The sequence below is a fragment of the Ipomoea nil genome, unplaced genomic scaffold (genome assembly GCF_001879475.1).
Source record: "Ipomoea nil cultivar Tokyo-kokei standard unplaced genomic scaffold, Asagao_1.1 scaffold2951, whole genome shotgun sequence".
In the NCBI taxonomy this organism is placed as follows: Eukaryota; Viridiplantae; Streptophyta; class Magnoliopsida; order Solanales; family Convolvulaceae; genus Ipomoea; species Ipomoea nil.
The window spans coordinates 94,333-155,767 of NW_017619379.1; the positions used below are offsets into that span (position 1 = coordinate 94,333).

A 61,435-nucleotide genomic window follows, 5' to 3' on the forward strand; every position below is an offset into this window, starting at 1 on the left:
CGGCCACACGATCCCCATGATGACTCATCTAAACGGTTTTGATTAGAAGCCATAGATGAAACGTCTTAAGCACGATTCCAAACCCGAAGATAGATAAAATTATCACAATAGAAGATTTGTAAGACAAATAAAGTCAAACAAATCCTTTTTTTTTACAACATACAAATAAGGTGCATTATCCAAGAAATTTATTACACAAAACAGACATGATAATAACGATTACTATCTCTCGTGCGTCATTAGGCAAGTGAGCCTTTACAGAATGCCAGTCTTCTTCTTTCGTGCATTCTCAAAATACTCCTTCTTTCGGATCTCATGAGCAAACACTTTTGCTATGATTATTTCGTGATCCGTCCCCATTGCATCTCTAGAGAGACCACGTCTCTCCATGTCATCTAGTTCTGCCATGACTTTGGCTTTAGCACCAGCGTATAATGCACGATATCTATCTTCGTGTTTCAGAAGTGGTGTAAGTTGCACAAGTGAGTAGAATTCTGAGATGTCTGGTGCCTTTCCAGAAGATGAACCCTTCTCAATTGAGCTTCCGAGATTACGACGAGAGTTATCTTCGGACACAGATAAGCTTTTGGTTGTGAGAACCATTTCTTTCCCTTTATCCATGAGTTTATGAAATGCGAGAAGTGAGTCCATTATCGAATAAGAAGATCCATTAAATAGATAGATATGCGTCTCAAAAGATGTGTCCCGAATGACTTGGCCTAGGCATGCCTTAGAGAATATGTTCATTTCCAAGAAAGTTGTACTAGATTCGGGATACTTTTAGATAGATGTGAACGAGACAAGTAAAGTCTTGTTCACTACTTTTAAAATAAACAGAACCAACGGGATTTTATTATTCATAATAACGAGAGATGACAATACATAAGATGAGATACATAATCCAAAGGATTAGTTTTTCTTTCTCTCGATTTTCTTGACCCCAGACGACTCAGCTTTCGCCTTTTTCAGATTTCCCCACATCTGCTTGTACCATTTTCCTGTACGAGGGTAGTTGGAACCAGAAGAAGATTCAGGTTCTTCCCCCTTAGCCTTTGCCTCATTTTCAAACTTACCTTTCATAAGATTGGAGAACTTTTCACATAAGATTGGATTCGTGCTTCCGAAGATGATGTCATCAATGTAAATTTGAACTAATAGAATATGATCCTCATCTTTTATACGAAAGAGTGTTTTGTCTACAGCTCCTTTCGTGAAGCCATAATTGATAAGAAAATATGAAAGAGTATCGTACCAAGCCTAAAGAGCCTTTTTGAGGTGATAGACCTTCTCGTGCTCATTATTAATTGCAAAACCAGGTGGTTGTTCAACATATACTTCTTCTTCAAGAAGTCCATTCAAGAAGGCACTTTTGACATCCATTTGATAGACTTTGAAGTTTTTATAGGCTGCAAATGCCAGAAATATTCGTATGGCCTCCAGTCTAGCTACGGGGGCAAAGGTTTCATCAAAATCAATTCCTTCTTCTTGGCAATACCCCTTAGCAACGAGACGAGCTTTGTTCCTAACAATGAGCCCATCTTCACTCATTTTGTTTCTGAAGACCCATTTTGTTCCTATGACATTTTGATGGGATGGTCTCGACACAAGTTCCCATACTTTGTTTCGTTCAAACTGATGGAGTTCTTCCTGCATTGCTATTACCCAATCAGGATCATTTAAGGATTCTTCTATGGACTTGGGTTCCATTTGAGATAGAAAGCATGCCATCATGTTCTCATGCAAGGAGGCTCTTGTTCTCACACCTTCTTGGACATTTCCAATTACTTGATCTGGTGGGTGATCTCTTAACCACCTAAGGTCAGGTTCAAATGCATCTTGTTGATTTTGAACGTCCATTTCAGGAATATATGGTAGATCAATGTAAATCATTGGTTCGGATGTTGTGGTGATGATAGGATCATTCTGTTGAGTTGTGACCTTCTCTTGAGTTATATGTTCGGGTTCTGAAACCTTTAGCTGATATTTCGTGTAAGATGAAAGTATATCTTCTTCGTCTGAAATTTCTTCATCAACATGTTGCTGAAGACTTTGACTTGAGTTGTTTGATGTCTTAATTCCAGATGGGTTCCTCTCAGATTGTTCATCAAATTTAACATGAATGGATTCCTCAATAACCATTGTTCGTTTGTTTAGGACTCTGAATACCATGCTTACTGAAGAATATCCCATGAACAATCCTTCATCAGCTCTTTCGTCAAATGCCATTAAATGATTCTTTCCGTTGTTGTGTATGAAGCACCTGCAACCAAAGACATGAAAGTAACCAATACTAGGTATTTTACCTTTCCATAGTTCATATGGTGTTTTGTTGTGGGTTTTGTTGATCAGGGATCAATTTTGTGTATAGCATGCCGTATTTATAGCTTCGGCCCAAAATCTCTTTGGTAGACCTGAATGCGAAATCATTGTCCGTGCAGCTTCTTTCAGGGTTCTGTTTCTCCTTTCGGCCACTCCGTTTTGCTGATGAGTTCGTGCTGCTGAGAGTTGATGAAGAATTCCATTTTGTGCACAAAACTCTTTTATAACTTTGTTGACAAATTCAGTTCCCTGATCAGATCTTATTCGAACTATTTTGACCTCCTTTTCTGTTTGAAGTTGTCTCAAAAGATTGGGAAGAGTTGTTTCTGTTTCATTCTTCTTTTTCAAGAAAAGTACCCAAGTATATCTCGTGTAGTCATCTACTATGACGAGAGTATACTTCCTTCCGCTCAAACTTGCTGGATCAACTGGTCCAAAGAGATCCATATGTAGAAGACTTAGAGAACGAGAGTTTGCATCCACATCTTTCGACTTAAAAGATGACTTGATTTGTTTTCCTTTTTGACAAGCCTCACATATTTTATCTTTTGTGTACGATGTTTCAGGCAGACCTCTCACGAGATTTCTTTTTGCAAGCTTGTTAATAGTTTTCAAGTTTAGATGGCTTAGTTTGTTGTGCCATTCTTGATTGAGATCTGCATTACTTTTGGCCACAAAACAAACGTTAGCGTTAGAAGAAATCAATGATATTACATACATGTTCTTCTTTCGTTGACCCGTTAAGGCTGTCTTGCCATCCTTCGTGTTCACGATTTGACATTCGTCTTTTGGGAATTCAACTTTATATCCCTTATCACAGAATTGACTTGTGCTTAGGAGATTGAACTTCAGTCCTTCAACATAAGAGACATCTTGTATTGTTAACCCCTTCTTGATAATATCTCATTTTCCACAAGTTTTTCCACTATTTTCTCCTCCAAAGATGACTTCGGGTCCATCTACTTCTATGAAGTTGCTCAGCATCGTTTTATCACCAGTCATATGTCTTGAGCATCCACTATCAACATACCATATGACTTGTTTTTCCTGCATCAAAGATTATATGTTTTTAGGTACCCCTTGAGTTTCGGGTCCTTGAGGGTTAGCAGTCAACTTTGGAACCCACATCAACCTAGAGTGTCCACGACTCATCCTTGGTCCTCTATATCCGTTAGACGTGCGATAATCATAATGAATGTTGGCAAAGACTTTAGCGTTATATCTTTTACGAAAGTATTCCTGAGGAGGATTTTCATAACGCTTGAGATGATTAGTTTGTTTACGCAGATGAATCTTTTCAAATTCCGCTCTAGAGAGAGGTTCTGGGTAATCAAACCAATCTTCCTCTGATGGCCTAGTCCATCCATTGCCATAACCAGATCTTGTGAAGGATCTTTCGTTTTGTCTGACTTATCCGTTTCTTGAAATTCCTTGAGTAGGATTCTTTTGTGTAAGTTTCGGATGATATTGCCTCTGGTTAACATTCGTCTGTTTCTTGGAATGAGTATTCCAATTAGGCTGACCTCTTTTATGGTATAGATCTCGTCTATTGCCATTTGGTCCATTCCTTCTGACATAGATCTGTCTATGATTGCCTTTAACGGATTTCTCTTTTCCAGATTCCACAATTCGTTGTACAGCCCTTCCTTTCGGTTAGCTTGTTGATTGTGGTGTTTCGACATTGTTAACTACCATCATAGGCTCAGACACCTGGGTGGGTCCTTGAACAAATGTTGTTTGAAAACTCTCGTGGGAGTAAGCATTAGAAGACTTGTTCAAGCCAACTTGTGAAGAGGAGCTGGGGTTAAAACCAATTCCGGTTCTTTCCCCGGGCAGTCTAGATTCGTTCACCATTCGGTCCATTAAGTTGGACGAATTGTTGAACTTATCCAAGACTTCACGCAATTGTTACTCTCTCTTTTCTCTTTCTGTACACTGCTCCTTTAGAACGAGAACATTTTCCTCGAGTTGCCTCTTAGCAATGGCTAGCTTAATGTTCTCTATTCGAACTTGCCTTAGCGCATTATAGCTAGTCATCAGTCGAGAGTTCTCCTCTTTTAGCTTAGAGTATGTGTTCTTAATTATTTTAAACTCCCTCATTGTTAGGAATAAATTGTAATGGTTTTGATATGCCAAATTTGTATTTGTAGATCCCCCAATTTTATTTCATTGGTCTTGTAGAGTCTTAGACCATGATCGGGAAATTATTTAATTATCAAAAGAGAAAAACAGAGGAAAATGGATGAAAATAGAAGAAGAAGATATAAAGCCGAAAATCAAGAATTTGTCTGGAGAAAATGACAAATTGAAGAAGAAGTTGAATGATATGAATTCACGTCGCTACTACTCAAAGAAGATATCCCAGAAGAATTTTCGTGAAGAAAATTAATATTGGAAGAATGCATGAAGTTGACTTAGAGATCAAGCATCTATGGAAAGAAAGAAGTACATCAAATGTGATTGGAGATTTAATCAAAAGCTGTACGGACGAAGTGGATGATGCTTGATATATAATCTGAAGTGGCTTAAGTTCAAAACTCACCATCAATAATTTTACAAGGTAAAATTTGAGAAGTCAAATTAAATTAATCTGATGGAGTTGGGCGCTAGTTTAAGCTATGGGCGCCGATTACAAGTGGAAATTGGGAAGCAATTTCACTTGGGTGGCAATTGAGATGCAATTGCACTTGGGAGCCGATTTCATAGAAATTGAAATTGGGAGCTAGTTTCGAAGCAATTGAAATTGGGAGCCAGTTTCACTTGGGAGCCGATTTCATAGAAATTGAAATTGGGAGCTAGTTTCGAAGCAATTGAAATTGGGAGCCAGTTTCAGTTTAAGCTATGGGCGTCGATTACAAGTGGAAATTGGGAAGCAATTTCACTTGGGTGGCAATTGAGATGCAATTGCACTTGGGAGCCGATTTCATAGAAATTGAAATTGGGAGCTAGTTTCGAAGTAATTGAAATTGGGAGCCAGTTTCAGAGAAATTGAGATCAATTGAAATTGGGAGCCAGTTTCAGAGAAATTGAGATTAATTGAAATTGGGAGCTAGTTCAGAGAAATTGAAATTGGGAGCAAGTTTCAAATGGAATCAATTCAAGTTTAAAAGAAGACATTGAGGAGCAATTGAATTGAGATGAAATTCAAAGAGAAGTCCAATTTCGAAGTCAACATCGAGCACCAGGAGATGTTGGGAGCCAATTGCAAGTCAAAGTCAATTGGGAGCCAATTACAAAGGAGAAATTCAAATTGGGTGCCAATTACAAGCCAATTGAAATTGGGTGTCAATTACAAAGGAGAAATTCAAATTGGGTGGAAGTTCAAAGCCAGTTGGGTGCCAATTACAAGCCAATTGAAATTGGGTGTCAATTACAAAGGAGAAATTCAAATTGGGTGGAAGTTCAAAGCCAGTTTGAAGTCTGAGAACACCCAGACGTGAGAATGAAGAAGATGAAGCAGAACTTACAGTGAAAAATATTCTCACAAGGAAAATACTAGTCTAACTAGTATGGGATTAAAATAAAGATTATTTTTGAATCCCAAAGATACAAGGACCACTTCAGAGCTAATCAGAGAAGCCATTCTACACCAAAACTGAGACCCAGATATTTCCACTCAACGTAAAACCAGAGGAATATCAGATGAAGTTTGGGAGCTCATTCACATGGAGATGAAACTCCATCAACGGCTAGCTTATCTCTTTCTGACATTTTTGCAGAAGACAAGATAAGATCTCTGACAAAAGATACAAGATTTCAAAAATGAGAGTGTCTCTTTCCAACAGACAGATTCTCATTACCAGCTATAAAAAGATGAAGATATGAAGACTTGAAGAAAACAAGAGCAGAAGAGCAGTAGAGCAGATCACGAACTCAAAAATAAGAGAGCAGAAAATTCGAATCCATCAAAGGATCGAATAGAGCAATTAAGCTTAAAAGAGCTAAAATCTTCAAGTGTGAGAAAAAGAACTCAGAGAGCTTCAAAAGAAAAATATTCAGAGAGTTCTTAAACAGAGCAAAGCAGAGCAAAATATCAAGTGCTTTACTTGATATATTCAAAAAGAGAAAACACTCAGAGCTGTCAAGAGAAATCATTCCAGAGTGTTTATCTTCATCAAAGAGACCTGCGCATCATTGAAGATCATCTACAGAGTCTCAGAAGTTGGAAGCAAGACAACACTTGTTTTGGAGCAAAACAAGAGAAGGGAGGAAAGTAGCACGGAGCTGTGAAATCCTGGATTGTCACACGGAGCTGTGAGATCCGAAGCAGCAGTGTCGGAGGCACTGGGCGTGATTGGTGTGGGCTTGGTGATCAAAGCACCAGATCACGGGATACGTTTCTACCGGAGTGTGGAAGACGGGGGGAAAGTAACGCGGAGTCGTGAAATCCTGAGATAGTAGCGCGGCGACGTGAAACCCGAAGCAGCAGTGTGGTGTCACTGGGCGTGATTAGTGCGGGCTTTGTGATCAAAGCACTAGATCACGGAAATTCATTGTATCTTGGAACCAAGGAGTGGTAGATATAGTGAATTGGCTCTTGGAAAAAAGAGCAAGTGGAGTAGGAAGATTACACCACCTCGCGAACCACTATAATTGTCTTGTGTTCTTTACTGCTTTCTTTACATACCGCTCTTTACATATTCGCTCTCACGAAGATATACTGCTCACACAATCTCACACACACTTTATGTTTATTTATTTCCGCTGTGCACCATACTCTAACAATCTAGTTAAGAGTTTTGGTTTATCTCTGTCTTAGCAATTGTTGTGCTGTGCGAAAAAGTTTGAAAGTCTATTCACCCCCCCCCCCCCCCCCCCTCTAGACTTTCACCTTACCTCTTTTGGGACCAACAATTGGTATCAGAGCAGGTGTTTACCCGAGTCAAAATTGTCCCTAAAGTGGGTCAACTATTTTTGACTGCTAGACAGATCCATTCTACAAAGTGTGTGAATTGGATTAATCTTTCATATCTCTCGTGATGATGATGAAGAAAGATTTAGCTCAAAATCTATTATTTTCTCTTGATAAATTTGATGATTGGAAAGTTTGTATGCAGGTACACTTATCGGCCTTACACGATGAAATGTGGGAAGTTATTTCCACTAGCCCTATAGAAATATTAAAAGTCAATACGGCGTTTGTTATATCCCCGGATGCTCCACAGTACGTACAAAAGCCAAAACCGGAATGGACATCGGACGATAGAACGCGGAATAATCTTGACAATATTGCCAAGGATATTCTATTTAAAGCCGTTGATGATACAATATTTCCGAAGATCCGAAAGTGTGCCACTGCCAAAGAAATATGGGAAACTCTCATCAAGATTGGCGAAGGAGATGAACAAGAATAAGACAATAAGCTCACAATCGCCATGAAGAAGTTCGAAGATTTCAAGATGCTCTCAAATGAAAGTGTTGCAGATATGGAAGCTCGAATGATCAAAGTTCTTGGAGAGATTAGTGATCTTGGCAAAAATATTAGCCAAAAAGAAATTAATCTCAAAATCCTACGAGGCTTACCATCTGCATGGGATATGAAGGTTACGGCTATGCGCGATCACCGAGATCTAAGAATGTTGTCAACAGACAAATTATTTAGTGATCTAAAAGCATATGAGTTCGAAATGAAGGCCAAAGATGATGATGTTCATGAAGCTCGAAATTCTGCTCTAATGGCCGAACAACCGTCAACCTCCAGGTCAGTAGAAAATAATGTTGATTTTATGACTGACGAACAATTTGCTCTTTTTGTCAAAAAGCTTAGAAGGTTTATGCGAAAAGGAGACAACAAAAATTCTGTTCGTGGAAAATTCATCTCTCGCATAACACAAGAAGAAAAAGTCGAAGAAAATAAGGATTTGTGCTACAATTGCCGCAAACCCGGACATTTTAAAATAAATTGTCCGTATCCGATCGTTAGCAAGTATCAAGGCAAAAATGTTGAATCTACGCCGAACAAATCTGAAAGCAAAAGGTTCAAGCGCGACAAAAGAAAAGCTCTCGTTGGCAACGAACCAAACGAAAATGATGATTCGGAGGATTCATCATCAAGCGATGAAAGCTCATATTCGGATGATGATACTGCGCTAATATGCAAGTCAAATGAGTTGAGTACAAGTGAAGATTGTCTTATGGCTCTTGAAGCAGAGGAAGAAGAGGTAAGTTCTAATTCTTTCAATTCTGTTAATTCCTCTTTTTCTCGTGAATCTATTGACAATCTAATGCGAGAATGTCAAGAGATTATGCTCACTCATCCTCAACTCAAGGAGCGCAATAATATTCTAATTCTTGAAAAAGAAGAAATGAATAAAAAATTGCAAGATGCTTTACTTGAAGTGAGTAAATTGAAGAATGAAAATATTCATCTTCAAGAAGAGTGTAAAGCAAGAGAGGTTAGAGAACATAATCTTAGAGCTACTATTGCTACGTTCACTAATTCGTCTAAAATTATAGATAAAATGGTGAGCATGTGATGTTATCACATCTTTGCTTGTTATTATAGTTATTTTGAATCACCTCAGTATTTAAGTTCTTTAATTTTGCTTATTTAATACATATTTTCCTTGCTATTATCATTTAATTATGGTTCACACTTGTTTTGAATGTTTTACGGTGTTTGTTAGTGTTTTTGAACCATTTTAGGTCAAAGATATGAGCAAGGGAAGTTCAAGGATGAGTTTTGAGCAATTTTGGACGAGTTCGGGGCCCAGTGGACTCGACGCGTCGAAATTTTCCAGTAGCTAACTAATTTGCGCACAGGAAGTCTCGACGCGTGGAGAAAATTCTCGACGCGTCGAGAGAATAGGCGTCTATTTCTGGGATAAAAACAGACGCCTAAAGTGGCGCGAATATAAAAACAGACGCTTAAAGTGGCGCAGCTGGGCGAAATTCAATACAAGCGCGAGATCTCTTTTCCTAATATCAATTGCGCGGATTTCAAGGCTCATATCTCCATATTAAAAGTTAGCAATTCAAGGAATCTTCCAAATTCTAAATATCATTAAAGACGACAATTTCTTTATTTAAATATAGGAATTAGAATTTGAGTCCAATTTGGTACAAGATTCCTATTTCATCTTAACTTTGTACCCACTATAAAATCCCTCCTTCCTCAACCCTAATAGAGGACCGAGACCGAGACCAGACACCGAGAGATTTTGAGAGTTCTTTGTAGACAAGAAAGAGAGAAATCGAGAGGCTCAAGTCGTCTTTGGAAGCAAGGAGGAAGCCAGGGAGATTTGGGAGAATCGCTTGGTTAATTCTTGTACTCTTCTGATGATTTGTAATCCTTTATTCATATTTGCTATGTATAATTTAGCCATGCTCGGCTAAATTCCTTAGGGATTTTTGGGTGAATTTGTTTATAAACCTATGTGCCTAGTTCGTTAATTTCTTAATATATTTATGTTTGGTTTTATGATTTGTGTTGCAATCTTGTTTTAATCTGTTGTTGTTGGTAGTTAAAGGCCTAAATTACTAGCTTCACAGTCATGTTTGTGTCACCAATGGGAGTTGGGGCATAAATTAGGGCACACACGATTGCACCTAATGGTTGGTCCTTGGGAAAGGGGAACTTATTAGGGGAAGTTTATTCTAGATTATTGCTCATCGGGAGATGGTAGTAATTAGGAATAATTAAATGCTGATCTTTGATCTTATTGGGTGTTTAAGCCATGTGAGTGGAAATTCACTAGGAATAGAGATTACGGGAGTAATTCGATTCCACTTTGCATTCCCATACAAATCTTAATTCCAAACCAAATATTACAAACGTTAATTGGCACTAGGTGATTAAACATTGTGATCCCAAGAATCCTATTTTGCTCTATTGTCTACAAAACCTTGCTACTTATTTTATTTTGCTTGTTATTTTATGCAATCAATCAACCTTCAAGTTTTGTTCGGACTAGTTTCATATGAGTAACCTAGTAGCTAGTGATTAGTACACCACCTCTCTGTGGTTCGACAACCCGAATACTCCGGGTATTATTTGTTTGCCCCAAATTACAGCAATCAAATTGGCGCCGTTGCCGGGGAGGTGGTGCTTCTAGTATTAACATTAGTGAAATCTTTATTCTAGGAGACTAGTCCTTTTTTATTTTTTTATTTATTTTATTTTATTTTATTTTATTTTGCTAACCCATAACAAGTTCATTGTTTTGAGTGTGATTAAGTCTATGGATAGATATGCATCCCAAGGAACCATGCCACCGTTTTACCCTCCTTCTCAAGGTTATGAGATGAGTTGGAATATGAATCGAGAATATGGAGGAATGGAACAACAATTCCCTTTCTCAAATTTTGCCAACTCTAGTCAAGGATATTATCAAGAAAGTTCATATCAAACATCACAACTCCAATGGTGCTCATTTTGTGGTGGGAATCACTTTGTGGAAAATTGTTACATGCTCAACCCCACCAACCATATCCCTCAACAATCTACTCAAGGATTTTGTGCCAACATGAGTCCCATGAATCCCATGAATCTCAACTTCTCTCTAATTGTTTTCAAAATCCTGAACCTCTGTTTTATTTTATTTATTTTATGCCAATCAATCATCTAAGTAATTGTTAGGATTAGCTCTAATGAATAAGTTAGTAACTAGTGCTTGAATAAGTAAAGAAAAGAATGAAAAGAAAAAATAAAAGAGAGATTGAAAGTTTTTGAGTTTGGATCCCCGCTTTACCAAAGAGTTGCTAAGTTCTCAAAAGAAATTTGCTCCTTGGAATTATGATTATTTCATCTCTTCCAAATTTTGAAAAGTTTAGATAAATTGTGACATTCTCTCTTTTTGATTAATTTTTCCATACCACTTCTTTGTTAGCCATCAACCGTAGCCCCATTACAAGCTTAATAAAGTCCTATTTGATCTTAGCATGCACTCTTAGATTTGATCTAGGGGAGTATGAAGGGCAAGCCTATGGGATCTCATTCATGAGCCGTGTCTTGCATAATCTCAACTGAGTACTTGTCCACACTTGATCCTCACATACTTTAAATTCTTGGTACTTGGTTATTGGCTTGAAAATGGGTCTCTTATGTGCCAAACTAATTTGATTCTTGAAGCTTGTTGTTTTGTAGCAAGTGGGTTGGTGGTTTGAAAGGTTGTGCAAGAGAGAGCATGAGTAATTTGTATGTTTTGACTTGTGATTTTATTCCTTAGTTTTGCTTGAGGACAAGCAAAAGCTTAAGTGTGAGGGGGTGATGTTATCACATCTTTGCTTGTTTTTATAGTTATTTTGAATCACCTCAGTATTTAAGTTCTTTAATTTTGCTTATTTAATACATATTTTCCTTGTTATTATCATTTAATTATGGTTCACACTTGTTTTGAATGTTTTACGGTGTTTGTTAGTGTTTTTGAACCATTTTAGGTCAAAGATATGAGCAAGGGAAGTTCAAGGATGAGTTTTGAGCAATTTTGGACGAGTTCGGGGCCTAGTGGACTCGACGAGTCGAGCCCTTGGCTCGACGCGTCGAAATTTTCCAGTAGCTAACTAATTTGCGCACAGGAAGTCTCGACGCGTGGAGAAAATTCTCGACGCGTCGAGAGAATAGGCGTCTATTTCTGGGATAAAAACAGACGCCTAAAGTGGCGCGGATATAAAAACAGACGCCTAAAGTGGCGCAGCTGGGCAAAATCAATACAAGCGCGAGATTTCTTTTCCTAATATCAATTGCGCGGACTTCAAGGCTCATATCTCCATATTAAAAGTTAGCAATTCAAGGAATCTTCTAAATTCTAAATATCATTAAAGACGACAATTTCTTTATTTAAATATAGGAATTAGAATTTGAGTCCAATTTGGTACAAGATTCCTATTTCATCCCAACTTTGTACCCACTATAAAATCCCTCATTCCTCAACCCTAAAGAGACGGGGAGACCGAGACAGAGAGATTTTCAGAGATTCTTAGAGACAAGAAGGAGAGAAATCAAGAGCCACAAGTTGTCTTGGAAAGCAAGAAGAAGACTAGGGAGATTTGGGAAAATCGTCTGGTTAATTCTTGTACTCTTTTGATGATTTGTAATTCTTTATTTATATTTGCTATGTATAATTTAGTCATGCTTGGCTAAATTCTTTAGAGATTCTTGGGTAAAAGTGTTTATGAACCTATGTGCCTAAGCTCTCAGTTTCTTTAATATATTATTATTTGGGTTTAATACTTGTGTTGCAATCGTGATAATATTGTTTGATGCTTGTAATTAATGGCCATAGTTACTAGCTTCATAGCCATGTTTGTGTCACCAATGGGAGTTGGGGCATAAATTAGGGCACACACGATTGCACCTAATGGTTGGTCCTTGGGAAAGGAGAACTTATTAGGGGAAGTTTATTCTAGATTGTTGCCAATCGGGAGATGGTAGTAATTAGGAATAATTGAATGCTGATCTTTGATCTTATTGGGTGTTTAAGCCATGGGAGTGGAAATTCACTAGGAATAGAGATTACGGGAGTAATTCGATTCCACTTTGCATTCCCACACAGATCTTAATTCCAAACTAAATATTGCAAACGATAATTGGCACTAGGTGATTAAATACTTGAATCCCATGAATCTCAACTTCTCTCTAATTGTTTTCAAAATCCTGAACCTCTGTTTTATTTTATTTATTTTATGCCAATCAATCATCTAAGTAATTGTTAGGATTAGCTCTAATGAATAAGTTAGTAACTAGTGCTTGATACAACCACTTCCCTGTGGATCGATAACTCGTACTCCGAGAATTATTTGTTTGCAAATATACTACGCATCAAATTGGCGTCGTTGCCGGGGAGGTGGTGCTTCTAGTATTAACATTAGTGAAATCTTTATTCTAGGAGACTAGTCCATTTTTTTATTTTATTTTTATTTTATTTTATTTTATTTTGCTAACCCATAACAAGTTCATTGTTTTGAGTGTGATTAAGTCTATGGATAGATATGCATCCCAAGGAACCATGCCACCGTTTTACCCTCCTTCTCAAGGTTATGAGATGAGTTGGAATATGAATCGAGAATATGGAGGAATGGAACAACAATTCCCTTTCTCAAATTTTGCCAACTCTAGTCAAGGATATTATCAAGAAAGTTCATATCAAACATCACAACTCCAATGGTGCTCATTTTGTGGTGGGAATCACTTTGTGGAAAATTGTTACACGCTCAACCCCACTAACCATATCCCTCAACAATCTACTCAAGGATTTTGTGCCAACATGAGTCAAGCTACTTATCAAAGATGCACACCACCTACTCCACAACCCTCATGGTGCATGATATGTGGTGGACCTCATGAGGCGGAAAATTGCTTTATCATGGATCCCAATTACAAGTATCGAGGGCAAACTCAAGAGTTGCCGTACCAAGAGTTTCAACAAGATTGTCAATCACTTGACCAAATAATTGAGATGAAGTCCGAAGAGACCAAGACAATGCAATTGTGCTCGAAATATCTGGAGTTACAAGATCACATGAATGCTCAACTTGATCGCATGAATGCTCTACTCGATCACATGATAGCTCGACAACAAGATTTGACAATTCAAGAGCCACTTCAAGATTCATTTAATGGAGAGGTTCTAGAAGAGTTGCTCTTGCCAAATGAAGGTCATGAAGTTGAGAGAAATAAAAAGGATGATGAGGATCTTAGGGAGGGAGATGAAGAAATATTTGATAAATGCATTGAGATGGAGACACCAAGCTGGGAGGAAAATGTAGAGTTGCAAGGTAATGATGGCAATGAACATATAGAGAGTTGCCCATTAGATGAGGAAGTTCTCAATAGAGCACATGATTTGAATGAGGATGTCTCACCAATGGAGAACACTTCCCTTGGAGAGAACTTCAGAGAAATTTTGAATTTGGGAGGCATTGGAGTTCTAAAGGATAATGGCACACATTTGCCTATCTATATATCCAATGATTCCCAATACTTGCTGGTTCATGTGAATGATCCGAGACTCTCATTACTTGTTGAACAAAAGAGTGTTGAAAAAGAAGGAAAAGAGAATGGAGGCATAATTCTTGATTCGGGCAAATGTGGTTCCTTACATGATGACGTGAAGGGTTCGAGCTTAAGAGAGTTTATAAATGGACACCACTTGAAGAAATACTTGGAAGAGAAAGTTGATGGAAAGAAGGGGATTTTTCTTCTCCAATCACCTGATGGCTAGAGAGGTAACGTCGAGCTAACGACGTTAAATTTAGCGCTTCATGGGAGGCACCCCATGTTATCTTTTATTACTTTCCCTAGTTATTTATGGCTTTCTAGTTTCGTCTTATTTAGTTTTATTATTTTCTAGTTCGTGATTATTTTATTGCTCTTTAGTTTTCTCTTTTCTCTTGTTCTCCTTTTCTTTTATTTTGCATCAGGGATGATGCAAAGTTTTAAGTGTGAGGGGGAGGAATCATTAATTTGGGGATATTTCTAAATTTTTAAAATTTTTGCTTTTGCCTGGATGACTCATATGCTATTTTTGGTGAATAAGCTACTTGTCTTAGCATGCAGTTACAATTATTCTCTCTTGTTGGTTTGTGGTTTGTTTTAGTGGTGCTTGCTGCATCTCAATTTGTGATGGATGACTCGAGGTGTAACACATATTTGATCTATTCCCTTGCCAATAGCTTTGTTAACCACTTAATAATTGGATTAATTCTTGATCTTGTGTTTTGCATTGCTAGTGAAGGCTTATGTGAGATTCCGGTCATGGGTGTTTTGCTAGAACTTGCCTCATTATTCCCTAAGTGATGTCTAAGTTTTGCATGTTTTGAAGTGATTTAGGCCATTTTTTTTAGCCATAGCCTTTAAACCTGTCCCTATATATATTTTTATCCTTCGTTTCCCCATTGTGCCTTTTGTTTGTTCAAATAAGTGCTAAGCACTTATCCCCTCTTTGTGATTGTTTTTATTTGATTTACCCCATTATTATAACCCTTAACCCGTGGCCAAATATTTCCCTTCCACCCTTGAGAGAATGAAACTTTTATCTTTATCTTTTCCGTAAGAAGAGTTTTATGGAGTTGTGCTAAAAAAAAAAGCAGCTAGTGTTACAAATGTTCAAGTGTGGGGGTCATGAAAGTTTGGATTAAAATTATCTTGCTATATCCAAAAGAAGTCCAAAGACAAAGAAAAAAAAAAAAAAAAAAAAAAAAAGAGATTGAAAGTTTTTGAGTTTGGATCCCCGCTTTACCAAAGAGTTGCTAAGTTCTAAAAAGAAATTTGCTCCTTGGAATTATGATTATCTCATCTCTTCCAAATTTTGAAAAGTTTAGATAAATTGTGACATTCTCTCTTTTTGATTAATTTTTCCATACCACTTCTTTGTTAGCCATCAACCGTAGCCCCATTACAAGCTTAATAAAGTCCTATTTGATCTTAGCATGCACTCTTAGATTTGATCTAGGGGAGTATGAAGGGCAAGCCTATGGGATCTCATTCATGAGCCGTGTCTTGCATAATCTCAACTGAGTACTTGTCCACACTTGATCCTCACATACTTTAAATTCTTGGTACTTGGTTATTGGCTTGAAAATGGGTCTCTTATGTGCCAAACTAATTTGATTCTTGAAGCTTGTTGTTTTGTAGCAAGTGGGTTGGTGGTTTGAAAGGTTGTGCAAGAGAGAGCATGAGTAATTTGTATGTTTTGACTTGTGATTTTATTCCTTAGTTTTGCTTGAGGACAAGCAAAAGCTTAAGTGTGAGGGGGTGATGTTATCACATCTTTGCTTGTTTTTATAGTTATTTTGAATCACCTCAGTATTTAAGTTCTTTAATTTTGCATATTTAATACATATTTTCCTTGTTATTATCATTTAATTATGGTTCACACTTGTTTTGAATGTTTTACGGTGTTTGTTAGTGTTTTTGAACCATTTTAGGTCAAAGATATGAGCAAGGGAAGTTCAAGGATGAGTTTTGAGCAATTTTGGACGAGTTCGGGGCCCAGTGGACTCGACGCGTCGAGCCCTTGGCTCGACGCGTCGAAATTTTCCAGTAGCTAACTAATTTGCGCACAGGAAGTCTCGACGCGTGGAGAAAATTCTCGACGCGTCGAGAGAATAGGCGTCTATTTCTGGGTTAAAAACAGACGCCTAAAGTGGCGCGGATATAAAAACAGACGCCTAAAGTGGCGCAGCTGGGCAAAATCAATACAAGCGCGAGATTTCTTTTCCTAATATCAATTGCGCGGACTTCAAGGCTCATATCTCCATATTAAAAGTTAGCAATTCAAGGAATCTTCTAAATTCTAAATATCATTAAAGACGACAATTTCTTTATTTAAATATAGGAATTAGAATTTGAGTCCAATTTGGTACAAGATTCCTATTTCATCCCAACTTTGTACCCACTATAAAATCCCTCCTTCCTCAACCCTAAAGAGACGGGGAGACCGAGACAGAGAGATTTTCAGAGATTCTTAGAGACAAGAAGGAGAGAAATCAAGAGCCACAAGTTGTCTTGGAAAGCAAGAAGAAGACTAGGGAGATTTGGGAAAATCGTCTGGTTAATTCTTGTACTCTTTTGATGATTTGTAATTCTTTATTTATATTTGCTATGTATAATTTAGTCATGCTTGGCTAAATTCTTTAGAGATTCTTGGGTAAAAGTGTTTATGAACCTATGTGCCTGAGCTCTCAGTTTCTTTAATATATTATTATTTGGGTTTAATACTTGTGTTGCAATCGTGATAATATTGTTTGATGCTTGTAATTAATGGCCATAGTTACTAGCTTCATAGCCATGTTTGTGTCACCAATGGGAGTTGGGGCATAAATTAGGGCACACACGATTGCACCTAATGGTTGGTCCTTGGGAAAGGGGAACTTATTAGGGGAAGTTTATTCTAGATTGTTGCCAATCGGGAGATGGTAGTAATTAGGAATAATTGAATGCTGATCTTTGATCTTATTGGGTGTTTAAGCCATGGGAGTGGAAATTCACTAGGAATAGAGATTACGGGAGTAATTCGATTCCACTTTGCATTCCCACACAGATCTTAATTCCAAACTAAATATTGCAAACGATAATTGGCACTAGGTGATTAAATACTTGAATCCCATGAATCTCAACTTCTCTCTAATTGTTTTCAAAATCCTGAACCTCTGTTTTGTTTTATTTATTTTATGCCAATCAATCATCTAAGTAATTGTTAGGATTAGCTCTAATGAATAAGTTAGTAACTAGTGCTTGATACAACCACTTCCCTGTGGATCGATAACTCGTACTCCGAGAATTATTTGTTTGCAAATATACTACGCATCTTAAAAAGGATGATGAGGATCTTAGGGAGGGAGATGAAGAAATATTTGATAAATGCAAGAAGACGGAGACCGGGAGAGAATTCAGAGGTTCTTGGAGACAAGAAGGAGAGAAATCAAGAGCCACAAGTTGTCTTGGAAAGCAAGAAGAAGACTAGGGAGATTTGGGAAAATCGTCTGGTTAATTCTTGTACTCTTTTGATGATTTGTAATTCTTTATTTATATTTGCTATGTATAATTTAGTCATGCTTGGCTAAATTCTTTAGAGATTCTTGGGTAAAAGTGTTTATGAACCTATGTGCCTGAGCTCTCAGTTTCTTTAATATATTATTATTTGGGTTTAATACTTGTGTTGCAATCGTGATAATATTGTTTGACGCTTGTAATTAATGGCCATAGTTACTAGCTTCATAGCCATGTTTGTGTCACCAATGGGAGTTGGGGCATAAATTGGGGCACACACGATTGCACCTAATGGTTGGTCCTTGGGAAAGGGGAACTTATTAGGGGAAGTTTATTCTAGATTGTTGCCAATCGGGAGATGGTAGTAATTAGGAACAAGAAAAAAAAAAAAGAGATTGAAAGTTTTTGAGTTTGGATGCCCACTTTACCAAAGAGTTGCTAAGTTCTAAAAAGAAATTTGCTCCTTGGAATTATGATTATCTCATCTCTTCCAAATTTTGAAAAGTTTAGATAAATTGTGACATTCTCTCTTTTTGATTAATTTTTCCATACCACTTCTTTGTTAGCCATCAACCGTAGCCCCATTACAAGCTTAATAAAGTCCTATTTGATCTTAGCATGCACTCTTAGATTTGATCTAGGGGAGTATGAAGGGCAAGCCTATGGGATCTCATTCATGAGCCGTGTCTTGCATAATCTCAACTGAGTACTTGTCCACACTTGATCCTCACATACTTTAAATTCTTGGTACTTGGTTATTGGCTTGAAAATGGGTCTCTTATGTGCCAAACTAATTTGATTCTTGAAGCTTGTTGTTTTGTAGCAAGTGGGTTGGTGGTTTGAAAGGTTGTGCAAGAGAGAGCATGAGTAATTTGTATGTTTTGACTTGTGATTTTATTCCTTAGTTTTGCTTGAGGACAAGCAAAAGCTTAAGTGTGAGGGGGTGATGTTATCACATCTTTGCTTGTTTTTATAGTTATTTTGAATCACCTCAGTATTTAAGTTCTTTAATTTTGCATATTTAATACATATTTTCCTTGTTATTATCATTTAATTATGGTTCACACTTGTTTTGAATGTTTTACGGTGTTTGTTAGTGTTTTTGAACCATTTTAGGTCAAAGATATGAGCAAGGGAAGTTCAAGGATGAGTTTTGAGCAATTTTGGACGAGTTCGGGGCCCAGTGGACTCGACGCGTCGAGCCCTTGGCTCGACGCGTCGAAATTTTCCAGTAGCTAACTAATTTGCGCACAGGAAGTCTCGACGCGTGGAGAAAATTCTCGACGCGTCGAGAGAATAGGCGTCTATTTCTGGGTTAAAAACAGACGCCTAAAGTGGCGCGGATATAAAAACAGACGCCTAAAGTGGCGCAGCTGGGCAAAATCAATACAAGCGCGAGATTTCTTTTCCTAATATCAATTGCGCGGACTTCAAGGCTCATATCTCCATATTAAAAGTTAGCAATTCAAGGAATCTTCTAAATTCTAAATATCATTAAAGACGACAATTTCTTTATTTAAATATAGGAATTAGAATTTGAGTCCAATTTGGTACAAGATTCCTATTTCATCCCAACTTTGTACCCACTATAAAATCCCTCCTTCCTCAACCCTAAAGAGACGGGGAGACCGAGACAGAGAGATTTTCAGAGATTCTTAGAGACAAGAAGGAGAGAAATCAAGAGCCACAAGTTGTCTTGGAAAGCAAGAAGAAGACTAGGGAGATTTGGGAAAATCGTCTGGTTAATTCTTGTACTCTTTTGATGATTTGTAATTCTTTATTTATATTTGCTATGTATAATTTAGTCATGCTTGGCTAAATTCTTTAGAGATTCTTGGGTAAAAGTGTTTATGAACCTATGTGCCTGAGCTCTCAGTTTCTTTAATATATTATTATTTGGGTTTAATACTTGTGTTGCAATCGTGATAATATTGTTTGATGCTTGTAATTAATGGCCATAGTTACTAGCTTCATAGCCATGTTTGTGTCACCAATGGGAGTTGGGGCATAAATTAGGGCACACACGATTGCACCTAATGGTTGGTCCTTGGAAAGGGGAACTTATTAGGGGAAGTTTATTCTAGATTGTTGTCAATCGGGAGATGGTAGTAATTAGGAATAATTGAATGCTGATCTTTGATCTTATTGGGTGTTTAAGCCATGGGAGTGGAAATTCACTAGGAATAGAGATTACGGGAGTAATTCGATTCCACTTTGCATTCCCACACAGATCTTAATTCCAAACTAAATATTGCAAACGATAATTGGCACTAGGTGATTAAATACTTGAATCCCATGAATCTCAACTTCTCTCTAATTGTTTTCAAAATCCTGAACCTCTGTTTTGTTTTATTTATTTTATGCCAATCAATCATCTAAGTAATTGTTAGGATTAGCTCTAATGAATAAGTTAGTAACTAGTGCTTGATACAACCACTTCCCTGTGGATCGATAACTCGTACTCCGAGAATTATTTGTTTGCAAATATACTACGCATCTTAAAAAGGATGATGAGGATCTTAGGGAGGGAGATGAAGAAATATTTGATAAATGCAAGAAGACGGAGACCGGGAGAGAATTCAGAGGTTCTTGGAGACAAGAAGGAGAGAAATCAAGAGCCACAAGTTGTCTTGGAAAGCAAGAAGAAGACTAGGGAGACTTGGGAAAATCGTCTGGTTAATTCTTGTACTCTTTTGATGATTTGTAATTCTTTATTTATATTTGCTATGTATAATTTAGTCATGCTTGGCTAAATTCTTTAGAGATTCTTGGTTAAAAGTGTTTATGAACCTATGTGCCTGAGCTCTCAGTTTCTTTAATATATTATTATTTGGGTTTAATACTTGTGTTGCAATCGTGATAATATTGTTTGACGCTTGTAATTAATGGCCATAGTTACTAGCTTCATAGCCATGTTTGTGTCACCAATGGGAGTTGGGGCATAAATTGGGGCACACACGATTGCACCTAATGGTTGGTCCTTGGGAAAGGGGAACTTATTAGGGGAAGTTTATTCTAGATTGTTGCCAATCGGGAGATGGTAGTAATTAGGAACAAGAAAAAAAAAAAAGAGATTGAAAGTTTTTGAGTTTGGATCCCCACTTTACCAAAGAGTTGCTAAGTTCTTAAAAGAAATTTGCTCCTTGGAATTATGATTATCTCATCTCTTCCAAATTTTGAAAAGTTTAGATAAATTGTGACATTCTCTCTTTTTGATTAATTTTTCCATACCACTTCTTTGTTAGCCATCACCCGTAGCCCCATTACAAGCTAAATAAAGTCCTATTTGATCTTAGCATGAATTCTTAGATTTGATCTAGGGGAGTATGAAGGGCAAGCCTATGGGATCTCATTCTTGAGTTGTGTCTTGCATAATCTCAACTGAGTATTTGTCCACACTTGATCCTCACATACTTTAAATTCTTGGTGCTTGGTTATTGGCTTAGAAATGGGTCTCTTATGTGCCAAACTAATTTGATTCTTGAAGCTTGTTGTTTTGTAGCAAGTTGGTTGGTGGTTTGAAAGGTTGTGCAAGAGAGATCATGAGTAATTTGTATGTTTTGATTTGTGATTTTATTCCTTAGTTTTGCTTGAGGACAAGCAAAAGCTTAAGTGTGAGGGGGTGATGTTATCACATCTTTGCTTCTTATTATAGTTATTTTGAATCACCTCAGTATTTAAGTTCTTTAATTTTGCTTATTTAATACATATTTTTCTTGCTATTATCATTTAATTATGGTTCACACTTGTTTTGAATGTTTTACGGTGTTTGTTAGTGTTTTTGAACCATTTTAGGTCAAAGATATGAGCAAGGGAAGTTCAAGGATGAGTTTTGAGCAATTTTGGACGAGTTCGGGGCCCAGTGGACTCGACGCGTCGAGCCCTTGGCTCGACGCGTCGAAATTTTCCAGTAGCTAACTAATTTGCGCACAGGAAGTCTCGACGCGTGGAGAAAATTCTCGACGCGTCGAGAGAATAGGCGTCTATTTCTGGGTTAAAAACAGACGCCTAAAGTGGCGCGGATATAAAAACAGACGCTTAAAGTGGCGCAGCTGGGCGAAATTCAATACAAGCGCGAGATCTCTTTTCCTAATATCAATTGCGCGGATTTCAAGGCTCATATCTCCATATTAAAAGTTAGCAATTCAAGGAATCTTCTAAATTCTAAATATCATTAAAGACGACAATTTCTTTATTTAAATATAGGAATTAGAATTTGAGTCCAATTTGGTACAAGATTCCTATTTCATCTTAACTTTGTACTCACTATAAAATCCCTCCTTCCTCAATCCTAATAGAGGACCGAGACCGAGACCAGACACCGAGAGATTTTGAGAGTTCTTTGTAGACAAGAAAGAGAGAAATCGAGCGGCTCAAGTCGTCTTTGGAAGCAAGGAGGATGCCAGGGAGATTTGGGAGAATCGCTTGGTTAATCTTGTACTCTTCTGATGATTTGTAATCCTTTATTCATATTTGCTATGTATAATTTAGCCATGCTCGGCTAAATTCCTTAGGGATTTTTGGGTGAATTTGTTTATAAACCTATGTGCCTAGTTCGTTAATTTCTTAATATATTTATGTTTGGTTTTATGATTTGTGTTGCAATCTTGTTTTAATCTGTTGTTGTTGGTAGTTAAAGGCCTAAATTACTAGCTTCACAGTCATGTTTGTGTCACCAATGGGAGTTGGGGCATAAATTAGGGCACACACGATTGCACCTAATGGTTGGTCCTTGGGAAAGGGGAACTTATTAGGGGAAGTTTATTCTAGATTATTGCTCATCGGGAGATGGTAGTAATTAGGAATAATTGAATGCTGATCTTTGATCTTATTGGGTGTTTAAGCCATGGGAGTGGAAATTCACTAGGAATAGAGATTACGGGAGTAATTCGATTCCACTTTGCATTCCCATACAAATCTTAATTCCAAACCAAATATTACAAACGTTAATTGGCACTAGGTGATTAAACATTGTGATCCCAAGAATCCTATTTTGCTCTATTGTCTACAAAACCTTGCTACTTATTTTATTTTGCTTGTTATTTTATGCAATCAATCAACCTTCAAGTTTTGTTCGGACTAGTTTCATATGAGTAACCTAGTAGCTAGTGATTAGTACACCACCTCTCTGTGGTTCGACAACCCGAATACTCCGGGTATTATTTGTTTGCCCCAAATTACAGCAATCAGCATGCAAAAGCCATCAGGAGATAGAACCGGAATCGGTTATGACTCCACATGTTCTCAAACCCCTCAAAATCTGACTAATTCTACTACTACTTTAAATAATAAAGTTCAAGTGGTAAAATTTGTTAAAAGTCAGAATAGCACGATGAGACAAGGACTTGGCTATCAATCAAACGCAAAGTTGAATGTTGAAAGGCCGAAACAAGTTTATACTACGGCCAAGCAACAAAAATTCTACAAGCAAAGATATGCCAAAGAGTCAAGTGCAAAAAGATTTCATAGAAAATAGGGAAGCTTTTCTAGAAATAAAGTTGGGAGATTTTATCCCACTCAAAAGGATTGGTTGTGCAATAGATGTAATACTTTTTATAGACCAAAGCAACCATTCTCTTCCCAGGTGCCAAAATATAAAAATAATTTTCAAAACCCGGCGCCAAAAATATTTTCTAAAGTGAGTTATGATTATCGTGTCTCAAATGGTTACAAATCGCCTCATCTTAATTCAATAAGATCAAGGTGGGTTTGGTTACCAAAAATCACCAACAGTAAAGGACCCAAGCAAGTATGGGTACCTAAAATTAATTAATCTTTTTTGCAGGATGTTTGGTACATCGATAGTGGTTGCTCACGCCACATGACTAGAAATAAATCATATTTAGTGAATTTCAAAGAAATCGATGGACCAAAAGTTATATTCGGAGGAAATCAAAATTATGGAATTACAAAAGGAGTTGGCACGATCAAGAAAAATGGTTTGAAGATTGAAGATGTTTCTTTCGTTGAAGGATTAAAATTTAATTTGTTGAGCACTAGTCAATTTTGTGATAAAGGCTATCTTATAGAATTTTCTAAAGATAATTGCCTAATCAAAAATGAGCTCACAAATGAGATTATTTTATCTGGAAAACGGCGAAAGAATATGTATATTGTGGATTGGAGCACTAGCAAAGATTCAGTGTGCTTAATGGCCAGAAATTCAAATGAAGCTAATTGGGAATGACACAGAAAGCTCAACCACTTAAACTTCAAGACCATCAATCAGCTTGCAAAGAAGAATCTAGTAGAAGGCTTGCCAGATATTATCTTCAAGAAGGACCAAGAGTGTGATGCATGCCAACGCGGAAAGCAAATCAAATCATCATTCAAATCAAAGACGCACGAGTCAACATCAAGACCGCTAAGCTTACTACATATGGACTTATTTGGACCGGTTGATCCAATAAGTGTAAGTGGTAAGAAATATACTCTCGTTGTTGTTGATGATTTTTCCAGGTACACTTGGACCGTGTTTCTCAAGAAGAAAAATGAAGTTGAGCAAGTTCTACCGAAGCTGTTGAAGCAACTACAAAATGAGAAAGAATTGCAAATATAAAAAATACGAACGGATCGCGGAACCGAGTTCGTGAATGGAGTTATACAAGCTTTTTGCAATTCACATGGAATTTCTCATCAATTATCTGCCGCAAGAACACCGCAACAAAACGGTGTTGCCGAAAGAAGAAACCGGACGCTCAAAGAAGCCGCACGAGTGATGATTAGTGCTGCCGGTCTCCCGAAACGCTATTGGGCGGAAGCTATCAACACTGCTTGTTACACACAAAATCGAAGCATGATCCATAAGCAGTACAAGAAGACGCCATACGAGCTATATAAAGGGAGAAAACCAAATATTGGTTATTTTCATATTTTTGGATGCAAATGTTTTATTCATATTAATGATAAATTGCATCTAAAAGCTTTTGATGAGCGTGCAGATGAAGGAATTTTTCTAGGATATTCAGCTACCAGCAAGGCATACAGAGTTCTGAATAAAAGATCAATGGTGGTTGAAGAATCCATACACGTGGTATTTGATGAAAAATCACAAATCAAAAATGGCGCTCTGGACGAAGAAATTGCACAAAATGGTAACAAGTGTCATATTGATTTTTGTGATACTAATGATACGTGTGAAGATGATGTTTTGCAGGGAATGGATGAGTTGGAAATTAATTCTCTAGAAAATCCCATCCCTCACCCAGAAGAAGTTGGAAATTCTTTAAATAATAATTTTGGGAGTGATGCCTCACGTGGGAATGGAAATGCAGTACAAGTTGGTGATCCAATTAATGATCAAATTGCATGTGATGTTGGTAATCAATTTCAAGACAATTTAATTGATGAAATTCGAACCAACACTGCAAATTCACAACAAATGGATCCACCCAGTACCATGCACCCATTTCAACCAGATTTAAGATGGCTCAAAAATCACCCTCCAGAATTAATTATTGGGAATATTCATGAAGGCGTGAAAACAAGATCATCTACCATGGAAGCATTGTTCACGTGTTATCTATCTCAGATTGAACCAAAAGAAATTGACGAAGCTCTCAATGATCCGGATTGGATAAATGCTATGCAAGAGGAGCTCGATCAATTCAAAAGAAATGATGTTTGGGAACTTGTTCCAAGACCGCCGAACCACAATGTTGTAGGAACCAAATGGGTCTTCCGGAACAAAGCAAACGAAGAAGGCGTGATTGTTAGGAATAAAGCAAGGCTCGTTGCAAAAGGATACTCTCAAGAAGAAGGAATTGATTTTGATGAAAGTTTTGCACCGGTGGCTCGACTTGAAGCAATCAGAATTTTCCTAGCCTACGCCGCACACAAAGATTTCACTGTTTATCAAATGGACGTGAAAAGCGCATTCTTGAATGGTCTACTCGAAGAAGAAGTTTATGTCGAACAACCCCCAGGTTTTGAGGTAAAAGGCGAAGGTGATAAAGTCTACAAACTTAAAAAGGCATTGTATGGGTTGAAACAAGCACCTAGAGCTTGGTATGATACTTTGTCAATGTTCTTGATAAGCTGTGGATTCACCAAAGGCCTTGTTGACAAAACTTTATTTAGAATTCAAGATGGTGATCATATTTTATTAGTGCAAATATATGTTGATGATATTATTTTTGGAAGCACTAACAATTCTTTGTATGAGAAATTTTCGAAGCTTATGCAGAATAAATTCGAAATGAGCATGATGGGTGAATTGAATTACTTCTTGGGCTTACAAGTCAAACAACTGAAAGAAGAAGTATTCATCAATCAAGCAAAGTACACCCGCGACTTGATAAAGAAGTTTGGCCTTGATGGAAAATCATCGATCAAAATTCCAATGAGCACATCAATAAGGCTAGACAAAGATGAAGATGGAAAAGATGTCGATCAAACAAAATATAGAGGAATGATTGGTTCACTTCTATATCTTACTGCAAGCAGGCCGGACATTTCTTATGCTGTGGGCGTGTGTGCAAGATTCCAAGCAAATCCAAAAGAAAGCCACCTCACCGCAACAAAGAAGATCATACGATATCTGAAAGGAACAATCAATGTTGGATTATGGTATCCAAAAGGTACAGATTTTACTCTAACGGGTTTTTCAGATGCGGATTTTGCAGGTTGCAAAATAGACAGAAAAAGCACTTCCGGGACATGCCAGTTCTTGGGGGGAAGGCTTGTTTCTTGGTTCAGCAAAAAGCAAAATTCCATCGCGACTAGTACCGCCGAGGCCGAATATATTGCTGCAGGAAGTTGTTGTGCGCAAATTTTGTGGATGAAGCAACAATTGAAGGATTACGGAGTTAATTGTGATGACGTTAGTATTTATTGTGATAATACTAGTGCAATCGCTATCACTCACAATCCGGTGCTTCACTCAAGAACCAAACATATCGACATTCGACATCATTTTATAAGGGATCACGTTGAAAAGAAAAATCTGAAGATCGAATATATCCCTACGGAAAACCAAGTTGCTGATATTCTCACGAAGCCTTTATGCGAAACGAGATTTTCTACCTTAAGGCACGAGTTGGGAATGATCGAAATGAGCTAAGTATCACTGAACTTAATCTCTCTATTTAAATTGATACTTGTGCTCAAACTTAATTATTTTACGTGGATAAATTGTTTTATGTGTTTCTATGCATGTTTTTATTCGAAATATTTATGTGATAAAATTGCAATATGTGTTAGGAATTTATTTGTGTATTTGCATGTATTATTTAACGTGAGATCATATGCCATGCAAATTAATTTGATAAAATGTGCAATTCGTGATTTATTTGATAATTTGTTTAAAATTGCATGTTTTAATGTGTTAATCAATTTTTGAGTATGTGTTCATGTTTCTGTAAATTAACTAACTTGTTTGCATGAACAATTTGCTCTAAAAATGATTTACCATGTTTATTTGTTAATATATATATGTATGCTATGTGCAAAATGTGATTTAATATGTTATGTGTATGTGTGTTTCGTATATATGCAGTATATGTGATATAAATTGCTATAAAATGTTTTAGAAATCTAGAAATTAGTATTTTTGTTAGTTTCTAAAATATTTTGGAATCTGATTAATATGTTTTTTATATAAAGTTGTTTCTAATTATAAAATAGGAATATGTGTGTTAATTGTGTTAATTTCCAAATTATATGTATTTTAATTAGGAATGCCGTGTATATGTGTTTAATATTTTGGTATGTGTGATTAATTATTTGTGGAATAATTTTTGCTACTAACGAGATGTTAAGTGTGTTTATATCTGTGGTACACGATTTTGAGAAGAAAATCAGGAGACAAAGGAGGAAATTTAGAGTTTAATTGGGCATCAAACCTCCACCCATAAACTCCTACCCTTTCTAAACCTCCACCCAACCTAAACCTCCCCCCATAATCATCTCCTAAATCAAATCTTTTCAAACAGATTTACCCTCTCTTTCTCAAATCGACACCCTCATCTCGCCTGTCAGAAATCTACTCTCTTAATCGATCCTCACAAACAAATCTCAAGGAGATCAGAACCCAAATCCTTCCTAAGTGTCTCTTCAAATCTCCACCCTCTACACCTTACGTGCATTGGGTATTTCTAAAGAGGTGTGAGCATTAAATGCTGTTGTCTGCTCATGATGACATTTTCTCTTTCCTCGTAACACTATCTATCAGATGACTCATCTACCCTAAACTCACCCAATCGACACACCTCAACCAAAGGGTACAATTGAGAAGTCTCATCTCTCTCTCTTAAATTCGAAAAATCCCTTCGAGTCATCTTCCTCATATAAACCCCTCTCCTATATCTCAAAAACTCTTTCAAAACCTTCAGAATATCAGAAAACTCTCTCTCAAATTATCTCTCCTCGATCAATCGATCTGATCATCATGGCCCAATCTGGAAGAAAGCAAATTGATCCTATTTTTGCCCTCTCGCAACAAGTGACGAATGGGATGGTTCTCAATCCTGAGTTTTTCAGACTAGGTTCTACCAACAAGGACACGGCCGAGAAAATTCTTCAAGCTTTAAAAGACTGTGGACTGTTTGATTTCTTCACCTACAACTACTTTGGAACCTTTGAAGAAGATGTAGCCGAACTTTATCTACATGCAGTCGTTGAAAAGGACTCGATAAAATCTAGAGTTGGAGGATCAGAAGTTTCGATCACTGAAGATGACATACACAAGTGCTTCAACTTCCCTGAATCTCAGATAATGCCAGAATCTCACAGCTATGTTGTTCAAAATTTTTGGAATGAGATTCGCGGTCCTACGGCTCCAATTTTCTCTGATGTATCCGCTCATAAGAATGTATTGAAGTTTGAATATGAGATGTTGGTGGACATGATTTACAAGATTCTTGAACACAAACTGGGAAGTACTGAAGATTTGACTGCGTCAACAGTGTGCCTGATGGACGGAATCATGAAAGGAATAAAATTCAAATGGGCAAAATTTATCTACAGGAAGATGGTTATTTTTGTTCATGCTGCCAAACCAATGAAGAAACCCGCTGTAGTAGACCGATTCTATCAAAATGTTGGATATGGTCTCATCATTGGAGAACTGCTATGGAAGAAGACAATTCCAATGAGAAAACACAAAAATATTGGAATTTACAGAGCTCTCTTCAGAAAATTCAGTCCTAATTTTGGAAAAAGGTCAAGCCAGAGAAGAGGACAAGAAGGTGGGAGTTCTACAAGTTCAAAAACACCTCAGAGTTCCAGACCGAGAAACAGCAAAGCAATCTCAACCTCAAGCAATCAAATGGGATCAAGTAATAGATCAGGAAGAGATCAAGAAGCCATCAGTACGGCTATGGCAGTTGTTCCGATCAAATATACCGAACCAAACGTGTTGGCCGAAGGAGTTGATGATACTACAAGAATGGAATTTGCAGGAGTTGATGTGCAAATTTCGAATGATCTACAAAGAAGACTCTCAAGTCAATCTACAGCCGAAGGAAGTGCAGGACCTTTAGTTTTTGACTCAGCGCTCATTCAAGATGATCTGGAGCTGTTGAAAGAATCGATAATGGTGCAAACTTGGAGAGAATGGAAACTTGAAAGATATCATTCTTTCATCTCAAAAATCACCCCAGATTTGATACGGAGTGAAGATTTTTCCTTGGAATGGTGCGGAACGAATGTGATGCTAGATGCACTCAACATGGATTTAAATCAAGTGTATCACATGAAGCTACACGAGAAGGCAGCCAGACAAAAAGGAAAAGCACCAATAAAAGGAGGCAATACGGCTCAAGATCGTTTAGCCGAACAAGAGAGACAGAATGAAATATTACTTCAGTTAGCTCTACAAAGATCAGTGTATGACACACATCATTACCCAGGTAACACATCTCCTGTGGATAATGAAGTTTTTGATGAAAGAACTGAAGGGACGGCACTCATTGATGTACCAATCATAAGCACTGAAAATCATATGGACATACCTGTGAAAGTCCATGATGCTTCTTTATTGATATCTGATTTAACCCCCACACCAATTAATGTGAATCTGGAGTGCAATGAACAACTTGTGGGAGCCAATGAAAAACAAGTGTCAGAAGAAAGAAGAAGAGATATACCAGTGGAAGTTGCAGTAGAAGTTGCTACTGAGAATAGACTGCAAATCACAGAGGATTTATTCAGTGTACTGCCAGTACACAATACCGAGTCTACCATGCCTACCATGGACCCTGTTCTAGAAAATGAAGATTTATTTACAGAGAACTACACGAGAACAGAGGTCTTAGAAGAAGAAATTGGTGATCTCAATCAAGAAGCCGAATCACCTGAAGAAGAAGGGATGCAACTTATTGATACAGTTGTTCTCACAGATCCGAGTAGTAGTCCGTTCGGATCCCCTCAAAACTTTGTGCAGATGAATGAACAAGAAGATAACATATTCTCATCCTTATTTGCCAAAGTAGCCGAATCCAGTGATGTTGTTTGTCAAACAATTGGAGAAAAATTGGTTGAACAAAACCAAATGCTAGAACAACAACACACGGATACCCGAGTCAATCTGAAAGAATTAATGGAGCATCAAAATTCTTTTAAGACTCAGATTGACAAAGCAGAAAGAATCTTGAAAGGAGGAGTGACGAAAGGCTTACTTGAAGTCATTCAGCTCATGAAGAAGGAGCGTGAAGCAGCTGAAAAGATTCACAACGAACGTCACTTGCGACAAATTAAGGCGATTCAAGATCAAGAAAGCCGAATCAACAAACTTGAAGCTGAACTCGCAGTTACAACAAACAAGCTGGACAACGTGCAAACCGTTTCCATTGAAACGCACAACAGTGTTGAAACTGTGAAGGCAAACCAAGACCGAGATTTTAAGACCCTTGCATTTTTGGTTGATAACGCCAAAAGGGGGGAAGAAATTCTCAGTCACTTGGCTTTGCAACAACAAGAATTTATTCTTGGAAGTCAACAACAGCCAGTAATGTCTACTCAAGGTAAAGGCCGAAGCCGCGGACAATCCTCACAAGGACCATCTCAGATTGGTTTTGCTCAGTTCGCGAATCCGAGTCTTGGTACGAGTACATCAAAGGTTGCTGAACAGCGTGGCTGGTTCGAATGCTCTAAGGGTACCGCCACTCAAACAACAATATGGACTAAGGAAAATCTACCAAGCATGATCAAGAAATGGCCTGCAGCCGATCAAGCCCAATGGATCTCGGAAAAGAATAAAGAAGAAGAAGGCAAAAGGAAAAGAACCGAGATGTGGTATGAACTAAGAGATTTCACCGGAAATATGGGCATGAATCTTGGAGAAGAAAGAAGCTTCGAAGAATGTGTCTTATGGTGGGAAAACGGAGTTCTTCCGGGCAACAACATCAAAGAAGCTTTTGGACATTACATGGCCGGACAGCTTACAAAGAAATTTCAGAATGCAAAGTTCAAAGATGATTTCTTCAAGCTCAGAGAACATGTCAAGGAAATTTTGAAGAAAGACTTTGGTGTGAAGAAACCCAGAAGGTAATCTGAAAATTCTCTTAAGCTGATATTCTCTATTTTCGAACCTCTGTTGCGTTTTTCTCTATAAATTCGAAATATATCAATAATAATTTCCCATGGTCTATTTTGAGTCTTTAATTTTATTTGTTTAATGTAATTAGACTTTCGTGAATTAAAAGACAAGAAATATGTCAAACGCACGACAAAATTAAAAATTGATGATGATCAAAATAAAAAAAAATAATTCAAGATGCGTTTAGGAGCTTGTCTAAAAATTTAATTCACAAGTTTCTTTTGATTGTGTCTAGAAAACCATTTGTTAAACTCTTCTTGGCTTTGTCAAATAAAATTGAGCAAAAAGATTATTTTTCAAAGATTTAAAGCCAATGACTGAGTATAGGTTTTGGCATTATCAAAAGGGGGGAAATTGTTAGGAATAAAGTGTAATGGTTTTGATATGCCAAATTTGTATTTGTAGATCCCCCAATTTTATTTCATAGGTCTAGTAGAGTCTTAGACCATGATCGGGAAATTATTTAATTATCAAAAGAGAAAAACAGAGAAAAATGGATGAAAATAGAAGAAGAAGATATAAAGCCGAAAATCAAGAATTTGTCTGGAGAAAATGACAAATTGAAGAAGAAGTTGAATGATATGAATTCACGTCGCTACTACTCAAAGAAGATATCCCAGAAGAATTTTCGTGAAGAAAATTAATATTGGAAGAATGCATGAAGTTGACTTAGAGATCAAGCATCTATGGAAAGAAAGAAGTACATCAAATGTGATTGGAGATTTAATCAAAAGCTGTACGGATGAAGTGGATGATGCTTGATATATAATTCGAAATGGCTTAAGTTCGAAACTCACCATTAATAATTTTACAAGGTAAAATTTGAGAAGTCAAATTAAATTAATCTGATGGAGTTGGGCGCTAGTTTAAGCTATGGGCGCCGATTACAAGTGGAAATTGGGAAGCAATTTCACTTGGGTGGCAATTGAGATGCAATTGCACTTGGGAGCCGATTTCATAGAAATTGAAATTGGGAGCTAGTTTCGAAGCAATTTTCACTTGGGTGGCAATTGAGATGCAATTGCACTTGGGAGCCGATTTCATAGAAATTGAAATTGGGAGCTAGTTTCGAAGCAATTGAAATTGGGAGCCAGTTTCAGAGAAATTGAGATCAATTGAAATTGGGAGCCAGTTTCAGAGAAATTAAATTGAAATTGGGAGCAAGTTTCAATGTAGAATTGAAATTGGGAGCCAATTCAAGTTGTAGTATGGGAGCAAGTTTCAGTGTAGAATTGAAATTGGGAGCCAATTCAAGTTGTAGTATGGGATGCAATTCGGAGCTGAGATGAAATTCAAAGAGAAGCAATTCGGAGTTGAGATGAAATTCAAAGAGAAGTCCAATTTCAAAGTCAACATTGAGAAGTAATTGGAGCACCAGGAGATGTTGGGAGCCAATTGCAAGTCAAAGTCAATTGGGAGCCAATTACAAAGGAGAAATTCAAATTGGGTGCCAATTACAAAGGAGAAATTCAAATTGGGTGCCAATTACAAGCCAATTGAAATTGGGTGTCAATTACAAAGGAGAAATTCAAATTGGGTGGAAGTTCAAAGCCAGTTTGAAGTCTGAGAACACCCAGACGTGAGAATGAAGAAGATGAAGCAGAACTTACAGTGAAAAATATTCTCACAAGGAAAATACTAGTCTAACTAGTATGGGATTAAAATAAAGATTATTTTTGAATCCCAAAGATACAAGGACCACTTCAGAGCTAATCAGAGAAGCCATTCTACACCAAAACTGAGACCCAGATATTTCCACTCAACGTAAAACCAGAGGAATATCAGATGAAGTTTGGGAGCTCATTCACATGGAGATGAAACTCCATCAACGGCTAGCTTATCTCTTTCTGACATTTTTGCAGAAGACAAGATAAGATCTCTGACAAAAGATACAAGATTTCAAAAATGAGAGTGTCTCTTTCCAACGGACAGATTCTCATTACCAGCTATAAAAAGATGAAGATATGAAGACTTGAAGAAAACAAGAGCAGAAGAGCAGTAGAGCAGATCACGAACTCAAAAATAAGAGAGCAGAAAATTCGAATCCATCAAAGGATCGAATAGAGCAATTAAGCTTAAAAGAGCTAAAATCTTCAAGTGTGAGAAAAAGAACTCAGAGAGCTTCAAAAGAAAAATATTCAGAGAGTTCTTAAACAGAGCAAAGCAGAGCAAAATATCAAGTGCTTTACTTGATATATTCAAAAAGAGAAAACACTCAGAGCTGTCAAGAGAAATCATTCCAGAGTGTTTATCTTCATCAAAGAGACCTGCGCATCATTGAAGATAATCTACAGAGTCTCAGAAGTTGGAAGCAAGACAACACTTGTTTTGGAGCAAAACAAGAGAAGGGAGGAAAGTAGCACAGAGCTGTGAAATCCTGGATTGTCACACGGAGCTGTGAGATCCGAAGCAGCAGTGTCGGAGGCACTGGGCGTGATTGGTGTGGGCTTGGTGATCAAAGCACCAGATCACGGGATACGTTTCTACCGGAGTGTGGAAGACGGGGGGAAAGTAACGCGGAGTCGTGAAATCCTGGGATAGTAGCGCGGCGACGTGAAACCCGAAGCAGCAGTGTGGTGTCACTGGGCGTGATTAGTGCGGGCTTTGTGATCAAAGCACTAGATCACGGAAATTCATTGTATCTTGGAACCAAGGAGTGATAGATATAGTGAATTGGCTCTTGGAGAAAAGAGCAAGTGGAGTAGGAGGATTACACCACCTCGCGAACCACTATAATTGTCTTGTGTTCTTTACTGCTTTCTGTACATACCGCTCTTTACATATTCGCTCTCACGAAGATATACTGCTCACACAATCTCACACACACTTTATGTTTATTTATTTCCGCTGTGCACCATACTCTAACAATCTAGTTAAGAGTTTTGGTTTATCTCTGTCTTAGCAATTGTTGTGCTGTGCGAAAAAGTTTGAAAGTCTATTCACCCCCCCCCCCCTCCCCCCTCTAGACTTTCACCTTACCTCTAGACTTAAACCAAAATGCAAAAAATAAATAGATTAAATTAAACGACAATTAGAATGTATATAACCAAATGAAACCGCAAGTAGAAAATAAAGGCAAGAAAAACAATTAAATAATCTTGAAACTAAATAGCAAGTGATCAACGAAGACTAGAAATTTTGGAATTAACAAAGTTTAGTCACAAAATTGATAAAGCTGAACAAAGAAAAACTCTAACTAATTAAGCATTAAGCAACATTTTCCAATTCTAACAATACTACTCTCAGATTTGGAACAAGAATAATTGCAATTAAATAATCAAAAGAAAAATAAGAGGAAAGAGAAAAAGAATTTTGCTGCACTACTGCCGAACTAGAGACTAAACAAATTGCAAATGCTTGCTGTGGAAATTGCTTGGTAATTACTAGAAGTCACCGCCAAGAGCCCAGAAGAAGAATAAGAAGCCGAAGAATTTGTAGCTATTGCCAACCTGTTGGAATTGCCGCACCACCGCTGCTACCCAAAATAAATAGCCACTGCCGGAAAGTCTACCCATACCGACTGGAATTGGTCCGGGGTAGATTGATGCTTCTTCTCCATTATCGCCCTCATTATATACTATTCAGTGTAACCGCTTCTCCACACTCGTTCGAGATCGAATTAGCCGCAGAAATTAGGGACAACCATAGAGTTGAGGCTACTGGATCGTAGCTTCGTCAATGGCCGAAAAGGATGCTAAGTTTGCGAGCTCCTTTTCCGTTTGATTAGTTCCTGTGATTAGCTAATAATAATAATAATAATAATAATAATAATAATAATAATAATAATAATAATAATAATAATAATAATAATAGCAAAAATAATAATAATAATAATAATAATAATAATAATAATAATAATAATAATAATAATAATAATAATAATAAATGATGTTAAGAGATTATTGGGCTTACAACTTTATTAAAAAAATTAATAACAAAAATAACTCAAAATTAAACAATATTAATAACGCTAAATATATACCAATAATAAATATAAATAAATATAAAATTAATTAACTTTTACAATTTAACTATAAAAATATTATTTAAAATAACAATAAAAATAATGTTTATCAAACTTTTTTAGGGTCTAGGGGCTATGCTGGAAAGCAACCCGAGTGGATGATATGCGACCTATTGTCTTCACAATCTTCTTGTGCTTCTATTACATCGACCATAGCAGCTTGTGATCGTAGCTTGGATTGGGTTCGAGCGCGATATAAAATATATGAAGATAGAAGTACATTCCGATCCCAACGAAAAAACAAAAAATATATATATTTTTGATGAGAATGTTGCTAACATGCATGTAATTTATAAATCTTGTTGTGTTGAAATATGTTGAGTAGTGTGAAGAGATAAGTCAAGGCTCATTCCAAGCTAAAAGACAGAATGATGTACTGTTAGCATCTCTTGGCAGCAATGAGCACGGTGGCTATGTGAGAGGTGTTGGAGTGCATGTCAATGTCCGGGATCTGTTTGGTAAACCAGAGAGCATAAGTCGTGGAAAATCAGCTGGGGTTGTTTCTGTTAGTGAACACTGATATGACGAGAGACCAAGGATTCCTTAAACAAGAGATCACCCAAAAGATAGCCTCGGTAAAGCAAGATTATGCTATGTCTATGAAGAACATCGAAACACAAGTGGCCCAAATGTTCTGTATGATGTCGAAACGACCATGGGGAGCTTTACCAAGCACAACGGAGAACAATCCGAAAGAAAGGGTGAATGCCATTATGACCGTGAGCAAGGAGGAAGATAGAAGGGATGCGATGGAGAAAATATGTGAAAAAGACACTTGTGGTAGAAAAATAGAAAAATAAAACGAGACCACCTCTTGTGGTTTACCTAAAGAAGGTAAGATGAAGGCGACCACCTCTTGTGGTCTAGCTAAGGAAAAAGAGAAAGATGACACCTCTTGCGCCCTCAAGAACTAAAAGAATGAAATCACTCCATCAAGACCTCAATCACCAAAGTCAACCCCAATGAAAATGATTCGGATGCAAACTTGGGATAAAAGAGGTATGATCAACACTTTTCTCCGAAAGTTTCATTGTGCTTATCAATTAAGACATGTTTTAAAGAATGTGCAGGATAATGGTGTACTTCAAACCTATTTGGGTGAAGAGGCATCGGCTTTGATTCATAAGGGGTTTCATAGCAAAAAGAGGGACCTTGGTTTGTGCTCCAAAATGCCTAAAGGGCAAGGTTTTTGAAGGATCTTGAAAGTGTAAGACTTTCCCGTATAATATATATTATATATTATGAGTCTTACTTATGCGGTGCAAGTGGACTAGGCTTATTAAATAATTGGTTGGACTGGACATTTAGGTTTAAGTCTGTATTCCACCAGTGTGCCTATATAAAGCTTGTATTGATGGGATACATGATACATTATTCATTATATGGTACTCATACTACTGAGGAAAATATCAGTACACCAACTAGGGATCTGAGTCAAGTATGAGACAAAACGGCTAAGATCGACCTGTAGGTCTACCGATCAAGAGGCAACATAACAACGATATCAACTATGGCTGGAGATCAATACGACTTCCGCTTCAGCTACTACGAGGTTAGGTTGTTAGAATAATAATTATTATTATTATTATTATATGGTTCATTATGATTATTTTATGCTTCAGCTACTACGAGTAAAACTCTTTTTGGAAAGGAACAAACTTTTCTTTAAAACCCAATGAAGTATAGGTGGGTTAAAAGTGCAACTTGAACTGAAAATACTTGAGATAAGGGAGTGGCTTAATGAGGGAAAAGGAGATTATAAAAGATTATAAAAGTTCAGGTTGTCAGGGACAATCAAAGTCGCAACGCTTTCCGCAACTTCGATCAACCCCAAGATATCCTGCTCTTTCTGGATGCCAAACTAACGTACGCGTAAAAACACTTTCAAGATCCATTTTCAATCCACACACTGTTGGTCTAAAAGCTAGACTAGATAGATAGAGATGGAGTACGTACCTATTTTTTAATATTTTCCTGGAGTGTTTTCTATCTAATATTAACCACCTTTGAATGCCGGTTGACACATTAATTTATATGTAATTAGTAGTGAATATAATGCCGTTTATAATTAAAGCTAATGTTGATTTGATATATTTCATTTTTATTTTTATTTTACAATTAATGTTGAAATTGGTTCATAATTTTCTTTACTAGGTTTGTTCTCACTTGATTCACCAATATAATATATATAGGGGCTACTGGCTCTATTGCAAATGAAAGTTCAATCCGGATACCATTACACCACATAGTCTTGGTTTATAAAAAATTATATTTCTTGGGATCTTTAATTAATAATTTAAAATAACATTTATACATATTAATAATGAAGTTTCTCAATTATAAATTAAATGATTTAATTTTAAAGTGATAATTGATAATATTAAATTAATTAACCTTAAGCACCAAGTACTATCATTTCTCACTGCACGTACGTTCGCGCCCACAAATCACAATAAATATATATATATATATATATATATATATATATATATAGTTCGTGTACTCCCTCCCTAATCCCTATAACCATTATTAATTCGATCATATCATTATATTGTGGCGGATAGATCAGCACTCATCGATCAGCTATGGACGTCGAATCATCGGCTGAACCCCAAGATTGCCGCACCGCCAAGAAGATGATTCTGAAGTTGAAGTTGAAGAAAAAGATTGAAGAAGTAGTAGTTCCTGGCCCTGGCCCTGCTGCGGTGGCGTCATCGTCATCAGAGAAGAAGAAGTTGGAAGCCACGAAGAGGAAGTTGGAGCAAAGCTACGCTGATGAAGCCGACAAGAAAGCGAAGAAGAAGATACAAGTCATTCATGATTTCCCAAAAACCAAGAATAATCTCCAGTCCCAGATGAAAGCTCTTGTCTCCGACTTCGACGGTGACGTCCGAGAAAGGCTGCTTGCAAAAATGAAGAGGCTCAAGAAGAAAAATCATAACCTGAAACCAAACTACACTTTATATTCAAAAAAGGCCTACATTTGATCGATCCATCCATGTAACCCAAGAACTACGTGCGGCTTGATCCCAGACAAATCTGGAGTACGTAGGCAGCCTTTAATTCGTTAAAAATTAAAGGTTCAGCTGCGATTTTAATTAATTCCTATCAAACTTGATTAAGCGGTTTGGTTTGGGTAGACCCACTGTACAGGGATTAGATGCCTAGCTCTTAAAAGATGTTGTATCACCACTATCACTATTACAGAAATTATACAGAGATTAGATGCCTTTAAATACATGGATTAGATGTTGTATCTTACCGCAGCTTCGATAACTCTTGCTATATGTGAATTAGGATCATCATCTATATCGCATGCATATTTCTTGTGAATTGTCTTGGAATATCTGTGGGCATGCATATATATTCTCTTCGTTCATAGCTTGGCACATAAGAAGGAGCTAATATAGGTGGACAAATTGAATGAATGGGTTGGGTTGCGTTACGTTACGTTGCTGATCGAAACTAACGGAGGGAGAACTTGGTTCAAGATCTACAAAGAGGAACTTGAAATGAGAGATAGATTCATTAACTGTGAAAGAGCTTAGCTTAGCTTGCCACAGGGCTGGGGATTATGAGTCTCAAGATACATACACATAATAGTTATTGTGATAATACATATAGTGAATGTGTTTTATATAAATTTTTGCATTTTCATAATCTCATTTCTAATTTATTCAAATCCAATTTTCAATCTCATTTTACACAAATCAAAAGCATTATACAGTATTAATTAGATTTGATGTTCCAATTTTTACTTAAGGATTGTTTAAGGATTAGGGTTTAATTGAGACGAACCTTACGTTGTTCAGCTATTCAGGAAATTAGGTCTGTGCCACATCTCTTGTGGTAGCGGTCAAACATTTATTTTTCTATGTTAATTATGCACAACTTGTTGCATAAATACTTAATTCGACTATTGTTTTAAGGCTTTTGTGAAAAGGTCTCTAGGTTATTCTCCAACATTCAATTAGGCTTGTTGGTGAAAAATTGTAAACATTTTGATTTTATGACCATTATATATATATATATATATATATATATATATATATATATATATATATATATAGAAAAGCGTTCATATGTGGTCATGTCATTAGGTGTGGTCGTGTGGTCATATCTGTGTCGTTGAATCAGTTTAATCTAACGGCAGTGGTAATTCTGAGAATTTTCGCACGTTTTGGTAAGTGGGGGTGTTATGGTAATTACCGTCGCCATTTATAGCGGGCGGGTTCCAGAATACACCAACAGTGTTGACAACATACACCAATAGTGTAATAAAACACACCACAGTGGAACACAGCAATGGTGTATTCCCGTGTTATGGTAATTACAATGGCCATTTATAGCGGCCGGCTTCCAGAATACACCAACAGTGTTTGACAACAATCACCAATAGTGTAATAAAACACACAACAATGTGATTTCCCCTATTCCGGTGTTTTATGACGAGTTTACCCTTGCAATTCGCTGGGTAGGAGAATGTGCGTGAAAATACTGAAAAAATCTTAATTAATATGATTCATTGGATCTATCTAATCTAATGACCTATAATTGACCATATGACCACACCTAACAACATGACCACATGTGATCACTCCTATATATATATATATATATATATGACGATAATACCTCTAGATTTAACACCGATTTAACAAACATCTTAGCGGATGACTATTTGTAGTAAAAAATGAAAGTCAAGGTATGCATTTTGGTCAAATTGAAAGTCAAAGACTATAAGGAGTACTAACCTAAGGGCATGTGTTGGTTCATGGAAAATGTTTTCCTTGAATTTGAGGAAAACTAGATTTTTCTTTGTTTGATTCATGGAAAACATTTTCCATTGAAAAACATTTTCCTCAAAAATGAGGAAAACATTTTCCATGGCCCCCCTTGGTATTTTGTTTTCCATGGAAAATGTTTTTCCATAGAAAACAAGTATGACAATTATACCCTCATCAATTTTTCTTAATTACAATTATTATTGTCGTTGTTATTATTATGTAGGGGTATAATTGTCTTTATACTCATTTTTCCTTACAATTCTAAACTCAACCAAACAATGGAATCGATGTTCCCAGTAATTTATTTTTCATCAACCAAACAATGTAATTAATCTTCCCGGTAATTTCTTTTCCATGGAATTTCAATTCCATTTCCTCTCAAATATTTTTCGCGAACCAAACGGGGCCTAATTGTCAGAGGACCATTTGTGGTATTAACTCTTTTTAAATTTACTTACACACATTTGAAAGCCTATCCACTTCCTTATCCTTCTTTCACTACGGTAACTCATTGATTTTTACAGGGCCAAATGTTGATGTTGCGCATATGGGATTTGTATACTTTGGACCAAGTTTCGAACCTGGGTCTCTTCTCTCGAATGTTGTCTACTGAATCAGTGAGCTAAACTCGTGCGGTCAGGAACCAAATACATCACTTCGTTTATAACTGAGGGACTAAAATAGATATGATCATAACTTAGGGACTGAGTCGGAACTTGGGTATAACTCAGGGACCTAAGACTGCATTACATTCTCTATAAACTGTAAATCTGACAAGAATACAGAACTAACCTTTAAACCATATGATCATCAATTAATCATTCTAGTTTGTACTTTACAAGCACTATTATCATCCTACTGCACAGTGAAACAATTAAAATGGTACTAGAGATATCTTTATTTAAAACTAGTTTGTTTTGTTTCAACACAGGTTCCCGCCTACATCTATTGCTCTACCACTGATCATCTAGTAAACAAAATAATCATGCTTTCCATATTTGTAGTTCCCTTCTATTTTTCCTTTTTGAATCAATGATAAGTCATACCCAATGTTTTGGGTTTTCATGTATCCACAACCACCAAAAAGTGAATGTCTATCACTCCGGCAATTTATATCGTGCACTAAGGCGCGCATTGCATTGTGCGCCCTGATGCAAAATGACGTCGTTTCAGATTTTTTTTTTAATGCACGTAACCGATCGAAATTGAATATGTCAATTTTAATCGGTTATTTTGATAACTTAAAAACCGACACTTTCCACAACCCACAATCCCAAAATAGATTGTATGAGTATCCCATTCCTTTGTAATAATAATAAAAAAAAAGATACTACAATGCAGAAACGTAGAAGCTACACAAATTGCGGACAGAAAAACAAAACGCTCCGCAGCTGGTGCCTGTTGCGATCGCAACCCCTCATGGCGGCGTCGACGGGGGCCGCCGTGCCCCCTCCTCGCTCTTTTGCAGACATTCTCTCGGATACTACCATGCCTCCTCTTATCCGCCCATCAGAACGATACAAAGGAATGCCCGCCATCTCCTTTTCAGACGATGACGTCCACATCTTCGCCCACAAATTCAGATATGCTCTGGTATGCAAATTTGTGAAATATCGCCCGCCGATGGCGGAACTCAGAAAGGCCTTTGAACTCATTTGATTTGGAGGCGCATTCACACTAGGCCTCCTGGATCAACGCCACATTCTCATGAATTTCGATCATGAAACTGATTTCCAAAGATGCTGGCTAAGGAAGTCGTGGTCAATCAAGGGATCTTTAATGCGAGTGTTTAAATGGACACCTGATTTCCGGCCTGAATATGAATCACCGATTGTGCCCGTCTGGATTTCATTAGAGGGTCTGACGGCTCATCTCCACGAAAAGAGAGCCATCTACTCGATAGCAAACCTCATTGGCTCCCCACTGAAGGTAGATGCTTCGACACTATCCCACAATCGACCTTCGACAGCGAGAGTTTGTGTGGAACTGGATGTGAGCACCTCCCCGACGGATCAGATTTGGATCAATAATGGGTCGTATGGTGGGTTTAGCCAACGAGTCACGTACGAGTACACCCCACTGTACTGTCTAGACTGCCGTAGGTTTGGTCATGTGACATCTGAATGCCGGACTACGAAAGACAAGCCCTTGAATGAACTACGTCGTGAAGCCTTGGGAGTGACTGATCAACGGCCTTCCCGGCAGCCACTGCTGGTCCCTCCACGGAAAAGGTGGCACCCAGCGCCTCAAGCTACTGCACAATTGGTCATTCAAAAAGCATCTGTTGATAGCCAAAATGAGCTAGAAGCTGGTTCAACAGCACCGCTGGTGATCCCCACCGTCACGTCATTGGAAGTAAACATCATTGACGATCAGGGAATTCGTCACTCACAATCTTCTGATACTCAGCCCGGGCACTTATCTGAGGGGGACGAGGTACAGAACGCACAATCTTTTACCCCATCCCTGCTCGACTCTTAGAAAGAAGCGAGCAAAATTTTTGCTTTGAAACTGGGAGGCTCACGACAAGATAATTTCGTCACAGTAAGCAAAAAGAAAAGCAGGCCAAGGAAGGACTACTCTTCCCAAGTACCGGCAGTCACAACACGCCTTGGGAAAAATCGCTAGGGTCTCTTTTTCCCACCGCCTCAAATGAATGTGCTCAGTTGGAACGTCATGGGCCTACTATCCTCACGTCGTAGGCTCAAACGACTAATTAGACGTGAGCATGTACAAATGGCTTCAATAATCGAACCAATGCTAACCCAAGACAGTTTAGCGCAGATGACACAGGCCTTGGGCTTTTCAGATGGTTTTGCCTCATCGGAGTCCAAAATCTGGCTACTTTGGACTACTGATTTCGAAGTAGAAGTAGAGTGTGACAATGGCCAATTTGTTAGCTGTAATGTTGTTTATCTACCTTGGCAGTTCAGATTTCGTTTTGTCTCAGTTTATGCGAAGCACACAAGGGGAGAGAGGCTACATCTCTGGGCGCAACTTGCTATTCTTCTAAATAGCCCTTTGCCGATTCTGATGGGAGGTGACTTTAACGTTATCTCAAGTGTGACGGAGTACCGAGGAAGTGCATGGCCGGACACTAATAGCATAGCTGACTTCTCATCGTTCATCCGAGATAATGCCTTGATTGACTTGGATGTTATAGGCAACCTGTACACTTGGCATGGAGTTCGAATTACTGGCCCTGTCTGGAAGAGGCTAGATAGGTTTCTCATAAATACAGTTTGGAGGGATTCATTCTCAGATATCCGAATTTGTGCTCTAGCCAGAACCACATCAGATCACGCACCATTGCTTCTCCACGGTGCGAACTCCTCGCTCTCAGCTCCGAAACAGTTCCGCTTCCAGAATATGTGGCTAACGCATCCGGACTTCATGGAAATAGTTCGCAACAGCTGGGAGCAATCAGCAGACGGTGGGGGCATGAGAGCTCTCTCCTATAAACTAAAACGGCTCAAGATGGCGCTAAAGGATTGGAATAAGCACTCCTTTGGCAATATCTTTGATCGTATCAAAACTCTGGAATCGGAGGTAGCTTTAGCAGAATGCAGACACGCCAATAACCCCTCTGGAGAATCTAGAACAGCACTGCAAGCTAAACAGGCAGACCTCATGTTGGCTCTAAAGCAGGAAGAAAGTTTTTGGAAGCAGAAGGCTAGGGTAAAATGGGTGAAGGAAGGAGATGCGAATACTCGTTACTTTCACTCGGTGGTTAAGGACAGGCACCGAAGACAACGCATCTCCTCGGTAAAAAGTGCTGGGGGTCATTTGCTAACCGATCAAAGGGAAATACAGGAGGAAGCTGTCACATTATACTCTTCCCTTTTCTCAGCAGAAGATTGCCCCAATCTAGAACCTCTCTTGCAATGCCTCCCCCCGGATTTGCTCGGACATGATACTCACTCTCTTGTTTCACAGTTGACGCCGGAAGAGGTCAAAGAAGCAGTGTGGAAGCTAGACCCGGACAGCGCGCCGGGGCCAGATGGCTTCTCTGGTGCGTTCTTTAGACACTGCTGGGAGTTAATAAAAGAGGACGTTTTTTGGGCAGTTCAAGACTTCTTAGTGGGGGTCCCGATTCCTCGAGCTATGGCAAGTGCACAAATAATCCTCATTCCCAAGAAGGCTCATCCAGACTCCTTTGCTGACTACAGGCCGATCAGCCTTTGCACTTTCATTAGCAAAGTTTTCACGTGGGTCATAGTCTCAAGGCTAAATCCTATTCTCCCGAAGCTAATTTCTCGAGAGCAAGCAGGCTTTGTGAAAGGCCGCAGTATTCAAGATAACGTCCTGCTAGCCTTTGAATTGCTCCAATATCTGGACAAAAAATGCCGCGGTGCGAATGTGATTGTCAAGCTAGATATGATGAAGGCTTTTGACCGGGTTTCTTGGTCTTATCTAAGAGCGGTTTTGGAGCGCCTTGGCTTTCCGGCGTTGTTCGTTCACATCATAATGGCCAATTTGGAGGCAACGAGGCTATCAATATTGGTTAATGGTGCTAGTTGTGGTTTCTTTCAATCGACTAGGGGAGTGAAACAAGGTGACCCGCTTTCGCCCCTCCTCTTCATATTGGCCTCAGAAGCTCTGTCTCGGTCACTGATCTTGAAAGTAGGTGTGGGGCTACTATCTCCATACTATACAGCGCCAAGATGTCCCCCCATCACTCACTTAGCCTTTGCAGACGACATAGTTATTTTTGTAAATGGGTCATCGGCCTCGCTAAAAGCTCTGGTGGACGTTTTAAATCTATATCAAAGTGACTCGGGGCAAAAGATCAACTACAGTAAAAGTTTCTTTGTTACCTCCTCTAAATGTACACACAGTCAAACTTCTGCCATGTCTCGAATCTTGGGAATGCAAAAGTTGACCTTGCCATTCCGTTATCTTGGGGTGAATCTTTTTAAAGGTAGAAACCGCCCTATTTACTATCACCACTTGCTTGAGAAGATTGACTCTACTTTGTTAAGCTGGCAACGAAAGCTTCTCTCACCGGGGGGCGTCTAACCTTAATTCGTCACATGCTCTCCATGATCCCGTTGTACACTGCTTCTTCACTCCTGTTACCCAAACAGATTGAAAGGGCCCTGGAAACCAGATTTTCCAACTTCTTATGTGGTATGGAAGGTGGCAAACCGAAGAGGCATTGGACCTCGTGGAAGAAGATGTGCTTCCCGTTCGAAGAAGGCGGGCTTGGACTACGATCAATTGGCAGCATTCAGAAAACTTACTCAGCCAAAATCTGTTTTAATTGGATGCAAGGAGGTTCGCTTTGGGGTGACTTTATGCGAGCTAAATATCATGACCCTCCCCAGGCAACCTGTTCGATGATTTGGAGGAGAATACAACAAGTCCAGGACTTTGTGCAGGAGAAGATAGTGGTTACTTCTGAGGGGAATGAGTGCTGGTCTCTCTCCTACTTTGGAGACTTTACTTTCTCCTCAGCGTACGAGGCCCTACGCGAGAAGGCTGGCAAAAGTCTTTCGTCGCAAAGCATCTGGGGAGGTGGTTTGCCGTCGAGGATCTCGCTGTTCATGTAGCGCCTACTTCGGCGGTTACTGCCTTTTCCGGACATCATACAGAAGCTAGGAGTGGTGTGTCAACCGTCTGTTTGCCCTTTCTGCCATTGTGACTCGGCATCCATGGAGCATTGCCTCTATCATTGTGCAATGGTGCAGCAGGTTTGGAGCTATTTTGCAGGACTTTTCGGGCTTTCCCAAACTCAAGCGAGCTCGGTTAGAACAGCGTTCCATGCATGGTGGCTGCTAACGCCATCCTCGGCAATCAGCTGGTGTGCAAGGCTTATACCTGCTATCATTTTATGGACCCTGTGGTGCTCTTATAATAAGGGAATTTATGAAGATACATCTCTATCACCGCCAGAAGCCATCAACAGAGTGCGGCAAGAGATTTATTTCATCTCTTTAACGCGTGAGTGTAACAGAAGAGGTCCGACCGATGACTTCCTTCTCACGGTTGGGCTTATATCTCGTTTTGGCCTAACGCCGCGAAAGGTTACGGTGTGGGTACGATGGCTAACACCTCCAGCGGGAAGGTTAAAACTCAATTCGGACGCGGCATACGCGGCAGAAGGTGCGGCTGGAGGCGCCTGCTTGCGCGATTCCAGTGGTCGTCTAGTAGTTGGGCTTAGCTTCCGCCTTGAAGCAGCCTCAGCTCTAGAGGCCGAAGCTGTTTCCTTGCATCTTGCTACCCAGTGGTGTTTAGCCTTTGCTAAGCGCCCATCAGAGATAGAAGTGGACTCCAAGATACCATGGAGAATTAATGCCGCGGTGGCTTTCATTCGTTCTTGCCTGAGCTGCTGGAATGCCCAGATTAGACATATCTACCGGGAAGCTAACCGGGTTGCCGACGCGCTTGCTGAATCTGGCCTTGCTTCCTCTCACTCGATGATCTTTGTTGATTCTTGTACTTTGCCTGAAAAGGCCAAAACAGCTCTTTTGTATGACCTCAGAGGCTTTGCCTCCCATCGCGCTATTCGCCATCAATAAAACTCTCTCATTTATTAAAAAAAAAAAAAAAACCATAACAAAATTCTTAACACATTCAATAAGCATTGTCCAAACTCCAAATTCACAACATTCAAAAACCATATAATCCAAAGTCTGACTCCAAAGTTCATAACACATTCAATAAGCAAAAATAAATAAATAAAATCCAAAGTTGATCAACATTATATTCAACATGCACTAGTAGAACACTCTTCATTCTTCAATCTTCATTTATTAGCAAACACTTTCAATTTTAGACGTTTAGTATCATATTTCAAACCAGTTGCATCCAAAAATTAATTAAAAGTGAATATATGATTATATGCATGAGATATTATAACTAATTCAAAATATATAAATTAATCTAATTTTTATTGTTAAAGTAACTCAATTCACAATACTAGGTCTCTGCCACATCTCTATCTTGTGGTAGAAGTCAAATATTAATTTTCCTATGTTAATTATGCCCAACTTGTTGCACAAATACTTAACTTGACTATTGTTTTAAGGCTTTTGTGAAAAGGTCTCCAGGTTATTCTGATGAGAATATAATTGTGTTGTATTCAATAATAATGTCTGAGAATACATGGAGCGAATATATAGAGATGCTAGATAGAATCCTAGTCTAACACGAATAATATAGTCCTAGTCTAATATGAATAATAGTGTCCTAATACTCCCCCTCAAACACAAGTTTGGTCAGCCAAAACATTGAGCTTGGAACGGAGTAAATTAAAACGTACAGACGAAAGAGACTTAGTAAAAATATCCGCTATTTGATCTTTGATAGAAATAAAATTGACTTGTAATTCCTTCTTTGCTACTTTATCGCGAACAAAGTGGTAGTCGATCTCAATGTGTTTGGTGCGAGCATGGAACACCGGATTAGCACATAGATAAGTAGCACCCAGATTATCACACCAGAGTTTGGGCGCAGAAGGTGGTGCAAACCCGAGTTCCTTCACCAGAAATACGAGCCATGTAACCTCTGCAGAAACATCAGCGAGTCGTTTGTATTCTGCCTCAGTTGAGGAATTAGCCACAGTACGCTGTTTTCGACAAACCCATGAGACAAGATTGGTCACCAAAAACACAGCAAAACCACTGGTAGATTTTCGATCATCAGGATTGCCAGCGCAATCGGAATCAGAATAAGCATGAATATCCAGAGAGGGAGAGGAAATAATTTTAAGACCGAGATGTAGTGTCCCAGTTACATACCGTAACACCCTCTTGAGAGCCGTCCAATCCGCAGTGGAGGGAGAGTGCATGTGCTGACACAAACGATGACAACATAGGAAAGATCAGGACGAGTTACCGTAATATATTGTAGAGCACCTGCAAAGCTGCGATATTGAGTGGGATCAGCATATGGCACCACGGCACCAGTCTCGGCCTTCGCCATTGAAACCGGAGTGGTCACGGGCTTGCAATCAGCCATACCTGCCCGTTTTAAAATATCCTTCATGTACCGCTGTTGAGATAGAAGCATGCCACCAGACAACAGAATAGTCTCAATACCCAGGAAAAAAGAGGGCACTCCCATATCACGAACTTGAAATTCAAGAGCCAACTTGTCAATAAGATCAGTCACATGAGCCGAATCAGAACCCATAACCAAAATATCATCCACATAAACCAGTAAATATAGACGAGTATTGTCATGTGAATAGCAAACTAACTAATTCATCAAAATACCTAACTCACCAAAAAAAATATTAAAAATCAAACTAATTATTGTTGCCATTATATTTTCATAAATTCAAAGCAAAAACAATCCTTACCCTTAAATCCAGTTTGCTAAATCGAGAACTAAAATAATTCAACATGTTTAAACCTTTTACCTATTCAAATTTGATTACTTTCTTCCCAAATTATCAAAAAACCTATATATACCGAACCCCTGTCTGACGCTCCCTCCCTTACTCAGTCTACACTCACTTTCTTCAATCATCAAACTCACCGCTTTCGATCTCACTCTTGTCGGGCGATATGATTATTCCACCCAGGCTTCACCAACTCCGCCAGTGGCGGCATTCCTTCAGGATACACCAAGTTTACTTTCACGGTAATAACCTCTTAGTCATTGTCACCAAGAGAGCTGTCGAGGTCGATGAATGTGTCAACCAGATTCTTCAAGATCACTCTCCTGTTCTTCACGATCACTCCGTTGTCGTCGGCCTCGACATTGAGTGGCTCCCATCTTTGAAGAAGGGGAACATAATCCTGCGGCTATGCTCTAGCTCTGTGTCGAGAAGAGGTGTTTGATTTTTTTGCTTTTGCACAAAGATTACATTCTCCGATCTCTCCTTGCATTTCTGGCTCATCCGCGCTTCACCTTTATTGGCATTGTGGTTCAAGACGATGCCGACAAGCTTCTTCGAGATCACGACTTGGTGGTGAGAAAAGTTGTTGATTTGCGACGTCTGGCTGAGATGGTTTACAGTTTGGAACAATTTATGAGGATCGGTTTGAAGAAAATGGCATGGCAAATTCTAGGAATAGTGATGGATAAACCCCGAGAAGTGACTCTGAGTAATTGTGATTCTAAGAATCTTACCTTTCGCGAAATTGAATACGGATCAATTGATGCATTTGTTTCCTTTGAATTGGGTTTCAATTTGTTTGCAATGGCTTACACTCACATACAGTAGTAGTTTAGTTGTTGAACCCATAAAAATTATCAAATTTCAAAATTAAAAATAAATAAAATTCAAAAGCATGAACACATATATTAATATATAAGAACAAAAAATTACCGTTAAGTTATACATATATTCGTTAAAATTCATATATTTACAATTCAAGATATAATAATAAAAATAATCAAAAATTAATACAAATTGGAAATAAAATTGCTAAAAATTCTTAAAATATAATATTTACCACAATAGTAATAAAACTCATTTTTAACAACTTAAAAATTAAAAAATAAAGAAAAACAAAACATATCAGAGTACCATGGTGGTTAGAGGCGGTGCCTGAGGTGTGTGTCAGCAGTGACGGTGGAATGTTGTGAAGGCTACAGTGACGTTGGAGTCGGTGGAGTGTGGCAATTGCAGTGGTGATGGATCAGAGTCGTGCATTGGCAGTGGTGGTGGAGGCTACAGTGGCACTGATATGCATACACATATTCACTTACACACACACACACACACACACACACACACACACACACACACACACACACACACATATATATATATATATATATATATATATATATATATATTTGACGATAATACCTCTAGATTTAACACTGATTCAACAAAAATCTTAACGGAGGACTATTTGTAGTCAAAAATGAAAGTCAAGGTATGCATTTTGGTCAAATTGAAAGTCAAGGACTAAAAGGAGTACTAACCTAATTGTCAGAGGACCGTTTGTGGTATTAACTCTTTTTATGGGATTTGTATACTTTAGACCAAGTTTCGAACCTGGGTGTCTTCTCCCGAATGTTATCTACTGAATCAGTGAGCTAAACTCGTGCGGTCAGGGACCAAATGCACCACTTCGTTCATAACTGAGGGACTAAAATGGATATGATCATAACTTAGGGACCTGAGTCGGAATTTGGGTATAACTCAGGGATTAAAGATGCAATTTTTTCCCTAAAAATAATCAAAAATTAATACAAATTCAAAATAAAATTTCAAAAAATATAATATTTATCACAATAATAATAAAACACATATTTTCACAATTTAAAATTAAAAAATAAAAAGTACAACAATACCGTGGTGGTTGACGGCAGTGGCTGAGGCGTGGGTCAACAATGGTGGTGGAGAATGGTGAAAGCTGCAGTAACGACGGAGGTGGTAGTTGGAGCGTGGCAATGGCGTTGGCGATGGATCGAAGCCGTGCAATGACAGTTGTTGTAGAGCCTATAGTGGCTCTGATATGCATATGCATATTCACTTAGCTCTTAAAGTCTCTAATACCAAATTAAGTCCATAGCTCTAATACCAATTAAAATCTCTTTATCTAATAGCAAACTAACTAATTCATCAAAATACCTAACTCACAAAAAAAAAATATTAAAAATCAAACTAATTATTGTTGCCATTATATTTTCATAAATTCAAAACAAAAACAATCCTTACCCATAAATCTAGTTTGCTAAATCCGGAACTAAAATAATTCTACATTACCGTTTAAACCTTTTACATATTCAAATTTGATTACTTTCTTCCCAAATTATCAAAAAACCTATATATACCGAACCCATGCCCGACGCTCCCTCCCTTACTCAGTCTACACCCACTTTCTTCAATCATCAAACTCACCGCTTTCGATCTCACTCTTGTCGGGCGATATGATTATTCCACCTAGGCTTCGCCAAGTCCGCCAGTGCTGGCATTCCTTTAGGATACACCAAGTTTACTTTCACGGTAATAACCTCTTGGTCACTGTCACCAAGAAAGCCGTCGATGTCGATGAATGTGTCAACCAGATTCTTCACGATCACTCTCCTGTTCTTCACAATCACTCCGTTGTCGTCGGCCTCGACATTGAGTGGCTCCCATCTTTGAAGAAGGGGAACACATTCCTGCGGCTATGCTCTAGCTCTGTGTCGGGAAGAGGTGTTTGATTTTTCTGCTTTTGCACAAAGATTACATTCTCCGATCTCTCCTTGCATTTCTGGCTCATCCGCGCTTCACCTTTATTGGCGTTATGGTTCAAGACGATGCTGAAAAGCTTCTTCGAGCTCATGACTTGGTGGTGAAAAAAGTTGTTGATTTGCGACGTCTGGCTGAGATGGTTTACAGTTTGGAACAGTTTATGAGGATCGGTTTGAAGAAAATGGCAAGGCAAATTCTAGGAATAGTGATGGATAAACCCCGAGAAGTGACTCTGAGTAATTGTGATTCTAAGAATCTTACCTTTCGCGAAATTGAGTACGGATCAGTTGATGCTTTTATTTCTTTTGAATTGGGTTTCAATTTGTTTGCAATGGCTTACACTCACATACAGTAGTAGTTTAGTTGTTGAACCCATAAAAATTATTAAATTTCAAAATTAAAAATAAATAAAATTCAAAAGCATGAACACATATATTAATATATAAGAACAAAAAATTACCGTTAATTTATACATATATTCGTTAAAATTCATAATTTACAATTCAAGATATAATAATAAAAATAATCAAAAATTAATACAAATGGGAAATAAAATTTCTAAAAATTCTTAAAATATAATATTTACCACAACAGTAATAAAACTCATTTTTAACAACTTAAAAATTAAAAAATAAAGAAAAAACAAAACGTATCAGAGTACCATGGTGGTTAGAGGCGGTGCCTGAGGTGTGTGTCAGCAGTGACGGTGGAATGTTGTGAAGGCTACAGTGACGTTGGAGTCGGTGGAGTGTGGCAATTGCAGTGGTGATGGATCAGAGTCGTGCATTGGCAGTGGTGGTGGAGGCTACAGTGGCACTGATATGCATACACATATTCACTTACATCTTTAAGGCTCTGATACCAAATTAAGTACATAGCTCTGATATCAAATTAAGTGCAGAGCTCTAACACCAAATTAAGTACATAGCTCTGATACCTATTAAAATCTGTTTATCTAATACAAATTCAAGTAAATTGCAAATTAATTAATTTATGAATCAAGAAAAATTATTATGAGGACTGCAGGGACACATTCGAATGATTTCAAAGCAAGATTGGTGCGTGATTTCGTCCAATAAAAATAACCTAGATATAACTCCCCCATCGAGTTATATGACTTCTGTAATGAAAAACAATGGAACAAATTAGTGGAATACCATCAAACAGAAGAGTTCAAAGTACAGTACGTAATTTACTTGCTTAATAATCGTATTTGATTAGTCTTAATGATTTATTACTATTAAAATTTTTTATTTATGAATAAATTTTATCATAGGCTAAGAGTCAAAAGTATAGGGATTTGCAAAAATGAAATAAGCATCCCCACTGATGGACAATTTTAATAGTATATGTCCTCGCAAGTGCACGAATCAGTTGTAGTGATAGTGTGCAATAGCAAGGGTCGAACCCACAGAGAATTGATACTATGCAATTTAAGAAATAATTGACTTAATGTAATGTGCTAAAATCAAATGCCAAAAATAACCTAGATATAACTCCCCCATCGAGTTATATGACTTCTGGAATGAAAAACAATGGAACAAATTAGTAGAAGACCATCAAACAGAAGAGTTCAAAGTACAGTACGTAATTTAATTACTTGCTTAATAATCGTATTTTATTAGTCATAATGATTTATTACTATTAACATGTTATTATTTATGAATAAATTTTATCATAAGTTAAGAGTCAAAAGTATAGGGATTTGCAAAAATGAAATAAGCATCCTCACTGATGGACAATTTTAATAATATATGTCTTTAAGAAATAATTGACTTAATGTAAAGAAAAACAATGGAACAAATTAGTAGAAGACCATCAAACAGAAAAGTTCAAAGTACAATTTCATATACTTTCTCAACACAAAGAACCAATAATCCCTCCACTGAGACTGGAACTTAGAATCTTTCAAATAAAAGTCCAACTCGGATACCATTAGACTACATAGTCTTGGTATTAGTCTTAATGGTTTATTACTATTAACATGTTATTATTTATGAATAAATTTTATCATAGGCTAAGAGTCGAAAGTATAGGGATTTGAAAAAATGAAATAAGCATCCCCACTGATGGACAATTTTAATAATATATGTCCTCGCAAGTGCACGAATGAGTTGTAGTGATAGTGTGCAATAGCAAGGGTCGAACCCACAGAGAATTGATACTATGCAATTTAAGAAATAATTGACTTAATGTAAAGTGCTAAAATCAAATGCCAAAAATAACCTAGATATAACTCCCCCATCGAGTTATATGACTTCTGGAATGAAAAACAATGGAACAAATTAGTAGAAGACCATCAAACAGAAGAGTTCAAAGTACAGTACGTAATTTACTTGCTTAATAATCGTATTTTATTAGTCTTAATGATTTATTACTATTAACATGTTATTATTTATGAATAAATTTTATCATAAGTTAAGAGTCAAAAGTATAGGGATTTGCAAAAATGAAATAAGCATCCTCACTGATGGACAATTTTAATGATATATGTCCTCGCAAGTGCACGAATCAGTTGTAGTGATAGTGTGCAATAGCAAGGGTCGAACCCACAGAGAATTAATACTATGCAATATAGGAAATAATTGACTTAATGTAAAGTGCGAAAATCAAATGCTAAAGATAACGATCAATAATAGAACTCAGGAAGTTAAGCAATAGACTTAAACCAAAAGGCAAAAAACAAATAGATTAAATTAAACGACAATCAGAATGTATATAACCAAATGAAACCGCAAGTAAAAAACAAAGGCAAGAAAAACAATTGAATAATCCTGAAACTAAATAGCAAGTGATCAATGAAGACTAGCAATTTTGGAATTAACAAAGTTTAGCAAAATTTGGAGGAAAAGAAAGAAAAGATAAAACCAAGAGAAGACGAAGATTAGTCACAAAATTGATAAAGTTGAACAAAGAAAAGCTCTAACTAATTAAGCATTAAGCAACCTTTTCCAATTCAAACAATACTACTCTCAGATTTGGAACAAGAATAATTGCAATTAAATAATCAAAAGAAAAATAAGAGGAAAGAGAAAAAGAATTTTGCTGCACTACTGCCGAACTAGAGACTAAACAAATTGCAAATGCTTGTTGTGGAAATTGCTTGGTAATTACTAGAAGTCACCGCCATGAGCAAAGAAGAAGAAGAAGCCGAAGAATTTGCAGCTATTGCCAACCTGTTGGAATTGCCGCACCACCGCTGCTACCCAAAATAAATAGCCACCGCCGGAAAGTCTACCCATACCGACCGGAATTGGTCCGGGGTAGATTGATGCTTCTTCTCCATTATTGCCCTCATTATATACTATTCAGTGTAACCGCTTCTCCACACTCGTTCGAGAATTAGCCGCAGAAATTAGGGACAACCATAGAGTTGAGGCTACTGGATCGTAGCTTCGTCAATGGCCGAAAAGGATGCTAAGTTTGCGAGCTCCTTTTCCGTTTGATTAGTTCCTGTGATTAGCTAATAATAATAATAATAATAATAATAGAAATAATAGTAATAATAGTAATAATAGTAATAATAATAATAATAATAATAATAATAATAATAATAATAATAATAAAAATAAAATGATGTTAAGAGATTATTGGGCTAACAACTTTTTTAGGGTCTAGGGGCTATGCTGGAAAGCAACCTGAGTGGATGATATGCGACGTATTGTCTTTCACAATCTTCTTGTGCTTCTATTACATCGACCATAGCAGCTAGTGATCGTAGCTTGGATTGGGTTCGAGCGCTATATAAAATATATGAAGATAGAAGTACATTCCGATCCCAACGAAAAAAACAAAAAATATATATATTATTGATGAGAATGTTAGCTAACATGCATGTAATTTATAAATCTTGTGTTGAAATATGTTGAGTAGTGTGAAGAGATAAGTCAAGGCTCATTCCAAGGTAAAAGACAGAATGATGTACTGTTAGCATCTCTTGGCAGCAATGAGCACGGTGGCTATGTGAGAGGTGTTGGAGTGCATGTCAATGTCCGGGATGTGTTTGGTAAACCAGAGAGCATAAGTCGTGGAAAATCAACTGGGGTTGTTTCTGTTAGTGAACAATGATATGACGAGAGACCAAGGATTCCTTAAACAAGAGATCACCCAAGAGATAGCCTCGGTAAAGCAAGATTATGCTATGTCTATGAAGAACATCGAAACACAAGTGGCCCAAATGTTCTGTATGATGTCGAAACGACCATGGGGAGCTTTACCAAGCACAACGGAGAACAATCCGAAAGAAAGGGTGAATGCCATTATGACCGTGAGCAAGGAGGAAGACAGAAGGGATGCGATGGAGAAATATGTGAAAAAGACACTTGTGGTAGAAAAATAGAAAAAGAAAAGGAGACCACCTCTTGTGGTTTACCTAAAGAAGGTAAGATGAAGGAGACCACCTCTTGTGGTCTAGCGAAGGAAAAAGAGAAAGAGGACACCTCTTGCTCCCTCAAGAACGAAAAGAATGAAATCACTCCATCAAGACCTCAATCACCAAAGTCAACCCCAATGAAAATGATTCGGATGCAAACTTGGGATAAAAGAGGTATGATCAACACTTTTCTCCGAAAGTTTCATTGTGCTTATCAATTAAGACATGTTTTAAAGAATGTGCGAGATAATGGTGTACTTCAAACCTATTTGGGTGAAGAGGCATCGGCTTTGATTCATAAGGGGTGTCCTAGCAAAAAGAGGGACATTGGTTTGTGCTCCAAAATGCCTAAAGGGCAAGGGTTTTGAAGGATCTTGAAAGTTTAAGACTTTCCCGTATAATATATATTATATATTATGAGTCTTACTTATGGGGTGCAAGTGGACTAGGCTTATTAAGTAATTGGTTGGACTAGACATTTAGGTTTAAGTCTGTATTCCACCAGTGTGCCTATAAAAAGCTTGTATTGATGGGATACAAGATACATTATTCATTATATGGTACTCATACTACTAAGGAAAATATCAGTACACCAACTAGGGATTTGAGTTAAGTATGAGACAAAACGGCTAAGATCGACCTGCACGTCTACCGATCAAGAGGCAACATAACAACGATATCAACTATGGCTGGAGATCAATACGACTTCTGCTTAAGCTAATACGAGGTTAGGTTGTTAGAATAATAATAATAATAATAATAATAATAATAATAATAATAATAATAATAATAATAATAATAATAATAATAATTATTATTATTATTATTATTATTATTATTATTATTATTATTATTATTATTATTATTATTATTATATGGTTCATTATGATTATTTTATGCTTCAGCTACTACAAGTAAAACTCTTTTTGGAAAGGAACAAACTTTTCTTTAAAACCCAATGAAGTATAGGTGGGTTAAAAGCGCAACTTGAACTGAAAATACTTGGGATAAGGGGGTGGCTTAATGAGGGAAAAGGAGATTATAAAAGAATTATGACTCAAGGAAAAACGAAGTGTTAAAGTCTATATCTTTATGTATCCAAGTGTTAAAGGGGGTGGTTTTTTTTTAATATATATATATTTGAATAAATGTTTTAGGCATATGAACAACTAAGAATAATACATCATCAGCTCTGGACGCCATACAGATTGATTTGGTAATAGTTAGAACGAAGCTCCAGTCCCAGATGAAGCCGACAAGAAAGCGAAGAAGAAGATACAAGTCATTCATGATTTCCCAAAAACCAAGAATAATCTCCCGTCCCAGACAATAAAATGGTAGTGATTAATGGTAGTGATTTATTTGTTGGTTTTAGGGTTTTTAGGCCCACGGAGGTCCAACACAACCGTTGATTGGTGGATTCACCGAAAAATATGCTTATGTAAAATTCCTTGAAAAGTAGGAAGGCAACTAGCAAGATAGGCTATTCTCGACTATAGTTTCTGAATATTTCTCTGTATTCTTGGAGCTCTGTTCCGTTTTTTCATTCCGGGGAGGGGCCATTTTTATAGGTGACCCTCCTCCACTAATTAAATACAAGTTTAAATGTGGTATAATGAAGAATAAAGGGGCTAAGAGTCGTTGGGTCGCCGTTACATGACTCTTTCAACGGCTGGATTGGCTCGCACTAATGGCAGGGCTTTTAAGCAGCAATGGTCACTGGCTATGCCGAGTCTTGTTAGTGTCAATTCTCTGGACTCGCCTCCTCAATCGGTCGCGCTTTCCTCAAGGCCAGCCCACGGCCCACAGCATAAATTCCCTTTATCCCTTTTGGGCCTATTACGGCAAAGCCATTCTGTTGGTCCATCTTTCCTTGGGCCCGTGGCCTATTGCTAGAAAGTACTCGACTCTTGATTACCCCGCTGATTTCCTCTTCCTTCACCCGGATTTGATAGCCCGAATCCCCTTTTTCCCCGCTGTTTCGATTGCATGCATTCAATTTCTCTCCCTTTCTCTACTTATAAATTGGACAGGTGCTCTGCCTTCTTCCATCACTGCCACATTATATTGTTTTCACATTCATCAATATAATATATAGCTAGCTATTGTTAAAAATATATTTCTTGGGAACTTTAATCATTTCAAATAACATTTATATTAATAATAATAAAGTATCTATCTCAATTATAAATCATTTTAATTAAAGTGATAACAAACTGATAATGTTTCACAAGTAATTAAAAATAAAAAATATTTTTTATTATTATATTGTACATAGTCCGATGCCTATAAGCTAGGTTTTACGTACTATATATCATTTCGGAGCTTCTATGCTTCTTCAGGTTGTCAGGGACAATCAAAGTCGCAACGCTTTCCGCAGCTTCGATCAACCCCAAGATATCCTGCTCTTTCTGGATGCCAAACTAACGTACCCGTAAAAACACTTTCAAGATCCATTTTCAATCCACACACTGTTGGTCTAAAAGCTAGACTAGATAGATAGAGATGGAGTACGTACCTGTTGTTTAATATTTTCCTGGAGTGTTTTCTATCTAATATTAACCACCTTTGAATGCCGGTTGACACATTAATTTATATGTAATTAGTAGTGAATATAATGCCGTTTATAATTAAAGCTAATGTTGATTTGATATATTTCATTTTTGTTTTTATTTTACATTTAATGTTGAAATTGGTTCATAATTTTCTTTACAAGGTTTGTTCTCACTTGATTCACCAATATAATATATATAGGGGCTACTGGCTCTATTGCAAATGAAAGTTCAATCCGGATACATTACACCACATAGTCTTGGTTTATAAAAAATTATATTTCTTGGGATCTTTAATTAATAATTTAAAATAACATTTATACATATTAATAATGAAGTTTCTCAATTATAAATTAAATGATTTAATTTTAAAGTGATAATTGATAATATTAAATTAATTAACCTTAAGCACCAAGTACTATCATTTCTCACTGCACGTACGTTCGCGCCCACAAATCACAATAAATATATATATATATATATATATATATATATATATATAGTTCGTGTACTCCCTCCCTAATCCCTATAACCATTATTAATTCGATCATATCATTATATTGTGGCGGATAGATCAGCACTCATCGATCAGCTATGGACGTCGAATCATCGGCTGAACCCCAAGATTGCCGCACCGCCAAGAAGATGATTCTGAAGTTGAAGTTGAAGAAAAAGATTGAAGAAGTAGTAGTTCCTGGCCCTGGCCCTGCTGCGGTGGCGTCATCGTCATCAGAGAAGAAGAAGTTGGAAGCCACGAAGAGGAAGTTGGAGCAAAGCTACGCTGATGAAGCCGACAAGAAAGCGAAGAAGAAGATACACGTCATTCATGATTTCCCAAAAACCAAGAATAATCTCCAGTCCCAGATGAAAGCTCTTGTCTCCGACTTCGACGGTGACGTCCGAGAAAGGCTGCTTGCAAAAATGAAGAGGCTCAAGAAGAAAAATCATAACCTGAAACCAAACTACACTTTATATTCAAAAAGGCCTACATTTGATCGATCCATCCATGTAACCCAAGAACTACGTGCGGCTTGATCCCAGACAAATCTGGAGTACGTAGGCCGCCTTTAATTCGTTAAAAATTAAAGGTTCAGCTGCGATTTTAATTAATTCCTATCAAACTTGATTAAGCGGTTTGGTTTGGGTAGACCCACTGTACAGGGATTAGATGCCTAGCTCTTAAAAGATGTTGTATCACCACTATCACTATTACAGAAATTATACAGAGATTAGATGCCTTTAAATACATGGATTAGATGTTGTATCTTACCGCAGCTTCGATAACTCTTGCTATATGTGAATTAGGATCATCATCTATATCGCATGCATATTTCTTGTGAATTGTCTTGGAATATCTGTGGGCATGCATATATATTCTCTTCGTTCATAGCTTGGCACATAAGAAGGAGCTAATATAGGTGGACAAATTGAATGAATGGGTTGGGTTGCGTTACGTTACGTTGCTGATCGAAACTAACGGAGGGAGAACTTGGTTCAAGATCTACAAAGAGGAACTTGAAATGAGAGATAGATTCATTAACTGTGAAAGAGCTTAGCTTAGCTTGCCACAGGGCTGGGGATTATGAGTCTCAAGATACATACACATAATAGTTATTGTGATAATACATATAGTGAATGTGTTTTATATAAATTTTTGCATTTTCATAATCTCATTTCTAATTTATTCAAATCCAATTTTCAATCTCATTTTACACAAATCAAAAGCATTATACAGTATTAATTAGATTTGATGTTCCAATTTTTACTTAAAGGATTGTTTAAGGATTAGGGTTTAATTGAGACGAACCTTACGTTGTTCAGCTATTCAGGAAATTAGGTCTGTGCCACATCTCTTGTGGTAGCGGTCAAACATTTATTTTTCTATGTTAATTATGCACAACTTGTTGCATAAATACTTAATTTGACTATTGTTTTAAGGCTTTTGTGAAAAGGTCTCTAGGTTATTCTCCCACATTCAATTATGCTTGTTGGTAACTCAATGAATACTAAAAAATTTAGATTTCAAATTGTGAGCAGTAGTTAATTAGTAACTTTGGACCTTACACTGCACTATCAATTCTCTTCTTCTTGACTCTTGATGAATGGTGATGACTAATTGTTCTTGTAATCAATCACGGGATCCAAACTCATCTTTGACATATTTAAAACATATCAACTTAAAGTTATTAATTAAAGAAAGTACAATAAGAAAATTATAATATTCAAGAAAAAGAATTAATTTGACACTCATCACACATGTCAAGTTTATACATCTTTCCAGCATCATGCATGCTCAACTAAATTTGTTATTGAAATAATATTTTTTTTTTCTCGTAATCAATCCTGAGTGAAAACAAGAGCCTGTACAAGTTAGGAGTTAATGAATTCCTATAGGTATCAAGCACACGTCCACGGTGCTAAACGCAAATTTGGATGCGACAGTGGATATAGGAATTTCCAATATATCATGAGCCATTTAGGTCAGAATATCTTTTATTCATTTCTTCTTTTTTTCCACAACAAAATTAATATATATGATAGAAATTTTATTTTTTAAGAGTTTGCTAATCACTTTTATTTTGAAGAAATGGTCAAATATACTATCAAACTATACATTGAAATGTAATTAGGCCAGAATAATTTTTTAATTAGGTCATACTATACATTGTCATGTAATTAGGTCATAATTAACCCATAAGGGTAGCGTTTCCTATTTTGAAAAATATTTTTGTGCTTTTTCGTAATTAATCAAATAATTGGAAAGCCATGTATTTAGTCGGAAAAAAGTATAAACCGGATTAAAAAAAAAAATGGAAATGTAGTTCTTGGGTTATAAGCTGCATATTATATCATGAATTATGGTCCACAATGCGCATCGTCAATTGTTAATTTGTTATATTGTGGACTACTGACATAAGATTCTTTTTTAGTACATTGGATTATATTTTTATAGTTCATTTTTAGTAATATTGAAGGTTCGTTTTTAGATATAACTAAAAATGATCTTCAATACATTAAAAAATGAAATTTCGGTGTAATAAAATTAAACATCTATCAGTAGTGCACCTTACATAGTGTACCATTACATCATCTAGGTTGCTAATGAACTTATCTTGATGAGATGAGCTTAATCTAGAGTTGATATTTTATTTAAATATATAAAGACATTAATAAAAAAATTAAAGAAACAAATAACCATTTTAATTGTGTAAATTAAAAATATTTTGGAGTTCAGCAATACCATTTTTATTTTAAATTGACTTCATACTCG

General features: G+C 37.3%; 3 protein-coding genes across 3 annotated transcripts in view; 2 read left to right on the plus strand and 1 right to left on the minus strand.

Annotated features, from left to right (window-relative positions):
- The window catches only part of LOC109162579 (glutamic acid-rich protein-like), a 2,536-nt gene extending 1,885 nt beyond the window's left edge, over positions 1–651 (minus strand). The window contains exon 1 of the mRNA XM_019311249.1: positions 267–651. Within this exon, the coding sequence (XP_019166794.1) occupies positions 267–651 (385 nt within the window). The remainder of the gene's footprint in view (positions 1–266) is intronic.
- Positions 652–41,804: 41,153 nt separating this feature from the next.
- LOC109162580 lies at positions 41,805–42,578 on the plus strand. Its single transcript, XM_019311250.1, has one exon. It carries the CDS (start codon positions 41,805–41,807, stop codon positions 42,576–42,578), a length of 774 nt encoding a protein of 257 aa, XP_019166795.1.
- Positions 42,579–42,833: 255 nt separating this feature from the next.
- On the plus strand, positions 42,834–44,037 carry LOC109162581. Its single transcript, XM_019311252.1, has 2 exons — positions 42,834–43,978; positions 44,034–44,037. Exons 1-2 carry the CDS (start codon positions 42,834–42,836, stop codon positions 44,035–44,037), a joined length of 1,149 nt encoding a protein of 382 aa, XP_019166797.1.
- Positions 44,038–61,435: the final 17,398 nt, after the last annotated feature.

Excerpts from the sequence above, each read along its gene's own strand:
- LOC109162580 (XM_019311250.1), top strand. The coding sequence starts at position 41,805 with ATGAATTTCGATCATGAAACTGATTTCCAAAGATGCTGGCTAAGGAAG.
- LOC109162581 (XM_019311252.1), top strand. The coding sequence starts at position 42,834 with ATGGCTTCAATAATCGAACCAATGCTAACCCAAGACAGTTTAGCGCAG.